The sequence below is a fragment of the Furipterus horrens genome, unplaced genomic scaffold, assembly GCF_987537825.1.
Source record: "Furipterus horrens unplaced genomic scaffold, mFurHor1.1.pri manual_scaffold_16, whole genome shotgun sequence".
Taxonomy (NCBI): Eukaryota; Metazoa; Chordata; class Mammalia; order Chiroptera; family Furipteridae; genus Furipterus; species Furipterus horrens.
Genome location: NW_028327186.1, coordinates 13,111,724 through 13,181,710, shown reverse-complemented (window position 1 = coordinate 13,181,710; position 69,987 = coordinate 13,111,724). Strand labels below are relative to the sequence as shown.

General features: G+C 48.6%; 4 protein-coding genes, 1 long non-coding RNA gene and 2 pseudogenes across 5 annotated transcripts in view; 2 read left to right on the top strand and 5 right to left on the bottom strand.

The window, feature by feature from the left end:
* Window positions 1-3,255, bottom strand: part of CHRNA5 (cholinergic receptor nicotinic alpha 5 subunit) — a 7,233-nt gene extending 3,978 nt beyond the window's left edge. Inside the window, exons 1-3 of the mRNA XM_090263846.1 lie at window positions 3,112-3,255; window positions 1,957-2,001; window positions 198-307 (exon numbers count right to left, since the gene is read on the bottom strand). Coding sequence (XP_090119972.1) covers window positions 198-307; window positions 1,957-1,983 — 137 coding nt within the window. The 5' untranslated portion in view covers window positions 1,984-2,001; window positions 3,112-3,255. The remainder of the gene's footprint in view (window positions 1-197; window positions 308-1,956; window positions 2,002-3,111) is intronic.
* Window positions 3,256-9,503: 6,248 nt separating this feature from the next.
* LOC149992204 (U4 spliceosomal RNA) lies at window positions 9,504-9,632 on the top strand (annotated as a pseudogene).
* Window positions 9,633-12,264: 2,632 nt separating this feature from the next.
* Window positions 12,265-12,365, top strand: LOC149992203 (U6 spliceosomal RNA; annotated as a pseudogene).
* Window positions 12,366-12,383: 18 nt separating this feature from the next.
* On the bottom strand, window positions 12,384-19,222 carry LOC149992202 (uncharacterized). Its single transcript, XR_016508450.1, has 2 exons — window positions 19,053-19,222; window positions 12,384-13,535 (listed from the first exon to the last, which is right to left on the bottom strand). It is a non-coding gene; the product is annotated as an uncharacterized LOC149992202 (long non-coding RNA).
* A 1,576-nt stretch (window positions 19,223-20,798) lies between these two features.
* PSMA4 (proteasome 20S subunit alpha 4) lies at window positions 20,799-24,786 on the bottom strand. The gene is made up of 7 exons (XM_090263594.1): window positions 24,666-24,786; window positions 24,222-24,384; window positions 22,920-22,997; window positions 22,523-22,611; window positions 21,936-22,066; window positions 21,322-21,445; window positions 20,799-20,962 (listed from the first exon to the last, which is right to left on the bottom strand). The coding sequence occupies exons 1-7, from the start codon at window positions 24,769-24,771 to the stop codon at window positions 20,808-20,810; spliced, it is 846 nt and encodes a 281-aa protein (XP_090119720.1). The 5' UTR covers window positions 24,772-24,786; the 3' UTR covers window positions 20,799-20,807.
* Window positions 24,787-27,242: 2,456 nt separating this feature from the next.
* HYKK (hydroxylysine kinase) lies at window positions 27,243-35,036 on the bottom strand. The gene is made up of 5 exons (XM_090263736.1): window positions 34,839-35,036; window positions 32,458-32,822; window positions 31,072-31,211; window positions 28,433-28,616; window positions 27,243-27,925 (listed from the first exon to the last, which is right to left on the bottom strand). The coding sequence occupies exons 2-5, from the start codon at window positions 32,801-32,803 to the stop codon at window positions 27,465-27,467; spliced, it is 1,131 nt and encodes a 376-aa protein (XP_090119862.1). The 5' UTR covers window positions 32,804-32,822; window positions 34,839-35,036; the 3' UTR covers window positions 27,243-27,464.
* Window positions 35,037-39,953: 4,917 nt separating this feature from the next.
* On the bottom strand, window positions 39,954-66,872 carry IREB2 (iron responsive element binding protein 2). Its single transcript, XM_090263638.1, has 22 exons — window positions 66,732-66,872; window positions 65,633-65,722; window positions 60,290-60,455; window positions 58,994-59,131; window positions 57,876-58,094; window positions 55,274-55,343; window positions 54,777-54,960; window positions 54,073-54,212; window positions 52,152-52,323; window positions 51,071-51,171; window positions 50,210-50,326; window positions 49,173-49,332; window positions 48,437-48,572; window positions 47,249-47,333; window positions 46,782-46,938; window positions 46,347-46,471; window positions 44,847-44,951; window positions 44,608-44,750; window positions 43,321-43,468; window positions 43,112-43,234; window positions 41,055-41,240; window positions 39,954-40,440 (listed from the first exon to the last, which is right to left on the bottom strand). Exons 1-22 carry the CDS (start codon window positions 66,748-66,750, stop codon window positions 40,330-40,332), a joined length of 2,895 nt encoding a protein of 964 aa, XP_090119764.1. The 5' UTR covers window positions 66,751-66,872; the 3' UTR covers window positions 39,954-40,329.
* Window positions 66,873-69,987: the final 3,115 nt, after the last annotated feature.

Here is a 69,987-nt window from a genome sequence, read left to right as displayed (position 1 = left end):
CATCAATATGTGGTTGCCTCTTGCACTCCTGCAACTGGGGACCTGGCCCACAACCAAGGCCTGTGCCCTGACTGGAAATCAAACCAGCGACCCTTTGGGCAATAACATTTTCAAAAGGAAGAAAACATTACTAGTGCCTAATAGAAATACAAGTGTTTTCTTTCAAAACATAAAATGGCATCTTTAATATTACTTACTTATCAAACAAAACAATGTCTGGGGTCCAGAGAGAGTCTGAAGGGACACGTATGACTCTTATTCCACCATAGTCATCAGGGTTCCATCTCAACTTTACATCTCTCCATTCCTTTAAAGCAAACAGAACTATCTCATTTCTGTAAAATTAATCATCAAAAGTACTGAAAACTGAACTCTTTTTGCCAAACCCAGAAATTTTAGACATGAAATCATGTCCAAATCATGTCTGCTCCCCACAGAGAAAGCCCACCTCATCTTGTGGACACTGGCTCATTCGTGTCCCTTGCTTAGCAGCTCTGTGCAGGGTGCCCGAGGGAAATGTCAGGAGCAGGCCGAACAGTTCACGGTTTCCCCAACTGCTGGCTGTGCCCCGGAGGTGCAGTCATGGGCATCTGTGGCCCGGAATCAAAGGAAACATTTTCTCCCGCTGCATCGTCAGTATGGTTAGACTCACCCGTGCAAAGAGAAGCACTTCACATCCCACACATTTAAAGACCTTACCCCACCTTCACACAATAACAATTACATGGTCATGCAAAAAATTCATACCACCCCCCCCAAAAAAAACACGTGCACCTTCAATAACAATGCTTGTAAAACTGGCCCTAAACAAAACAGTACAGATACTAAAAAACAAAATAAAAGTCAACCAAATGAAAAACCTAAAACTCCTTGTTACATAACCGCTCTCAAGAAAAAATAAAAACCACCAATAAAAATTAAAAAAAAGGAAGCCTTTACATGTTGCTCAAGATAAAAAAAAAAAACTAAGTGAATGAATCACTCACACTCGCATAGTAAGAAAAATGAAAATCATACAGAAGCTCAAAGAACTGTAAAAAAATTTTTTTTTTCTTAAAAAATGAAAAATACAAAGTGTTTTTCCTATTCTTTTAAACATGGGCCCATAAACCAAATTTGATTGTTGACAAGCGCCATCTCCACATCTTTCCAAACATACATTTCAGTTACAGTGAGTTTATGCAGCGACACACTCAGCAAGCTATTTATATCGCCCTGCTTTTCTCCCCGCCAGGCCGGTCATATATCATGCTAAGTCCATCAACATTTCTTCTGAGAAGGAGCAAAGTCCATTTTTATTTCCTCTGGGAGATGCTGGGACTAGGTTCATTTGCATGCAGTTCATTTGCATACGTCAAAAGTCCGGATGGGCGTTCCAGTCGCCGCCAGGTTCTGATGCCAAAAATCTTTGTCAAAAGCCAAAATCTCCGAGTGGCCAGCCTGCCACTGCCTCTCTGACCTCATCTCCTGCACTCCTCCCCAGGGGCCACTCGCCTCTAGCCACACGGGCCTCCTCGCTGCTCCGCAAACACACCGGCACACGCCAGCCTCGGGGCCTTTGCACTCGCGACAGTTCCCCGGCCTGACACACCCTCCCCGGGGTAGTCCCACGGCCCGGCCGCTTCTCGGGGACACCTTTCCAGACCATCCTATTCAGACCCCAGCACGCCCTATCCTCCTTCCCAGTGTATTCTTCTCCAAGCTTACCAACACCCAAGGAACAATACACCTTGTGTGTTTCTTTCCCCCCTACGAGAACGAAGTTCTTTAAGGACAGGACTTCTGTGCGCTTCACTCGCTCCTGTTTCCCCGGGGCCGGCACTAAAATCATACGAGAGCTCGCCGTCCGCGTCCCGCCAGCCCACCAAGCCCCGGTCCTCCCTCGCGCCCAGACCCTGAAATAACAGCGGCGCCGGTCCCCAGTCCGTTGGGTGGCCTTCTGGATTCCATACATACCTGTTTCAACCAGACATTTGTTGTCATCAACTGATTTTTTTCATCCTGTAAAGCAAATACTTAAATAAGGCCGATTATCTTAATTACAGAAACAATGATCCCTTATCAGTGAACTTTCTTTTCACTTTTAATAAAACACTTGCGGTCAGATAACCTTGCCCTGAGAAACTGCTTGGATACTGTCCTAAAAATAAGCCCCAAATTTATTTTTAAAAATAAATAAATAAACAAAAGACAAAAAACAAAAAGAAAAAACTTCCTGAAAGCACATAAAATCCCCTGGTTTGTGCAGGACCAGGCGCCGTCTCCACACTTTGCCAAACGCACCTGCAGTTAGGATGTTTCCCCAGCAACACACTCAGCAGGTCACTTCCATCGCCCTGCTTTCCCCCCAGCAGGCCGGTCATATATCATGCTAAGTCCTTCAACATGTCTCCTGAGAAGGAACAAAGTCCATTTTTATTTCCTCTGGGCGAGGCTGGGACCAGGCTCATTGGCAGACGTCAGAAGTCCGGCGGGCAGTCCCGCCGCCGCCCTGTTCTGACGTTTTGTTCATCAGTCCCGGTTCTGCAGAAGAGCAGGGTCTTTTCCAGCCCGTTCTCACTGCATCCTTTTCGGCACAGTCTGTATTTCAGATCAGCTGCCCCGAAGTACCCCGCGGCATTTTTAGATTTAACACTCATCGTGTCCGCCGCTACGTACCCTCAAATCTAAGAGCCAATCTAAGAACCAAGCCCAGCATTCCTTTGCGTTCTTAGCACTAAGAGAGAACAAGGTGGACAATGACGTGCGAGCTGCCACTGATTATAGGACATGCCTTGATTTCAGAAGTGCTAAAATGAAGAAAAGCGTGCGTCTTAGTGACAGACAGTGTTTCAGTGCTTTCCTGAGGGACTAGCGGGTCATTATTTGCCACCACTGAGGCACAGACTTGAATCTCTGTGAAGCTGCTACGTAGAAAAAAATACCGAGGCCACAGCTAGAACGGCAGCTTCGTAAAGCTTGGACGTACACTCTGCGTCCCTAGAGTGCCGCCGCCAGGCGTCCCTAGAGTCGCGGAGAGGACAGAAGAATAAATAGCTTAGCGGGCGGCCCCCGAACGATTTGACCTACAGAGGAGGATGACATTGAATACAGAATGACATGCACACCTACCACATCCACTAACTGAGATATTGCGAGGCCAAACTTGATTTTTAGCTTGTCATTCAGGTGCTCCACAGGACGAACCCATCTTTCATAGTCTTGAAATAAATCCTTAAACAAGCTATCTTCATGTTTTGCAATAAAGAACGGTTCAGCTAATCCTGTTTAACAAATTTTTAAAAGTTAGTGTACTGGCTTCTCTCCTACAAATAACTTTTAAAAGTTCGTCATCATTAGTGAACCAAACTATTAGTTAGGCTATTATTAATAGTACTTTTAAAATGAAATATTAATACAATTATTTTTGATCAATAAGGAACACTCCAGTTCAGATATATTTTTAAGTTAAATCAGATTACTCTCATGGAAATATGCAGAGTTCCTTAAGAAGCTCTCAGTACTTAGTACAGACTTATTTAACCTCTGAGTAACAAAAGCCTTTAAATGACCAGTTAGGGGGTTGCTTGACATAAAATTTCAAACCTAGAAAACATATAATGAAGTAAAATAAATTTATCAATAGTAAATGTAAAATGCTTTAATTTACATGTTTTAAAAAAAGATGTTATTGATGTATTTTTAGAGGGGAAGTGGGGAGAAATAGAGGGAGAGAAACATCAGTGTGTGGTCACTTCTCATGCACCCACACTGGGGACCTGGCCTGCAACCCAGGCATGTGCCCTGACTGGGAATCGAACCAGCAACACTCAATCCACTGAGCCACAGCAGTCAGACATACATGATTTTAATATACAAATATATATGAAGTACATAGTAGGTGCTCACTTTGTTGAATGCATACACGAATGAATAAATGAGTCCATACCATCTGACAATTCCCTTTTCTTTCCAATATTCGGAGTTTCATCGTCGGTCGCGAAACAACTTTCACCTAGCTGCAGAAATTTGCTATTAAGGATGATGAGGCATTAGCCTGCGCTTCTTAAAATTGGAGACCTAGTCTTACTCAGATTTGAGTATGAAGAGAGGGGATAACAGCACACTGGTTAAGAACACAGGATTTTCAGGTGGACGGCTTGGGTTCCTTCCAGCCTCTAACACCTGCTGTCTGACCTGAAAGCAAGTTACCTCCTTCTCTGCATATCAGTTTTGCCTTCTGTAAAACTGACCACGGTGAGGATGAAATAAAACTGTGCATGGAAGTGCCAGCACGGGGTCATTCTGATTATTCCACAAATGACTACTAGAGTAATGGTAACCGATAGACCTCCAAAGACACAAATACACAGAAATATTGCAACAAAAGCAGTCACTGCCTGCAGAGCTACTGATTCTGCCTGAAACCTCCCGGAGAGCCACTAAAGGTCGTTTCCCTACAGATCACCCGAGGAACGGAACCTTGCAAAATACGAGGGAAGAGCTTGTCTGTGGAACTGGGCACTCTCTGCACAGTACAATGACAGTTCAATAAGAAGCTTTCCCAGAGTCTACACCCTTTAAAGCTAATAATGATAATTAGAAGAGCACTCTACTAATAGCACACAGATGACATATTTCAAAAAAAAAAAAAAAAAGTGAAGGGGTTCAAGCAGTGACGCACACTAAAAACAGTATAAGAACAAAAATATTGGGCCGATAGTTAAAAATACAAATAACATGGGAGAAAAACTGGGACAACTGTAAAAGAAAAACAATTTTAAAAAAGACCAAAAAATTACAAATAACAAGAGACAAAGTAAACTGGATACATAAAAGGTATAAATAAGAAAAATGACATTAACACTCTGAGAGACTTAAGTTTTGGCTGTACAAATTCAATTTTAACTTTGAATATCATTTCTCTACTATTGTCTCTAATCTGGGGAATTAGAAGAATGATTTATCTAAAAAATTTCACTTTCAAGTCATTTAGTGAAACCACACAGATTTTCAAAGAAATGTAGCCTTGCTCCTTCATCTCAGGATGGTGGTTAAGGAAGGACAAAGGACTGCAAAGCTGAAAACCTTATTTTGAGTACTTGGCACCACCACTCGTTAGCTGTGAACCTGCACATGCCACAATATTCTAATCTACATAAATATGGATATCTATTGGCAAAATGTCAATAATTGTTAAAAGTGTATGGCAAGAACTCTTCAAGTCATTATATTTGAATATTTTATGTATGTTTGAATTTTTTAATTCTAGAAAATTAATAAGAAAGAATAACTTCTGCTTTGCTGTCTCACTGTTGTGCAGAAAAAATTAAATAAATTGTATTATCTTACTAAGTCAGGTAGTATCTAGGTAGTTTACCATTTTTTTAATGCTTTCTCCACTAATTTAGTACATAACTAAATAGATAGCTCAGGGTTTTTAAAACAAATTCTAGGAAGATAAGACAAGACAGTGTCCCTTATTGGTACTCATCTATGAAAAATCATATTTTCTTATCAAGAAGTGTTGAAAAAGCCAAGGTGTTCCATAGCTAAATATAAATATTTGCCAATCTTCAGATAAGGATGAATTAATAGACATCTGCTATACAGTATGCCCTCACTTATCGCGGGTATTACATTCTAGACCCCGCCCCGTGATGGGTGAAAACCCACAAAGTAAGAACCTTACATTTATTTTAGTAGTTATATGTATTTTAAGGCTTTATAAACCCTTCCCACACACTTATAAACCGTTCCCAGTCCCTTATTAACCTTTTCCACACTTTTATAAAAACTACTTATGTTTTTAAACATATTCTACACTCTTAAACCTACGTAACTTAACAACATACTTATACAGCACTGCAAAATCCCGCGATACAGCGAAAAATCTGCGATAAATCATTAAATATAATACTTTAAAAATCTCGCGATACAGTGAGGCCTTGATAAGTGAACTGCGATCTAGAGAGGAAATACTGTGATTTTAAGTTTCTTCCATAAATTCTTCTTAGATCTTTAGCGCCGGCTACAACCTGGGTACGTTAGAGCTGAAATGTGACTTCTAGGTAAGGTCATTGATTCATTCACCAAACGTGGAGTGGCTGCTTACTCTGCCAGCCCCCACGCCAGGTGCACAGGTAAAACAGAAAACTCTAGTACCTACCCTCCTGGACACAGATTTGCATATTTACTTACTTTCATTGTATTGTCATTATAAAATTTTATGGGTGTGCAGAGAACACCCCACAACGTGAGTGGTACCCCTGATATTGTAAGATAGGAAAGCTGCATGTTTGAACATAGCTACAGGATTTCTCATCTCAGCACCACTGACATTTTGGGGCTGGATAACTGTTGTGGAGGGGCTGTCCTGGGCCTTGCAGGACGTTTGGCAGCATCCCTGGCTTCTGATCACTACGTGACAACCCCTCCTGAATTTGATAACCAAAAAACATCTCCAGACATTGCCAAATGTCACAAGGGCAGGGGTGGGAACAAACCTACTCCTGGTCGAGAACCGCTGGTCTCACACTTTAATTACATATGTAATGTATGATCGTTGTCAAGATTCAAACCAGAAGCACGGGAAGAAGAGGAATTCTCCCTCTTGTCCTTCCATCTCCTTTCCTCTAAGAGTAACCACCGTCAACTCTGATCTGTAGACATTTTTAAATACACATACAGAGGACGAACAAATGCTTTCTTTGTAAGTCCCGGGGCTTGCTTTTTTCATTCACTACTCTATGTCAGTGTATGTCTATCCACCTCCAGTCTTTCTTCATAAGTTGCAAAGTGGTCTGTCTGGCTTATGAGTTTTTCATCATGTATGTAAGCTTTCGCCACTGGCGGGCATTTGTATAGTCCTCGGCTCGGGGTTATTTTAACAATGCTACAATGGAAAGAGGCTGTAGACATCCTTGTGTATCTATTTTTCACTATTCAAGAATTTATGGCCCTGACTCTTAGAAGTGGAACTGCTGAGTCAAGGATATACACATTTTACATCTTGCTAGTTACTGCCAATAACCTACCCTTTCTTCTTCACCATCTGTCATAAGAAGAAAATACATCTAAAAAGACTTGTCAGAGTGGTATATGTTAGATATCCCCAACTCATAAATAAGGCATTCCTGGAATGGTTTAATCCTCACCTGTAAGTCTCCTTGGGCCTTTTTTTTAAGTTAACAGAAAATGAACTTGTGTTCTCTTTTTAAAAATTCCTTTTGTAGCAGTCCTAGAAGGGCTATTTTAAGCAACGGCAAGATACAGCAGTGAACATAATCAACCATTTTGTAAACGAAAAGAAATGTGTACCATATCCAACATTTTCAATGTGAAAATCATTATTTTAAGTGTTATAGATGAAATGCGTTTTTTTTTCACTCCAAGATTTTCATTATATTTTCTATTGATTTTTATCACAGGATTGAAGAATAAATTTTCTCCGAAGTGAATATGCTTTAGAAAACCTAATTTAAAGCTTGCCCTGACTCTCAGAACACTTGCGGTAAGAAAATGACATGAGGCAATGTTAAATTTAGGTCCAGTCCATAGTTCTCAAGGAGAGGTGATGATTTGCACTTTCTAAAAAAGTCTGAGCACCATCAGATTAAATAAATGCTGAGTTTACTATCGTAATTTGATACCGTAAACCTCTCCATAGAATTGCCTCAGTTCCTATAACCTATATGACCTTGATGAGACTTGCAAAGTTCCTCCTCAGAACTGTCCCATTGTGAGTGAATACTGAGGACTAGAAGGAAACATGGAAATGTGATGACAGCTGATATTTGGTATGGATATGAATGGAAAACCTGTCTAAGACTTTGCTACTCAAAGTGCGGTGCTCTAACCTGCAACAGCCACATCATTCAGGTGCTTTGGGAGGCAGAAGCTCAGGCCCCGCTTTTAACCTAACTAGCACCTACATTCTAACCACGGCCCCAGAGAACGCCCGTGCACAGGATAGTCTGAGAAGCCCTGGTCTATAAGACTTGGAGAAGTGATTCTCAAGGCGGCAGAGATGGTAAGGGGTAACAGGGGAACAATTTTGTTCCCTAAGGCACATTTGACAATATCTGGAGACATTTTTTGGTGGGTGCTACTGGCATCTTCTAAATAGAGGCCAGGGATGCTGCCACACAACTACAAAGCCCAGGACAGTCTCCTATAACAAAGAACTATCCAGTCCCAGAAGCTGAGAAACCCTGACCGAGAGGAAAACAAGTAAAAATAGTATCAAAAGTTCAGCCCTGGCCGAGTAGCTCAGTTGGTAGATAGAGCATTGTCTTGATACACCAAGGTTGCAGGTTCGATCTCTGGTCTCCAAGGCACATACAAGAATCAACCAATGAATTCATGAACAACAAATCTCTCTCTCAAAAATTCAGTCACAGAGCAGAAAAGAATCATTAAAAAAAAAATCTCTTCTGGCCCTTGCTGATGTGGCTCAGTGGATTGAGCACTGGCCTGAGAACTGAAAGGTCACCAGTTTCAGTCCCAGTCAGGGCACAGGCCTGAGTTGTGGGCTGGGTCCCCAATTGCAGATGCATAAGAGGCAACAGATTGATGTATATCCCTCACACATCAGGGTCTCTCTCCCTTTCTCCCTCCCGTCCCATCTCTCTAAAATAAATAAATAAATAAATAAATAAATAAATAAATAAATAAATAAATAAATAAATAAATCTCTTCTATCTTATTGTCATTATAAAACTATACCTACACTGTTTTGGAGCACACATTTCTTTTTTAAAAAAATTATAAACTTTTGTCAAAAACCATTCCAATATTTATCATCTGTCACTGTCAAAATATGCTTAAAAGTACATCTGAAAGAATTTAATTCAATTTTTTAGGGGAGAAGAATAGTGCTATTTGAAGAAAAACATTCTGCACTGAAATTACAGCAGTAAAAACTTGCATTCTAATGATAAAAAATTACTTGCTACATCTAATTTGTAGATTAAAGGTTGGAAATAAAACCTATTCTGACAAATGACTCTAAACCTTTTTAAAGTTCCATTGACGGGCTATATTAATAAACTCTGGTACATCTGAAATGTATAAAGAGATACACAGATAAATAAAACCCTACTTTCCAGATGCTCACAGTCTAGCCAATAGGGCATATTTAGTATATGTAAATAAACCAAAATAGTTGTTAATTTCAAATTAAATTATGTGTAAAATTTATTTCCTTACATAAGGTATCTAGATACTCATTACAAAAGTAGAGATTACAGCTCCTTTGTGTTTCTGTTAGCTTCTGAAATATTAATAAAAATGACTAAACGTGAAGAAAAAAATCTTTCATAGTGCTTGTTTTCTATGAATTACGTTATTTTCCTTTCAATGAAACAGAACTCAGCCACTACATGTTCTAAAAATAAAGTTTCAACTATTTAAAATTTCACACAACTACACAGCTAAGAAATAGAACTGACTAGTGAGTATCTGATTCCATAAATCACTCTCCCGATCACAGCCAGATCAGTTTAAAAGACCTGTATTACTGTAGCTTTGCACAGTGGCAGTATTGTAGGCAATGAGGTTTATCCAAGGCACGATGATCACTAATTGAATAAATAAATAAATAACCTGTATTACCTTAATGTAACAGTTAATTATCTATTCTTTATTATAGGCTAAATTGCCTCCTGAGCCACCTTTCACGGCTATGTGAACTTCCACCAGCCAAATGGCTGCTGGCAGACTAGACGTTTCCTTTTCTGAAAGATTCGTTCACAGAAAACCATGAGGAAGAGCTATTATTTAAGACTCTAAGTTAAATATGAAGAAAATGTAAATATAAAAGTAATTATGATTGAAAGGACCTAAAAACAATCTACCATTACCTGCTCATTTTATTTACTTATTTCAATAATTTATTTATTTGTTTGTTTGTTTATTTTTAGAGAGAGGGGGAAGGAGAAAGAGAGGGAGAGAAACATCACTGTGTGGTTTCCTCTCACTCGCGACCCCAACTGTGCAACCTAGTCGTGTGCCCTGACTGGGAATCGAACCAGCGACACTTGGTTCGCAGGCCGGCGCTCAATCCACTGAGCCACAGCAGCCAGGGCAATATTTATTTTATTTTATTTTTTTAAGATTTAATTAATTTATTTTTAGAGAGAGGAGAAAGGAGGAAGAAAGAGAGGGAGAAAAACATCGATGTGTGGCTGCCTCTCACGTTCGCAACGGGGGACCTGGCCCGCAACCCAGGCCTGTGCCCTGACCGGGAATCGAACCGGCGCCCCTTTGGTTCACAAGCTAGAACCCAATCCAGTGAACCAACCACACCGGCCAGGGCCCGCACTTGCTGAGGCAGCTGACATTGCTACAGAGCCCTCAGCCTTCTCTGTCCCCGTGGGAAGCCCGCTGCTCTGCCCTGGGTGCCGAGCGGGACTTGGGTGCCACTGACCCGCCCAGCGCGGGAGGCCGCCCCGCATCCCGCGGCTTCCACACGCACGCACTTCTGGCCCCGGAGCATCTCTGACTGACAACGTTGACCCCGCCCCCCGCCCACCCCCCGCGAGGCCTGTCAGGGGACACGCGAAGTGGCCTTTTCCCTTCATTTCAGTGACCATCGGGGCACTTCCACCGACCCCTCACTCCACGCCCTCAGGGAGAAAGCGCAGCCGTCCTCCCGGCGCCCACAGCCCCGCCACCAGCCTCACCTCCGCGCGCGCTGCCCCCCTCGCCGGCCGGACCCCGGCGCCCGGCGACCAGCGGGACGAGGAGGAGAAGGCGCAGGACCGCGGGCTGGGACCCCGGCGCCGCCATCGCCCCGGCAGCCGGCAGCCGCCTCACGACGGCCGCGCGGGAACGCGGACTCAGGATGGAGCCGCGAGCACCGGAGGAGCGGGCGCCGGTGAGGAGCCCAGGGCGCGAAAACCGAGGTGACAGGAGCTGCCTTGCCCGGCCCCGCCCAAGCCCCGCCCTCTGCTCTGGCCCCGCCCAAGCCCCGCCCTCTGCGCTGGCCCCGCCCACCCAAGGGCTTCTCGCGTGCTCAGCCCTGCCCCGTCCGCTCTGGCCCCGCCTCGCTTACTCAGAGCCCCGCCCCCGGACCCAACCCTTCTGCTTCCAGCTCTGGCCCCGCCTCCAGGCCCCCCCCCCCCCCCCGAAAGTGGCAAGTTCGATCCTGGAGTTGGGGCGGTCAGGAGGCCAGCGCCGCAGGCGCGTCCCATGGACCCTCCAGTAACCCTGGGCGAGCCCCTGCGTACCCAGGGCAACTGCCACTCATCGATGCCTGCACCGAGTGGACAAACCACCAGATAGAAAACCGCGACGGGCCCCCGGGTCACCCACCGCCAACGACCCCTCCCTACAGCCCGCGGCCTTGTGGGGCTCTGGGGGCCAAGCGACCCCACAGGAGGGTGGTCCCAGTCAGCCCGGCCACTGGGCTGGTACCCTCCGTGTGGGCCAGTGTCCTCATCCTTAAACCAAGCAGGTAACCGGGAGGACTGACCTTCATCCGGGCGGCACGCTGAGAGGACGTGCAGTGGCCTCAGATGGAAAAAGTCCCCTTCGTGTTGCCACCAATTAACATCTGTAAACACCATTCACTCCATCTGCCCCAGACACTGGTGACCCCACTGCTGACTGATGCTCACAGCACCAGGCCCGTCGCACACTCTGCTATGCCCTGTATTTCATCTCTTCCGTCCATAATTGATTAGGAAGCTTCATTTGGCTAAGGAATCAGGCAAATTACCTTTAAGCCTCAGTGGCAGAGCGTGTCGCTGGGTCTTCACAGAGAGTTTTATGGAGGTGACACCTCAGGCTCCCTGTGAGCAGAAATTTCACTCCAAGCTCCACTTCGCAAAACCTAGACCTGGTTGCAAATCTCGACAGTAAATATGGGTTGACTTTTCCCCTAGGTCCAGGTACAACAGGGGAAATAGAAAAAACCCATTGAAGTTAGTCTGCTTAACTGGATTTAAAGAAAGGGGCCACAGAAAAGGGACACAACATGATGGCAGGGTTTGTAACGACACTTCAGCACAGAAAAAAAAAGAGTACTTATTGTCCCCTGTTTCTACTTTTCTCCCAAGAATTTATGGGGCACACAGTTATGCAATTCCTCCTAACAGTGTCTGCAGAAAGCAGAGTGTTACTGAGCTTCTGCAGCTAGGAGACTGGGAACAGAGTGGCTGAATCACCACTGAAGGTCACAGTACCTGTCAGTGGGAAAACTAGAATGAAATGGCTGTCAGCTCAGCCACAGCCAGCATAACCGGACTCCTAGGCCTCCCCGGAGTGTTAAATCAACCATGAGTGCTCGCTTCTGTAGCAAACATACTAAAACTGGAATATACAGATTAGCATGGTCCCTGTGCAAGGATGACACACAAATTTGTGAATTGTTAAAAAAAAAAACACACAAACACACATACAAACCACCAGTTAGTATTTATATAACCTGTGAGAAACACTAGTTGTTGCTGTTTTTAAGTGAAAGGCAAGATGTGTAACTTGTCAGGCACATGAAAATCCAAGCAAATGATTACAGAATATAACAGGGGCACCTCGGATGGCTTTTCCTAGGCTACACCAATTACTCTCTGTTGCTGCACGTGGTGGTTGCACCTGCCTGGGATACAGGCATGTTCACATGGCTGGGAGACGCTGGCTGGACAAATGACACTGACAACTCTGCTGTTGCTGAGCCACCACCTACAGAAGTCCCCTAAAGCAACCAAACACACTTTCTTCTGAAGATCGTTTTTACTACACTTTCTTGTCTTCGCACGCCCTCCTGTGTCTTCCCTCCCCTAAGTATAGAAATCCACCCTTTTGGACCCATTTCAAATGCCACTTGCCCCCCAGCCACAGCTTTCTCCAAACTCCCAGACCCATTTATTCCTATTACAGCACTCATGTTGTGTCTGAGTTGGGTCCTCCACTCCCTCTGCCTGTGACTTGGTCACTGCTCTGTCCCCTCCTCTTACCGCTCTTGTCACATTCTGTAATTAGTTACCCTCCAGTGTGTCTAACTCCCCCGATGAAATTGAGCTCCGGCAGCTGCGTCTGTTATTCCTGGGCCTGGGCCCAGTATATTGAGCACACAATTGACGCTCAAAATGATTGCTGCATGAATAAGCGAATGTTAAATAGCGTGCCCAAGATCTCCAGGCTAGCGGGCTAGAAAATGGTGAGCAAAAATGCAAACCCAAGTGTCCTGCCTTCAAAAATTAAAGTTAATCTCTCTGCATGCCCCATCCCTGATCTGTAAAGTGGTGCCTTAGAACCTGCTGGGCCCCAGTGTTCTCTAGATGGTGGTTGTTAGCACTTGTGTGGCAATGACTCTCTGATGTGCTTTTGTAATTGCAAAACCCTTAAGCAAAGGCTAAATAAACAGCAGAAATCAAAAATAAACACTGTCATCTGTAAGTGGTGTGACCTAACGCGTTGTCTTTCATATCAACGTAGTTGTTGGCTCTTCTTTTTTATAACGGGGTCAACTGAGCTAAATTCAGAGCTGGGCAGTCTCCAAATCTTCCATTCAGCATTTCCATTATGGCTTGGTGATAAATTCTGCTGTAAGCCTGTAAGATGAAACTAAACCGAGAAGTTAATTAAAGATAAAAATGGATGTTGTCAATTTTACTGCTAAAATTAAATGCATTTTCACAGGTTAAAGGGAAAAAAGCAAGTATTGGTAGGATATTAAAATTCAATCCTTCAAAAGGAATGCTATAAAAGTAAAAGATCTGTTTCAGGGGCTAATTCTATGGCTGCCATCAAATGGAAAAGTACAGACATATTTTGAAGTAAAGAGCATTAAGAATAAAAATAATTGGTCATATTTTATTAGACTGTAATAACTAAATAGAGGTGTGTAAAATCACGTCACAAAAATAAAACCATTTCTAAACCTGAGCTGTCTCCATAGAATTTAATAATAGCATACATAGCACAGTGTCAGAGACTCAATTACCAACAGAAAAACACAAGTGAACAGGAAACAGCAACTCACTACAGAACAGAGTAATATTATGATGTATCCTGGACAAATATCAGTTCTTGTTAGAAATCAGTATTTTGTTTTCCATCATAAGAAAATAAGATCCTTACTAAAACGAAAGTTACAACTGAAAAAGCATTTCCACGACTTAAAACCGTTCCGTCCACCCCCTTCTTTGGCTGACTCCGCGGTGCAGCAACTGAGCGCAGCAGGTTCTGTAGACGCTGCGACACCGCCGCCTGGTGGTCAGGTGAGGGACGCACACGCGACTTGACACAGGTGGAGACCTAGGCATCAGGGCTGGAGGGGAAAATCAGAAAAGCCCCTTTTTGAAAAAAACCAACGCAGAAAAGGAGCCCAAATGAGACACGGTAGAGGCAGAAAGAGGGATGAGACCCTGCGGGTCCAAGAGGAAGAACTGGGGAGACCTCATCTCCTGGACTCCTCCCCAGGGGTCACTCACCTCTAGGCACACAGGCCTCCTCGCTGCTCCGCAAACACACAGGCACACGCCAGCCTCGGGGCCTTTGCACTCGCGACAGTTCCCCGGCCTGACACACCCTCCCCGGGGTAGTCCCACGGCCCGGCCGCTTCTCGGGGACACCTTTCCAGACCATCCTATTCAGACCCCAGCACGCCCTATGCTCCTTCCCAGTGTATTCTTCTCCAAGCTTACCAACACCCAAGGAGCCGAGGCACAGGCTTGAATCTCTGTGAAGCTGCTACGTAGAAAAAAATACCGAGGCCACAGCTAGAACGGCAGCTTCGTAAAGCTTGGACGTACACTCTGCGTCCCTAGAGTGCCGCCGCCGCCGCCGGGCGTCCCTAGAGTCGCGGAGAGGACAGAAGAAGAAATAGCTTAGCGGACGGCCCCCGAGCGATTTGACCTACAGAGGAGGATGGCATTGAATACAGAATGACATGCACACCTACCACACCCACTAACTGAGATATGGCGAGGCCAAACTGGATTTTTATCTTGTCATTCGTGGGTGTTCCACAGGACGGACCCATCTTTCGTCGCCTCGAAATCAATCCTTAAACAAGCCATCCTCATGTTTTGCAATAAAGAACGGTTCAGCTAATCCTGTCTAACAAATTTTTAAAAGTTAGCGTACCGGCTTCTCTCCTACAAATAACTTTTAAAAGTTCGTCATCATTAGTGAACCAAACTATTAGTTAGGCTATTATTAATAGTACTTTTAAGATGAAATATTAATACAATTCTTTGTGATCAATAAGGAACACTCCAGTTCAGATATGTTTTTAAGTTGAATCAGAGGACTCTCATGGAAATAGGCAGAGTTCCCTAAGAAGCACTCGGTACTTAGTACAGACTTATTTAACTTCCGAGTAACAGAAGCCTTTAAATGACCAGTTAGGGGGTTGCTTGACACACAATTTCAAGCCTAGCAAACATGTAGGGAAGTAAAATAAACGTATCAACGGTAGATGTAAAATAAACGTGCTTTAATTTCCATGTTTTTAGAAAAGATTTTATTGATGTATTTTTAGAGGGGAAGTGGGGAGAAATAGAGGGGGAGAAACATGAGTGTGTGGTCACTTCTCATGCACCCACACTGAATGGGGACCTGGCCTGCAACCCAGGCCTGTGCCCTGACTGGGAATCGAACCAGCAACCCTTTAGTTCACTCAATCCACGGAGCCACACCAGCCAGACATACATGATTTTAATATACAAAGATATACGAAGTACATAGTAGGTGCTCACTTTGTTGAATGCATACACGAATGAATACATGAGTCCATACCATCTGACAATTCCCTTTTCTTTCCAATATTCGGAGTTTCATCGTCGGTCGCGAAACAACTTTCACCTAGCTGCAGAAATTTGCTACTAAGGATGATGAGGCATTAGCCTGCGCTTCTTAAAATCGGAGACCTAGTCTTACTCAGATTTGAGTATGAAGAGAGGGGATAACAGCACGCTGGTTAAGAACACAGGATTTTCAGGTGGACGGCTTGGGTTCCTTCCAGCCTCTAACACCTGCTGTCTGACCTGAAAGCAAGTTACCTCCTTCTCTGCATATCAGTTTTGCCTTCTGTAAAACTGACCACGGTGAGGATGAAATAAAACTGTGCATGGAAGTGCCAGCACGGGGTCATTCTGATTATTCCACAAATGACTACTAGAGTAATGGTAACCGATAGACCTCCAAAGACACAAATACACAGAAGTATTGCAACAAAAGCAGTCACTGCCTGCAGAGCTACTGATTCTGCCTGAAACCTCCCGGAGGGCCACTAAAGGTCGTTTCCCTACAGATCACCCGAGGAACGGAACCTTGCAAAATACGAGGGAAGAGCTTGTCTGTGGAACTGGGCACTCTCTGCACAGTACAATGACAGTTCAATAAGAAGCTTCCCCAGAGTCTACACCCTTTAAAGCTAATAATGATAATTAGAAGAGCAACCTACTAATAGCACACAGATGACATATTTCAAAAAAAAAAAAAAGTGAAGGGGTTCAAGCAGTGACGCACACTAAAAACAGTATAAGAACAAAAATAAGAAGGTATTGGGCCGATAGTTAAAAATACAAACAACACGGGAGAAAAACTGGGACAACCGTAAAAGAACAACAATTTAAAACAAGACCAAAAAATTGCCAATAACAAGAGACAAAGTAAACTGGATACATAAAAGGTATAAATAAGGAAAATGACATTAACACTCTGAGAGACTTAAGTTTTGGCTGTACAAATTCAATTTTAACTTTGAATATCATTTCTCTAGTACTGTCTCAAATTTGGGGGGTTAGAAGAATGATTTACCTAAAAAAATTTGGTGATTAAGGAAGGACAAAGGACTGCAAAGCTGAAAACCTTATTTTGAATACTTGGCACCACCACTCGTTTAGCTGTGAACCTGCACATGCCACAATATCCTAACCTACATCAATATGGATATCTATTGGCACAATGTCAATAATCGTTAAAAGTGTATGGCAAGAACTCTTCAAGTCATTATATTTGAATATTTTATGTATGTTTGAATTTTTTAATTCTAGAAAATTAATAAGAAAGAATAACTTCTGCTTTGCTGCCTCACTGTTGTGCAGAGAAAATTAAATAAGCTACATTATCTTACTAAGTCAGGTAGTATCTAGGTAGTTTGCCATTCTTTTTTTTTTTTTTTTACCCCCGCTACGACTACTCACACTTAGTGTGCTGGGACAGACGTGCGCTCTGCACAGTCTCCCGCTGGCCTTACTCCTCGCTTTCGGGGTTCCTACAGCCACCCCGAAAGAGCACTGGGCCTGATGATGGGGTACATACGAAGCGTTTCTGGAAACCTGTTAGCTCTTCTGAAGCTCCATCCAGGAAGGCTGAGTCTATTAAAGATAGAAGCCTGTTAACCCTAGGCTCATTAACGCTAAACCTATCAACCCTGACCCTGGCCATGCAGCCCTATGCGTACAGTGGACTCGGTGAGCTTCCCTTCGCTGCAATCCCCAGAGTTCCCCACAGGAGGGCAGCACTGAGACAGACGGGGAGCCGCAGCGGGCAAGCACACCGACAGGTTGATGGAAGAGTTCCTCTGGAGCGCACAGGAGCAGGTGAAGCGCGTTTCGTTCAGTGGGCTTAAGTGGCTTCTTGGCAATCCCAGAGCCTGGCGTCTGAATCGAGAGGTGATGATTTGCACTTTCTAAAAAAGTCTGAGCACCATCAGATTAAGTAAATGTTGAGTTTACTATTGTAATTTGATACCGTAAACCTCTCCATAGAATTGCGGAGGACGTGTAAGACCTTCGGGAGCAGGACAGAGGACCCCGAAGTCCCGGGGCGGGGGTGGGGGGGGGCGGGGGGGGCAGGGAAGGGGACGCGGCAGTTCTTCGGGGGCGGGGACAGGGTGGCGGAAGACTCCCGGAAGCGAGGCGAGGCCGAACACCCGGAAGACCTTCGGGCTGGGACCAAGATGGCGGGGCAGGCTACGTAGACCTTTGGGGGTTGGGCCTCGGCTGCGTGAGACCTCCTAGGGCGGGAACAAGATGGCGGGTCCGCCGCAAGCGGAAGTCGCCCGGAAGTCCTCTGGGGTGGGACCGGGAGGGCGGAAGTGTCCCGGAAGTGCGGCGGAAGGTCAGACTTCCCGGAAGCGGCTCCTAAGTCCTCCAGGGGCGGGGACGAGGTGCCGGAACGCTATCGGAGGATGTGTAAGACCTTCGGGAGCAGGATAGAGGACCCCGAAGTTCCGGGGCGGGGGTGGGGCAGGGAAGGGGACGCGGCAGTTCTCCGGGGGCGGGGACAGGGTGGCGGAAGACTCCCGGAAGCAGGGCGAGGCCGAACACCCGGAAGACCTTTGGGGTGGGACCAAGATGGCGGACCTACCGGAAGCGGAACAGGGTGCGTAGACCTCCGGGGGTTGGGCCTCGGCTGCGTGAGACCTTTAAGGGCGGGAACAAGATGGCAGGTGTACCGGAAGCGGAAGTCACCCGGAAGTCCTTTGGGGTGGGACCAGGAGGGCGGAAATGTCCCGGAAGTGCGGCGGAAGGTCAGACTTCCCGGAAGTGGCTTCTAAGTCCTCCAGGGGCGGGGACGAGGTGCCGGCAGCCTATCGGAAGCAGGGCGGAGGACGTGTAAGACCTTCGGGAGCAGAATAGAGGACCCCGAAGTCCCACGGGGACAGGGAAGAGGACGGGGTAGTTCTTCGGGGGCGGGAGACACAGAGTGCAGAGAGGAGAGCATTCCAGAGAGGGTGAGGGACAGACAGAGGGCGGTCCAGAGGGGGGCGGGGGTCCAGGACAGAGCATCAGCAGCAAGGCAGTGGCGAGTTGCAGGTCAGAATGAAGAAAGTGGACTTTATTCTCAGGACGAGGGAAAGCAGGGGCTGATTCGGGTTTATATAGAACATACTATTTGTGTGTGTGTGTAGCGGGCTGGGGGGGGGGCGGTGTCCTCTTAAAGCCAAAGAATACGACAGTGCAAATACAAAATTGGGCATCAAATTGAAAATCAGAATGAGAAACCTCACCAAATTACCGCAGTGGTTCGATGAGCCGACATACCCGTAAGGCACCCCCCCCGCCGGCGTTTCCGGCATCACGAGACCTGAATCCCCAGATGGTAACTGCACACACCTTAAGGATGAAGTTTGCCACAGACGAGCTTCTGACTTGGCCCATGTCAAGCCCTGTTCCTCTCCCACTGTCCAGGAACTTCCAACGATGGTGACAACTTCTGTTCCTATGCCTTCCTGTCACTATACTGGGTATGCAGGCTCAGCGGGTGGGTGAGGAACACGTCCCGAGAGCCATGTCGACCCTGAGGTGAGTAACAATAACCTCACTACACATGGAAGTATCTGCGAACAAGTATGTTCCGCTGCAGAAACAGACGGTAGCGCTTATTAACTGCAGGTAGAAGACCTTACTTTTGCAGACTTTACAAAAAGCACGAGCACGGAACACATTGTGAGGGTCCCTTCCCAGGCCTCGGAAGTGAGGGGTCTTGAAGCTTAAGCTTCACCCACTTCGCAGCAGATCTGTGAAATTCTCGCATGGGGAACCGACGGAAGGGTTCAATGTGCTCTGAGGAGAGCTGGAGGGGACAAGTGTGGGAGGCTGGCACTGCGGCGGTGGCCCTGGAGCCTTCCTGGGCTGAGACCAGGGCCCCCGCCCACCCCCCCCTCCCAGGCTGCTTCACTGGTAGGGAAGCACTCAAGGTGATTCTAACACGCAGCCAACGGTGCCTCAGACATTTGTGTAGAGCTTGTTAAAACAGATGTCTGGGCTCTACTCCAACATTTGTCTTCATTCTGTGGGTCTGGGACGGGACACCAGGATCTGCACGGCTGTGGATTCGGCGCCGCTGCAGGTGAGAATGCCCCGCAGCGCCACGGTCAGAGGCCTCAAAGGAAGCGGCAGCAAACCTAAGCGGAGGCCCCCCCCGGCCCCCCAGCCAAGACCGACTGCTCTCATCTGCGGCCCCTTTTCGTCTGTGGCCATAATCTCTCCTGCACAGGACCTGCCACGCGCCGGCCGTGGGCCTGCCGTGGCGTCCGCGGCCGTCTTCCCCCCACCCATCTGGTCTGGGTTGGCTCAGCCCACGGTCATTCTTAAACCAACCGCTGGAGACGGAGAGAGGGCACACCTGGCTACCCCGAGGGATGTGCCACCTGGGGCAGAGGAACAGACAAACGCATTGTAAGAACCGTAGGTAAGGGGAAAGGTGAACTCGAGTTCTCTCTCGGGAGTAGAGGGGGGGAGAGAAATGGGATCTGAGGGATCCAGAGGTGCTCAGAAGCACTAATGACTGATTACTGTAGCGGGTGCAGGGCTTGCACTGTAAACAGGCCTTTCACATTTTATTGTAGCGATTTGTGTGAACACGTATGTGTATACATGTGCACGCACGCATGCACTTCCAGTCCTAGGAAGAGCCATCGATGTCGATGGCTGGCAACAGGTACAAGAATGTGATTCCCACAGAGGCCGAGGGCCACGGGTTCTCCAAGACGGTAGGGACACAGCAAGGGAGGCCTTCAGGGCACAAGTCCCATCTTTCCCTGCTGATGACACTCGCACCCACCAACTTTAGCCTCTTGTGTCCCGGCACCTCCAGGGCTGCCCCAGGACACTGAAGCATGAAGGATCACAGACCCACTAACCCCGGTGAACAACAGTGACTTCTACAGACAATTCTCCTTCGCCGTTTCCATTCTTACCGAGTTTTATTCCCAGAAAAAGGGGGAGGGGGGTAAAAAAGGTCCATGAAGAGCAGTCACCGCTCAACTTACAGAAAGATGAGGGCCCGATCAGATGCTACCATCCCTCTTCCCCACCGTCCGGCTGAAATGGGGCTCCAAAGATTTATAAAACCCCCAATTCTGTCTTCTATTTATCCTTTTCTTTTTGTTCTTTTTCTTTCTTCTCACGCTCAGCCTTAGCTTCTTCTTCCTCGTGTTTTTTGATCAGCTGTTCCACTTCCTTCTGTTTGAGGACTCTGATGACCGTCTTTCCATTCTCTCTGGTCAGCGTGGCAATTTCCACTGGGAGCAAACACACACACACGCACGGCTGCGTTACGGGGCGCACTCAGCACGCACAGGCGATCCATTCAACCTCTCCCCCCGTCAGCCTTCGCTCACCACCCCTTTGTGTTTGGTGCTTAATATGATTCACGGATACTTTTATGAACGTTTCTACGTCAACAATCTTTCTTCTCCTCACCCATTCCAACCTTCTAAGCTGCTGTTTTGTCCCTTCCTTGGAAAAAGTCACACGAGCCAAGTGCCTGAGCCAACCCGCTGTAAGCTGTGCTGAGCAGAAGGAACCGCAATTTCCTCGTAGGAACCTCTCCGACACGGTCCAGGAAACTGAGCAAATCGGAGGAGGGGACATAACCTACCCTTTTCAGCAGAGAGCTTGCTCACGTCCATGGTCTTGTTGAGGACTTTGATAGCTAAAGCAAGTGCTGACTTCAGGGTCATTTCCCCTTCTTTGTAGTCTTGTTTTAACATAGACACAGCTGCCTACGAAGCAGAAATAATCATCAAAAAGAATGTCCTTTAAATGTCTGCATTTTTCAGGAACGTGGACTGGGCAGAAGACTGATGCCTGAATTATTATTAGCATGTAACCAATGTAAGCAATTATGATGGGGGGGCGGGGTGACATGGGATGGGGTGGAGGGGGAGTGTCGATGCTCTGTGAATGGAATCTTTAACCCGGGGCCTCAGACCTCCAAGACTTTGTGATAGAATTCAAGGGGATTATCAACCAGGATATGAAAAAAACTATCTTATTTCAACAACTTGTCATTGAAAATTAGTATTTCCTTTAGTTACAAATGTAAGCAATAAACCCCAGTGGTATTAGCAGAACCTGCGACTGCATCACCAATAGCAATCACAGATACTAAAGTTGTTGCAGCTATCTTAAAATACCGTTTACATTCATCGCCGTTGCAAAATCACGTTAGGTACCTATTGCTAGGTTTCACAGCAACACGAAAATACTCACGGCGCTGTTATTTCCAATGCATGTGGCCTTCCATCCCCCGTAATTTCCGCTTGGGTCGCTCTGATAGAGCTGAAAGCCGTAATGCTTATCCCAGCCAATGTACAGCAGCGAGACGCCAAAGGGACGTTTCCCTTTAACCAAGAAAGAGGACCATCAAGCACATCAGCCGCCCAAATGCAGTATCGCTACAGTCACTCGAGCTCCCCGAACGTAGCTGAAGCACCTATCTGTGAAGCCAAGCATTCGTAAGTGGCTCTGTTCTGGCCACCACAGACTAAGGCCCACCAAAACGTCCACTTGCTTCCGGGAGATGGGCACAGCCAGGAGATGGAATTAAGACCCAGAGGACCGCTACTCCGTGCTGAGTTTATTAAGTAAAAAGCAATCTGTTTCCAGATTTAAAAATGTTATTTCTGCCTCTCGATAGTCTATTAATAAAACATATGATAATACATATCATGGAAACCATGAAGCAGAAATGTACAAAAAGTTTTTACTTACTTTTCAATTTCTTTTTATCATCTCATAAAAAAATTACTTAGAAAATGTTTTCCCTTTCTGGAATAAATATGTCCCAGATTTCCTACCTCCAAACTGTGTGTACGCTTGTTTGATATCGCAGAGCGCTGTCACCAACTGCTCACAAGGAATTGGCTCCTGATACTGTAATAAATACCTAGGATGAAAACAGTGGCATAGTCATTTTTTCCTAAAACACAAAAATCTAAGCAAAACATATTCTGAACATAAACCTGCGCCATGGGGACATTAACAGTCACCTGTCATTTGAAAGGGAATCAGGGGAATGTCAACATCCTAACAATCTTATTACCATAACATTTTATAAGTTCGGGTTAAAAAAAAACAAAACAATTTTCAATTAATAAATCTGCGATGACTCTCATCTTTGCAAAAACGAGTTCTCCTTAGAGATATCAAACAAACTAACTTATAGATCATCAGTCAGACTCTCTCTGACCATACCTTTGGGCAATGAGCCTCAGTTCATTGGTCAGAACGTTAGCGTCAGAAGTTATGCCGGCCACACTGCAAGCCATGTCCCTGGAGGAAAAAAAATGTATTCGTGTGTCTGTAAGCAGAGCAGGTGTCTGAGAGGGCCTTTAAGAAGTATTTGCAAAGCCCCGAGTTCCATGATAAGTTTACCATGCTCGCGTCAATGCTCTGGTTTTCTTCTGAACAGACAGAAACTACAGAAGGTTTATCTTTGCGGGACAAACCTGACGTCGTTTATGACATGAAAGATACACAGCGCCCCCTCCAGTTCTTCGATAGGCGTATTCAGCGCCACGACGCCGAACAGGGCGAGAGAAGGAGCACTAGGAAGCTAAAGCAAGTCCCGAAAGGGTCCAGAAGCAAGACAGAGGTTTTGCCAGAGGGGAAGAAAAACTACCCCCACTCCTGGGTCATCGGTATTCTCACCTCCAAAGGCCTGGCTGGCCGGGGCAGAGGGAGGGGGCTCAGGGGCTAGGCTCCCAGGAAAGGCGCCTTTCCTTTCTTTGCTGCCGCTCCCCGAGGGCTGCGCTGGCTCCCCTAGAGCTGGCACCCTCTGTCACCTGCTGTCACTACACCTCCGCAAGCCTGCCGGCTGCCGAGCGGCCCGTGGCCCGGCGGTGACTCTGGAGGGATGACGCTTCCTTGGACACGCATCCAAAGGCCCTAGAACCGGCACCCGCCTCGTCCCCCCACTCAGGGGGGAAGTCTCTGACGGGCAAACCCAGTGCCCCGCCGGCTAGGAGTCCCGCACGCCCAACGACGCGAAACTGACGGGGCCCATCTAAACTGTTCCCAGACCTCCAGGGGTAAGATTCGGGACACTTCCACACAATTCCCGAGTAGCCGTTCTGAACACTCGGGGAGCCTGCCACGTGTCAGACCCTGCGCCAGTGTATTTCACTCGTGTTACTCTAGTTCATTAAACGGCCACCACCACTCGAGGCGGCACCGAAGCCCAGAGAAGGAAAGCAACGGGTGCGAGGTCACACAGACTTAACCCAGATCTGCACACCTACCACGCCTGTACTCCGAACGGTATAGAGTAGTTTCTCCGCCTAGGGCTTGGCCCTGCACGTCAAAAGAATAACGCATCGTCCTAAGCCTCAAGGAAGTTTCAAATAAGAATCAAAAGTGTCCACCGGTAAAGGCACAATAACAAGCGTTCGCTTCAAGTTTACTACGGCACACGGGCCAGCCCTCCCGAAATACGTGCGATCCTACGTATGTGAGCACGTGAGATATTGAAACCCTCTCCCCTGTGAGCTCACTTACTCATTGAGCTTATAAATTTTTTCAGAGAAAAAAACTTCATCAAGCAGCTTGTGGATGTTGCGTCGCTCTGCTGCAAGCAAAACACCGTCGTTCGCTAAAATCCCCAAACAGGTGCCTGCATGCCCGATGGCCTCCATGGCGTATTCAACCTGGTACAAGCGACCTGCAAAACACAAGCGGTGAGAAACCGAGACTCCCTTCTGGGTGCTTGCACCACTGGGCCAAGAGAGTCAGCGGGAACCCTGACAGGCTCTACCCTCGAGTCCCTCTCTCGTTCTCTCGTGCTGCACGTGATCGACCTGGTGACCATAATGACATCAAAACACAAGAGAGCGTGAACTATACAAAAAGTGTCTCGATTTCCACCCCCCCACCCCCCACCCCCCCAAAAAAGTCAAGCACTTAAAAATACTTTTGAGACAGATTCTACAATTCCTATTTTACCTTCTGGAGAAAATATAGTGGTCCTGGAGTCATATCTTCGAGACTGCAAAGGAAAAATATACCCATGACTCCCGTCCACTGAAAGTAACTCCTGCGTAAAACACATCCTGGCACCCAGAGTCCAGTGTGTAGCAGGGAACCGATCATTTCTTCCCACTCCCATTTTCTCACGCAGGTCTGTAAGCTGAGTACCAGACCCTTTGTGTGGAACTTACCATGTCTTCTGAACTTTACGGCTCCTGTCAAAAGAAAGTGAGATCCTTACTAAAACGAAAGTTACAACTGAAAAAGCATTTCCAGGACTTAAAACCGTTCCGTCCACCCCCTTCTTTGGCCGAGGTGAGGGACGCAAACGCGATTTGACACAGGTGGAAACCGAGGCACCAGGGCTGGAGGGGAAAATCGAAAAAGCCCTTTTTGGAAAAAAACCAACGCAGAAAAGGAGCCCAAATGAGACGCGGTAGAGGCAGAAAGAGGGATGAGACCCTGCAGGTCCAAGAGGAAGAACTGGGGAAGGAGAAAGAACGGGGCGTCCAGGCGGAGCAGGAAGCTTCAGCAGAAAACACTGAGTCGGACGCCTCACGGGCAAGAGACAAACGGCCGAAGCTCAAAAAAAAAAAAAAAAAGAAAGAATCGCAGCCGCTCGAAAGCTAAGCCAGTATCCCGACCACGGAGTCCAGGAGGACGGACACGTGAAGAGGGGCAGAGGCTTCTCCCGGGAGGGCTGGGGTCCTGCATGCGGAAGGAGGCGGGGGGTTGGGGGTGGGGGCGTGGGGCGACCTCGGCCCCCAGAGCACGTTTCCCAAATAGCGGAACACCAGACGAAGGCCGCAGGACCGGCGCGCCCAGACGAGATTTCTTAAAGGTGGGCCGGGGCCTCGGGGCCTGCCTGGCACTTTGGGAGGCGGTGACCTGCGACCAGGCCGCCGGAGAGTCCTCATCCCCATGCTCCACGCCGGCCGGCGCAGCCGGCACCCCCGCGGCGCTCCTTTTCCCGCGCGGGCTCCCTCGGCAATGAAGCCGCGCTCCACGATGCCGCCCGCCGACCCCAAGTCCCAGCCCCGCGCGTGGCTGACAGCGACCGGCAGGGGCCAGTCCGGTCCCCAGAAGCACAGTCATCGCGCGGCAGCTCCAGGCCCGACCCGCTCTGTCGCGGCGCCCACGACCCCCGTCCGCCCGCGGGGCTGGAGGCCAAAACTCCGCGGTGCCCGAAGGCGGGTACTAACCGGAGAAGAAAAACTGGAATCGGGGGCTACACGAAGGGCTTCACGCCACAGGAAAAACCCACTTTCACCCCTCGAGTGTCCGCTGCCAATATGGCCCCCGCGCGTGCGCAGAACTACCTCGCGCGGTGGGCGGGGTCTGGGGTGGTAGAACAGGCGGAAGATGCGGAAGTGCTCCAGAGGCGGGGCCGAGGTCAAGGAAGCCCTTCGGGGGCGGAGACAATGTGGCGGAAGTCTACCAGAAGTGGGGCGGGGCCGAGTAACCAGAAGTCCTTTGGGGAGGGAACAAGATGGCGGGTCTACCGGAAGCGGAAGTTACCGAGAACGGGGCGGAGAGTGCGTAAGCCTACCGGAACCGGGACGGAGGGTGCGTAAGCCTACCGGAAGCGGGGCGGAGAGAGCGTAGACCTTCGGGGGCGGTGCCAAGGGCATGTGAGACCTTCTGAGGAAGGGCTAGAGCCGGAAGTTCCATGGGGGCGTGGACAAGATGGCAGAAGTGTACCGGAAGTGTGGCGGAAGGTCAGACTTCCTGGTAGCTTCTTCTAGGTCCTCCAGGGGCGGGGACAAGGTGCCGGAAGCCTATCGGAAGCTGAGCGGAGGATGTGTAAGACCTTCGGGAGTGGGATAGAGGACCCCGAAGTCTCTCGGGGTCAGGGAAAAGGACGTAGTAGTTCTTCAGAGGCGGGCCGAGGACGGGTAAGTCCTCTGGGAGCGGGACCGAGGACTCGTTGGTCCTCCGGGGCCGGGGTGCTGCCTCGTCGCAGTGGGGGTATGTGGTGCGGCGGCCGCAGCAGGATCCTCAGGCTGAAGAGCGGGCGCCGTAGGGTGAGGGAGGGAGGAAGACCCCAGCGAAGGAGAGAGTGGACTCACGGCTCATCCTGCTCTGCACCTTCGCGGCGTTCGCTTTCCCTTCGGACCGTCGCCTAGGACAGCACGAGCACGGACCCCCAACGTTGTTCACTCCTCCCTAGTCCCCTCTGCCTTTCCCCTCGTCGGACGGAGTCGCCGCCACCCTAGGTCAAGCAACACAGACCATCACCGCACACAGCACTTCTGTCCTTTACTGACGCTCATGTCAGTGCTCATTACCCATCTCTCCCTTCTGGCTTCTGTAAACTGGACTGTCCGTGTTTTCAGCGTTTGGGGAGGCTAGATGGCTGACTAGCTCTGGAATAGACCTTGAGAGACGATCTGATTCAAACTATTCTGCGTGTTTCCTACACAAGTCAAGCGAGACCCACAGAAAAACACAGTGTCTGCTCACGTAGGTTTCTTTAAAAAAATCGTCAGGGGCTGGGGTGGGAGACTTGGGGCGGTGAACTCACAATACAATATACACATGATGTATTCAAAATTGTGCACCTGAATCCTATATAATTTTATTAACTATTGTCACTCCTATAAATTCAATAAAAAGTAAAAATAATCATGAGATTGTCTGAAGACCTTAGTGGCTTCACATACATTGATTGATCTGTTCCATCAATTCATTTTTAACTGTGCAGGGAAATTTCTCATAGACTTAGATTTGGTCCTATTGGGTTAATTACCCATGTTCATGTGAACTTTTATCCAGTCACATGGAGATCCCAGACTCATAGGACTTGGCAGTGTCAAACCAGATTTCTTCTACAGCTTTCTGGCCCATGTCAAACATTTGCTGTAAGTGCTTCCATCCGGCTTTTGCAGTAATCATGAGATATTCTTTGTTCTCTGGGTGTAGCTGACAAGAGTACGCACCTAAGACAACTGACTGACAAAAACGACTGCACACAAGAAGAAACAAAGCACCTCTCTCTACAGGGGTCAGTGGGATGATACTTTCAAAGCCTGCAAGCACATGGCCACCCACTTGTATAGGAGTCTTGCTTTCAATCATCATGTACGTGATGGTGATTGCCACTTCAAACACGTAGTAGCCATAGCTCATGTCATCAAAGTCTAAAATCCCGGACACGTGATATACAGCATCTCCAAAGGTTGACTTGCTGGACTCTATTAAAATGTTATGGTCATTAAGATCTCCATGATTAATACCTGAAAGGAGAAAAAAATCAAGCTATGCAAAAACAGTCATTGAATACCCCAGTTCATTCTTTTTCCATTTCTCTTTCTCAGGCATGGCCATTCAAATAATTTGATGAACACTCAAGAGATAAAAGCCAATTTTGACTACTAGAAGAGCAAAGGGCAAAGGAGAGCTGCCCCAACCAGAAATGTTAAAAATATACCAATTGTATCTTTATCTTAACCTAGAATTTCCCAAACAAAATTTCTGATGACAAAGTAATTCTGAATTTCTCATCTTTTGATTACTGGAATAGATGGTGACATTTTAAGTCGATACTACTCAGAGTGGGTGTCTATGCTCAGTGCTGGCCCACAGACTGTTACTGTGTGAGATACATTTCTGCTTCGTGGCAAGAAAGGGCAAGATTATAAGATTTGATAAAGCTAGGTTGCAAGTCCACACGTTTCCTGATAGTTTAAATTTGACAATTTAAATATCAAGAAAAATACTCGTTTGATTGGGGGAATACTCACATTCTCGAAAATGACTTAATTTGGTCATCACCTCATCCTTGAACAGCCGAATGGTCTGTTCCACAATCTCACGATTTTGATCTGGGCCCAAGGCATCCAGATACTTCTCCAGAAGAGGAACATTTTTCAGGTTCCAGATGAAGTTTTCCCGATGAAGACATCTTAACTTTGGGTGGTGGAATTTCTAAATGAAAAGCAAGAAACTCTCAGACTCTTGGCAGTCAGAGCAGCCAGGGCTGAGATCCATCAGAAGGGCACACCCTGCAAGGCGCAGGCCCGGGGAGTGCCCCAAGGGGAGAGCGCCAGCCCCTTGCGGCTCTGCCGCGCCCCTTACACACCCCCACGGGTGGTGAAGACTTCGTATTGCCCAGACTCTCGTGTTCTGAGAGCACATTCCCATCTCGCCTGATCCTCTTCACTGTGTTTTCCCCACGTGGTCTGCCAGGGCCCCTTGTGGCCTCTGCCTCCACCTGCTACTTTTGCGCACTTCCCTCCAACCATTCCAGCCTTCCTGCTGTTCAGAGAACGAGCCATACCAGTCGGTCCCACCTCCGGCCTTTGCATTTGCTGTCTCCTCCTCACTTCCACCAGGTCCCGCGCGAGTCACCGTCTGTGGGGACTCCCTCGCCACCCCGTCTATACTGTGAACCCTCCGTCCAACGATTTGTATCCCTATGCTCTGCTTATAGTTCCTTAAGCACTTAGCATGCATTGCTGTCTGAGATTCACTGCAACTCACCTACCTTACTGTCCGTCCTCACTAGAACGTGAGCTCACCAAGGGGCAGCTTTGCTTTGGGTCTACCTTTTCACGACTGAACCCCCACACCTAGAACAGTGCCAAGCACACAGAAGGCGCTGCGCCTGATGGATCTGCTGAATAAATGAACGTCCCTAGAATGGAATATTCTAGAATTGGAAGGGCCTTATACTTTGACCAATCTAAAGTTCTAAATAGCTTTGCCACTGTTGCACAAATGGGGAAACTGAGGCTCAGAGAAAGGTCATAAGTTGCTGCTCTGGGGCTTCAGGAGGATTGGGGCATTGACCACAATCCAGACCTTTTTCAGAGTGGGCACTACAAGGTGCCTTGGTGGCCACCCCATGGAGTAGCTTTCACACTTTTTGGACGACCTCTTACGTAAGAAGTACGTTTTACACCACAGCCCAGTATATACGTAACACACACCGTTATATGTGAAGTGGTCTGGTGTTCTATATTTTATTCTATTTCTTTAAAAATGTTCCTCTAAATTTATTTGAACACCCACTTTCATAACCTGGACTTTGAAAACCTTCTCCTGGTACTTGTTACCACTACCATGTCCTCACTAAGTGGTCAGGTAGCCCATGTCTGAATACTGCCCGCAGGAGGTACTGTTTGCCCTCCCTGTGAAGGCTCGTGTCCTGCCTGTTGCTCAGCTAAAACCTGCCCCCAACAGTGTCCACCACTGGTCCCAGTGTGACCTCCGGGGCCCTCTGCAGCAGTCCTCCTCCCACACGATTATCCTCAGGACACTTGAAGTCAGCACTCCTGCCCCCTCAGCATCTTCTCTTCTGCAGTCAACCTTTAGAGTTCCTTTGATTATTCATCACATGATATGGTTTTGAATCTCCTGACCCTGGGGGAGGTGACGCTCGAGCCATGTGTTGAAGGACGAGGAGTTGTGCAGAGCAGGGGAAAAGGCATTGCCAGTAGAGAAAATGGCAAAGGCACCGATGCGTGGCACTGACGGCCTGTCCGGGGAGCTGTGGGAAACTGCACCCAGCTGAGAAAAGCGTGCAGGGCAGACACACACAGCGGGATGGAGGGGCGGAGACTCGGGCCAGGCCACGCAGGGCCCATATGAAAGGAACACTGAGGATCTTGACCTTGACTCTAAACGCAGTGAGAAGCCACTGAGAGATGTTAACTGTGCACTAACGTGGCCAGATCTGTAATTCTAGAAAGCAACTCTGTACTGGCGTAAAGAATACATTGGAGGAGAAAACCCCTAAACAAAGGGAGGCTACAGGAGTGAGCAAGGATAGTCAAGGCAAGAATGGAGAGGAGGCGATGGATTACAGAGACAGCTGAGAGGTTGGATGGATATGGTTTCCTGCGTGACTAGAAGTGTTTTGCCCATAAAAACTGTTTTACTCATACAAACTGCAATTCCTTTTGAAAGGGTTTATCTGTCCCCTGGGAACACACTCCTCTAGGACAGGGGAATACTTGTCATACATGATATTGTTTGTTTCTATAGGACAAAAACATCCTTAACATAAGTCATTTTATTAGTCCACTCGTAATCTAACTGTTGTTTCATATAGAGGTCTGGCTGATTACACCTTACTGGATGAAAATTACAGGTTTTAATTTGTGAATACAAACTGTTTTCAGTGAGCAGCATAAAGAATATCGTGAGTTTCTAAAAATGTAGGTAATCTTTCCAATAGCCCAATAAAGTACACACCTGGGCACAAAGAAGCATTTCTGTCATAAAATTCACATATCTGGGATCCTGTTTCCTTTATAACACTCCAGGAAGCACCATATGTAAAAAGAGAGCCTAACCCTGGGTTTATTTTAAAAATAAAATAAATCAAACCCAGACAAGTAAAAAATTCTCATAAGCAAAATAAAACCTCAAATCTTACCTCCAGCGTCTTATCCAATTTGGCAGCCAGCCTTCCGATTTCGTACAATAGCTGGGGACTGACAGGAATCTCAGCTATGGGTCTTCCTGGGAGGTAAGTCAGCAGCCTCACCAAATGGCTTTTGATTTTGGAACCACTGTCTAGACAGATAGGATATATACTGTCAAGTCATCTTGCAAACATAAGAGGTTATTCTGCCTTTGTAATTATTATTACAAAGAATAATATAAATTACAAAGTAAGAGGGAAAAAATGTGCTAACCTAAAACAATCACCAGGGTTCTATGAGGCAGGGGGTGAAGCAAGAAGGTAGAACAGAAAAACCTTACTCAGAACACTGGAATCAGCCATTTACATGCCAACAAAATCAAAGCCCCAACTCTGCCGGCCTCCGCTCTTAAACATAAATTGCCTACTCTGGTAAGTGAATGCCTAAAAACACGTTTTCATAAGTTTATAATTGAAGAAAGTGTGCTATAAAGAAATGACTGTTTCAGGATCACAGGTCGTGCAGGAGCAAACGGAAGAAGAGCCTATTTGCAACCCAGGACAATAGCTACCCCTCAGGGACTGTAAAGCCTCAGCTGTTCGGAGCAAGGCACATTAGGAAAAGATGGGTGAACAATGAGGACAGAAACAGTCAAAATTTCAAATCTAAAAAATTCCTAGGAATTGCCCTGGCTGGGTAGCTCAGTTGGTTAAGAGCGTCATCCTGATACACCAAGGTTGCGGATTCAGTTCCTGGTCAGGGCACATGTAAGAATCAACCAATGATGCATAAATGAGTGGAATGATAAATTGATGTCTCTCTCTCTCTCTCTCTCTCTCTCTCTGTCTCTCCCCATCTCTCTCCAATCAGTAAATTAAAAAACATTTTTAAATTCCAGCTGCTGCTTGGAAAACTTGATTAGGTACATCTTAGCATTCAAAGGTGAAAGGGACCAATTCCCCCAGATGAGGACCTGTAAGTGGTGTGCTCACGTCACATACACAGTAATGACAGAGCTAGGGTCCAAAATCCCTCATTTCTAGTTCTTCATTTTTTCTGTTATACCACAGCGCCAAAATGTATAGTTGGTTTGATGTATAAAAGTATTTAATTATTTTTCTGCTAAAGAAAAAAAAAAAAAAAGACAAAACAAAAATGTTCCCAATTTCCACCTCTGCTCTTACTTCTCCATCAGGTTACAACAGATCCTGGTTCTAACCATGTCTGAATCAGAGCCCGAATCACCCCTTTGGTGATGCCGTGACTTCTCCCAATGGCTGAAAAAATAACTGCGTCTACACTTCGAATGACGAACCTCTTCCTGATATTTCTACTTGTAACCAACATTCAGCAAGGCGCCTGGACTGGCGATGACCAGTGAGTGGGTGGTCTCCTACCTACAGACATGAGAGAGGTTACGTTGTCTCCTTTGGTACGACACACAGAGGCTGTTGGAAATCCAGCCGCTTGCAGGAACATGATGATTTGACTCTGCACCTCAATCAGGTCTGGGGTTTTGCTGGTCTCGGTGTTGTTTATTTTGAGGACATATTCAGTGGGGCCATTTGTGGTGTCTGCGGTTCTTGAAATGCACACATGAAAGTTTTGGTCATCATAGCTAGGAAGTGGCTGGATTTTGGAAACTTTGAACCCAAATACCGATTCCACTACTGCACAGGCTTGTGCTTCACTGAACGTGGGTTTGGCAAAGGCATCTGATCGCTGGTCATCTCTGCTTGACATTATGTCTAGGAGAAACAATCTAGAAAGGGGATACAATGAACATATTCATTTACATGATTTTCCTTAATTAAGACATTGATTCTGTACTTGTATTGATTACTCTTCACTCATAAAGTTAAAACATAGAATTAGTAAATGAGAAAAAAAAGTAGATGTTTTGCAGGTGAATGAAAATCATTGTTCCATAAATTATTTCTAAACCCATTTTGCAAACTAAAGGTGTGCTTCTGGGGAGAGAACGCAGACCAGGAAAGCACCTTGGTATCACCTAGTCCGATTCCTCCCTGGCCCCACCTCCATCAACTTTATTTATTGGGGAAATTTAGGTCCTGAGCGGTGAAATGCCTTACCCAAAAGTACATACCAAGTTACATGAAGAACTCAGCTCTCTAGATTCCCAGTCCATGAGGATGTCCTTCTGACTACAGCCCCATTACTTTGGGTTAAAATATAATTTCAAATACAGTGATGTTACTTTCCTACCCACGACTTCTGTTAAACTATAAGAGTCATCATCTAGCTTATTGGGCACACTTTCAAACATGAAACTGTTGACGGATGTGAGGTACTCACTTCTCATGTTTACTTTCTGACCAGAGCATTTGCTTTCAGGATCAAATTAAGTCATGCAGATTTTGTTCACTAAAGGTGTTTGTGACCAAGCCTGCATGGGGTTTCAAAACAATCTTTGCTTCTGCAACTTCTGGGAAACAGGATATCCCGTCACACCGAAGTCGGGCTTAAAACGTTACGTGGAATTTCAACATTCCTTCTGCAGATGTATAAGCTGATGTGAGGCCAGTATTCAAACTGTAATGTGAACTAAAGCTTTAACTGCAAGATGAAATCTTGGAGTAATTTCTCAATTCGTAAAGTGTTAAGGAAAACTTTTTTAAACAAAAAATGTTCAGGATGTCGGAATGACTGTGAATGTGTTATGAATTATGTCTTTTGGTGGCCAATCTCTTCCTTCCATTCTACAAAACGTCCCCGTAATCCTTGAACGGAACTCGTTAAGCTTCTGCATGAACAACCCTGTTTTCTAAAGTGTAAAGCGATGCTGGCAGCCCTGGCCCCCAGAAGACAGCTGGGGTGATAGAAGGCGCCGCACTGGTGAGGCGTATGTCATCCCACTGGGAAAAGGAGGACGAACGTTGCCGTACCGGGAGGAACAATGCGGATTTCAGTCCCAGCTCCGCGACCGCGCCCCTTCCGGGGAGCTGGGCTAGGTCTCCCTAAAAGCCCCTTGCAGCTCCTCCAACGGCCTATGCTTCTAAACTGCTTTCTTTCGGACTTTAAATTTGTTTGTTTGTTGTTGTTTTTGCTTTGTACACAAGGACCCCAGGGTATGGGGCGAACGGCACCGAAGACGTCGGTTCCCGAGAGCAGATAAAGCAAAGGGAGGCGTTCAGCCCCCGGCTCCTGTGTGCGGGGAGGCGGCGAGGGCGGGAGCCCCAGCCCTGCAGGAAGCCGGTCTGTTCTGCCCACGGGGCTTCCTCAGCGGCCAGAGGGACCACGGGAAGCTGCTTCCGAGGCTCACGCTTTACAAAGACCCGGCGCTGGACCTTAACCCCCGCGCTCTGTGCCAGGGACGCTCGCCACGCGCGGCACAAAGTCCAGCAACGCCCTGGGGCGCGCGCTCCAAACGCGCCCCTCGGCGCCCACGATCCCTGTGCCCGGCCCCTCCGCGGCTGGGGCCGGGCTGTGCCGGCCCAGGGCCCAGGCGGGACTCACGGGAGACAGAGGCCCCGCGGCCGCTGCCCAAAGGTCCGGAAGCAGAAGGGCAGCAAAAAGCAGTTCAAGAGCAACAGCAACGCACCATCGGGCGCTCCGCGGGGTCTCCCGCCGGGTACGGGAGCGGCGGGCGGGCGAGCGATCGGGGCTGCAGCGGCTGCAGCCCAAGGCGCCGGAGCCACACAGGACGAGGGCGCAGCGCTGGGGGCCCCGAGGCCCCGCGGGGCCGGGCGCCGCACCGCCACCCGAGGGTCTCCGCGCTCCCGCTGCCCATCAGTGAGGAGGCCCGGCTGTCACGCACCTGAGGAGGGCCTGGGGCTGCCTGACGTACCGACCCCCGGAGACCTGGAGTGTCTGCTTCCGCAGCCGCACACCCTGCACGACCTCCGCCGTGCAGCAGCCCCGGCGGAGGAATGACACGCACCCACGGTGAGGTCGCCCGCGGCCGGGTGTGGCTCAGGATGGTCCAGCCTGAAGTGCGGCGATCCGCCCCTGCTCCGAGCCCGCAACCCCTGACTTCTGATTGGCTCCTCGCGAACCGCCTCGCCGCCAATCAGCGCAGGGTACAGGAAGGCGAGGCCCCGCCCCAGCCTGCCTAGGTGGATGCGAAAAAAATTCAGAGACTAGGCTTCTAATTGGCTCTCTGCAACCCGGTCCCACCTTCTCTCGGTGCTCATCCCAGTCAGAACCTGGTTCTCTCGGCAGAACTGGGCTTCTTGTACCTGATTGGCTCTTGAAGATTCTGCCCCGCCCCTTGGCGAGCCCCTGTCCCGCAAGCTTCCGGCTTTTGAGCGGCACGCGCAGTCCTCCCACTCCACGTAGGAGGCTATATGGACCGTTTCTCTCGGTCGTAAGGTGTCTGGGCATGACTTGCACCCCTTTTCCTTCCTCGCCTTCCTGCAGGCAGCACGCATCCAAGTCTGTCTTCGCATCCAGGCCCCAGGAACTGCAGTTCCAATTGGGGGTCCTGACGGTCGGGCGTGATGCGTTCTGCACCGGACCGAGCTCCCAGCATTTGAGAGCGTAAAATGGCCAAACCGGATAGGTCGGCACCCTCCTAGCACTGATGGATAACTGAAGCCCAGGGGTTGCAGAGCCTCGACCAGACTCACAGCCCCGTTTTCTTCTCTTCCCGAGCCACTAACGTCAGTATGATGCACGGAAAGGCAGCGAGCAGGTGTCCCAGGGGCGGGAGTGACCACAGATCAGGCCTGGCGGATGGGCTGGTTCAATGACACTGAGCGAGAGAACCAGCAGTTGGGGCGGAACCTTCAGAGCAGAGGATTCGCTCCCTGCAGGCCAGTGCAGAAACACGTGATTCCCAGGAAGCGGCCTGGAAATCCTGGCGTAACTGCCGGTTTACTTGATAATTCTCGTTGCCAAGGCTGCTAGCCTCTGCTAGACAGCTGGATGCACGTCTGCAGACCGCAGGCTTCTTTCTACTGAGGTTTGCCTTGGGTGTTTCCCAAACCACTACTCCCCCTTCAGATCTGGTTCTCATCTGCCTCACTTCTAATCTCCAAGTAGCACGCTTTTTACAGTCCCAGAGTGACATTCTTAACGTTTCATGCTTTTGGGCTATCAAAGACCAACTCTGATTTTTCTGTACCCAGAATCTGTCTTGTTGGCCCGTTAGGCCCTTCTGCATGCTATCCCCTCAGGCAGCTCCTGAATTTCCCTATGCTGTGTTCAGTGTTTCCTATTCTTGGGATGAGCGAATGGGAATGAAGATTGAATCTGGAAATTGTGGTGAGAATTGAAGAGGCAGGGCTACTCAGCTGCCTCCTTTGGCATGGCTCTTTCCATTCACTGCACCTTCTATAGAAACTCTATTTTGTAACTTGCCCTTTTTATTTAAAAGAGCATTTCTGTGTCTTTAAGAATATCCTCATATATAAATCTTTTGTGCATTTTGAATGATGTCTTTAAGATACACTGTTCAGTCATATTACTGGATGTATCGTAGATCATGTTTTTCCTCAATGACGGCAATATTGGATATCGTGATAATAAAAGCTCCATCAACCTGACATCACATGTCACATTAACGTAATATTTTTCTTCTTCACCTGACCACTGAGCCACTTACATAGTGGCTCTCAGAATTCAGTGATCAAAAACTGGAGTGAAGCAAAATGAAAAATTTGCATAGTGAGATTACAGACGTGATTTTATAAAACATAACCCAGTAGTTTTATACTTCCTTTAGCTATATATTGCAAATTGTTTAAAATACTCAAAATTCAGTGCCAACATCATGTGAACACAAAATTCAGTGACAACTGTCGTCATAAATTTTGTGGGGACTACACATGGACCTGGTTTTGCAATAGGTGTTCCATTTTGAAGTGTACTAAACACAAACCTTACAGTCTGATAGTCAGAAAAACTTGTCAAACCGAAATAAATAAGCTTAAGCTAAACCAATTTACAGTTAAAAAGCAAAACTGACAACCTGTGGAAACTGTAAACCAACAAAATGCAACACTGATGATATACTAAGTTTCCTCAAAAATTTTGGATCTTCACACTATCAGCATGTGTTATTAGCCTTTATAATGCTGAAAAACCTCTCAGAGAACTGGATTAGAATCCTTGGTAAACTTAATAATGTACTGAATTTGGTTTATGAATGCCACATTTTAATAAACTTTAATCATCCTACTGAGAATGGGAGAAAAGGCAGGTGAATTCAGCTCCGTGGGCAGCTGACCTTATTTACAAGACATGACTTTAGAGCAAAGGCCTGTGGTCCTGACTTCCAGGTCTGGAGGCAGCTTCATGGGGACACTAAACAGCCTGTGGAGGGAGACAGTGGCACCACCTGCTGGTCCTAAAGCACAGAGGCTCCTGCATAGTCAGGAAAAGGCCATTTCTTCCCGTAATACACAACTTACAGCATGAGACCCCCAATTCAGTCCTAAATGTCCACAATAAACCACCTGTTTTATGGAGGTTACATGCAGGGCAACTTGTGGAGGGTCCAACCGATTCATTAAGTAGGCATTTAATGTTTAGTTGTACCAAAGTGCTCTAAGAGGCATAGACAAAATATGAAGAATTAGAATCAGTAGGTATAAGCTACCAGGAAGCAGATTTGAGTTCGAAGTCGAAATTGCCATTCAAACTTCAGTCAACAGGACGGGATGCCCGGCGTAGCAGAAAGTCTCCTTCTCTGGAGTAGTCAAGAAGAGGCTGCCCAGTTAGATGTGTCTGTACAAATGATCCTGCTCTGGGTGAGCGACCAGTCTCTTCAACTGTGAAACGTCATTCCATGCATCTAAGACTTGACTTGTTTCCCACGTCAGACAGTCACCTTGGCTTTCATGCTCCCTGGCCCTGGAGCAGGAGGAACTGCTAGGTGCAGGGATGAGAATGACCATGGTCCACACCGCGACAGTCACAACTCATGTCTTAACATTTAGGTAACACGTTAAAAGAGAAATTTCCGGATGCCGTCCTATTTCTTTAAGTTATGATGTTTTGTTTCTAATTACCACAAAATATTTTATAAGGAGCTGAATATGTGATAATACAATTTTCTTTATTAAAAATAATTTACAGCATCAATAACATATACATAATTGTCATCAACTGAACTTTGCCTCCAATATATTTCTATATAATACTTAACATTGTTGAACTTAAAACTGTTACACTGTTTTGTTGGCTTTAAATAATGGACTGTAGTTACTTAAGCGAGACACACAGTTTCATAGACACGCATTACGTGTAAAACTGATAAGAAATATCGGCACTGTCACACTTTGGGAGAAGGCCACTGAAGAAGCCCAAGTCCATCTCCTCCCCTCTCTCTCTTACTCCAAATCAAACTGACCACCTTCTCCTAAACTGAAAGGCAAAACGAAGGTGTCTTTTAATTCAACCACAGGGGAATGCCAGTTCATTTCTCCCCATCCTGTCACTCACCACTGAGGGGTGCTGCGCACAACTCTGTCCCTGTGGACTTGCCCCCGTTAGTACCACTGGCGTCTGACCAGTGAAAAACTGAGCAATCTGGCTAAAGGGATTCTGATGCCCCTCATTCAAATGTCACCTTGGACGTCTGAAGATAGAACAAATTATGACAACTGCCAGCCTGGAAACTTTTGGTTAATAATGGCCATTTTCACTGACTTCACACTACAGGAGTAACAAAGCCCAAAAGTATGAAGTACGGCAACGGTCTGTAGCTCCGTATGCTTTGACTTCACTACACTAATTTTCTTTTTCTTATGGAACCACTGTACTTCCCTTCCACAACATTTGCTGTGTTTCTTTAAACACATTACCCAGATATAGTTAACGAAGGCGGTAAGTAAAACAATAAAAACCAGCAGATGTCACATTTCTGCAAACAGTATTTGGCCAGAGGCAGAACTGTAAGGTACGCATGGGCACGTACACCCCCGATTCCCTCCCCAGTGGACAACCATGCTTACCGAGCCTTTGGTTCATTGTATACAAGCAACGGATTACGAGACCCTTGGTTCTGCTCCTGAAGCACAAGATTTGCTGATACTATTACTGGACTAAGCAGACTGGAAATTTAAGTGTTTAATTCATAGCTAGCTTTGTCATCTTCATCTCCTGGACCAGCTGTTTATGAGGACATCTGTGCCTCTGCCCACAAATAATACAGATGCCCGCACCCTGGAAGTATCATTTCTTCAATTTGGAAATTCTTCATCCCTAACTCATGTTTTCATGTAATTAAAAACACACACACTGACAAATACACAGAATAATAAAATATCAAGAACACAATTTGATTCAGAAGTACCACAGAAAATACTTATAAAAAATTTAAATAAGGGAAATCATTCATCCAACTCTAAATTGTCTAAACATGTATTTGCAGAATATTGTGAGAAGATTGTATGACTGGTGATGTGCAAAGGTCCCAGTGGTCTTCACCCACTGGTTTTTCTTTTGCAACACCAAATGAAGGTGGAATTTTGGTTAATGAGACCTAAAATACTAGGTCATAGGAAGTGACAGTACCACATAAAATGAGCAAAATAATCTACTCCACTGAAGATGGTGCCAGCTGAGTCCGGCCAGAGGTCTCCACAGCGAGTGACTGCATCACTAAGCTACACGCAGGAAACGTGCTGTTCTGCCGGGCTGCGTGGGGCGGCACTACGGCAGTGCTGTCAGGCCCAGCTCACGTGGGAGGAGGCCGGGCTGACCTGGACAGTGACTGTGTCTGGGGCAGGTTCCATCCCTTGCAATCGGACCGTGACTGAGGGCGGCCCTGGCTTATGTAACAAACTCAGAACGCCAACTGCATCCAGCACAACTCTGAAAAGGGATTGGTATCTTGGAAGTCCACTTGCAAGTCAGATTCCCACTTCCGCAATTTGAGAGTCTAACCTGGCCTCTTATGTTTTAATCTCCTACTCTTAAACCAACAAACGGTCGTATACAGTTTTATAGATGCAAAACTAAACAACTTCAGGAAGGTTACTCATGTAAGAATCTTCAACACAAGCTCAAGTTCTGCCTTTATGTACAAAAGGGTCTGATAAAACGCCCCCCATACTTACCGGTCTCTTCCACAACACACGTCACACATTGGTTTTAGCAATGTTAATAGCACCATTCGTATATTATTTAAAATCAAGAAGATTTCATTTCTGTCTGATGTGATTCATAATCCATGACACCCATGGATGAGATAAGTGAGCGTCCAGGACTATCTGCAGCTCCACAGTGAAGATTCCTGGGTCCAGCACAAAAGGCCTGGTTTGCAGTTACCAGTTTGGAAAGGTATCCACGGTGATTAGATACTATGAGAATTTTCGTGCCACAAAGTTTAATAATCCTCCATGTTTGTACAAGGTTATTTCCACATCATTTTCAAATGAAGCAATCACGCTGAATATTTTTCCAGTGCTTGTCTTGAAACAAAGAAAAACATCTCATGAGCGGTAAAATCACCACAGGATCACTTGGTGGTCAAGACCACTTGTCCTCAGATACAAAGACTGTCACTGCCATAGACTCTGTCTTTCTCCTGATTGAAAACCCCGACACCCCCAACCATGGGCTTCTCAGCGCAGGGGAAAATGGCACTTTCGTCCCTAAGTCTCAGTGATAAGCATCGTACCACCTAGCACGCTCAGTCGTTTAGATTCTGACCTTTCCATCAGGAAGTTGTACTCACTGCACACGTTCATTTTACATTAAACATTCACTGCGGAGAGTACCTGCCACCCTTCTCCTGGTTTCTAGGTCGTAAAGTCTGTGCTACTCCAGCTCAGAGTGCTCCACGCTGCCTGCCCTTTGGAGTGGTCCACCTGCCTGGAGCAAGCGAGACCAGAACAGAGGGCTGGCAGCGGGAAGGGCAGCTGACCGCACGGGCTCGGGCCTGTACCGGCAGGAAACAGCCACCTCGCACTCGCTCACGTCCCAACTGGCGTCGGTATGCAATCCACAGCCACTGCTGTTGGTCAGCTTACAACATCTATTTGAACACACAGTACAGTCATATGTTTGAGAATTTTAGAGATACCTTCACATTTAACGTAACTCCAGGAGACAGCTCTTCGGGAAATGTTAAAGAAAATGTTTCTCTGCCAGAGAGGCCCAAGGAATCCGCATTTTCTCCCGGGAGGAACTGAAGTGGAGCTATGCCAACTCCAATCAAGTGATCTTTGTGAATTTTTTCATAACTTTCAGCCAAAACTGCTTTCACTCCCTGTAACAAATATGCATTTATTTCCTTCAATCATCTCAGAAAAGTTGCTTTACTAAGCATTTTAAAAGAAAAAAAGATTCTACTTGTGGACTTTCTATAGAAACTTTTAACCTAATGCTCCAAAGTATTTACAGAAGTCTTTTATAGACTTCTCTGTATTTAAGGTAGCTGCCTAGCTGTCCCTCTGCCCTCCAGGGCTCAGTCCTGCCAGTCCCGACACACGGTTGAGAACTCTGGAAATGGAGCAGCTGCCTGAACCCCACAGAGGGCTCAGGACTTCCATTTCATTGGGGCGGCTGTAACATATGTGTTCATCAACACGCCCTCTCGAAATGCCAGTAGAATAAAGGAACTGAGAAGGTATAATCCCAAAGAAACAAAGGGATCAGAATGAGTGATTCTGTGTTTAGGAGAGGAGACAATGCTAAAACTACAGGATAATGAACTGAAACTAGACAGTGATACCAAGCAGGTCTGTGTCCACCTACAACAAAGAATCTGCGCAGAGGCTGGCGACCTAGAGGCCGCGGCTCCCAGAACACCGGGTGCTGGTCAGAAGTCTATGAACACCAGGTCGGTCTGCCCCAGGAGATAAATGTTTGTTCTCTGGGGAAAATAGGCTAGAGAGGTGCTAGACCCATGTTTCTCAGCTTAAAAAAACCTATTGTCCCCCCCTGAAGGCATGTCCCCCAGTCACATCTCCTTCCTCATGGCCCACTCTGAAACTTTTAATATCACAAACCTGTGCATGTACTACATGTACATTTATACTTTATATATGGGAATAATTAAGACTTTTAAACACCAAGCACGGATTCTGCCCCCTGGGAATGCCACCCCTAGTGAGAGTGGGTGCTCCAGACTGAGGACTCTGGGCACAGGAAAGGCTGGGTGACAACACCCTGGGAAACAAGGGCAATGTTGAAGCCTGGGTCCTGAAAGGGTCCCCATCCTCAAAGGAACGGCCTGGCCTCAGAGGAACACTCAGAGACCTGACACGCAGGCTGGCTCTCAGTGAAAACCGTAGTAGCCACGCCATCGTTGCCAGCAAGGCCTGCCGGCCGACCAGACCCGGCCTACACCTGACCTCCCAATCTGTTTAATATCTAACTGAATGAACAGTCAGGGATCACGAGCTATGTGAGCAGAGCCTAGAACATAAACAACAAAAGCTAAAAACATTTCAGAAAAAAGAAAAACCTACACCTATAGCTAATATTCACAATACTTACAATTAACATCTCAGAAAGACGAGCGAATCTGGCTTCTTCCTACAACTCTGCGGACTTTACACTTTTAGGGGCAGGCGAAAGATTCAAGAAGAATAACGTCTGTACAGACATGACAGCTGTGAGGGGGTCGGGCAGCCCCTTTACAGCTCCAGCTGCAGAGAGCAGCACCCAAGAGTCTGAGACGGCAGACGGCCTGTCCCGGGACTGTTCTCGCCGGCGGAGAAGCAGTCGCAGGAGACACGTCTTCCCGGCAGCAAGCCAGGCATCATCACCTCCTCAAGTAACACTTGGCTCCCACCTCTGAGTGTTAACCCCGACTGAGAAAACCCAAGAAAATTAAATGAAAAGGGGGCACGTAAAACCACCAGTGGGTACAAATTATTATTATCAAAAAGTAAGAGTTTAAGACAGACAATCCTTTCCGTCTACCATGTTGGTTTCCTCCAATAAGACTGATAAAGGTCCGATCAAATGCAGAGGGTTAATGCAACCAGGTTAGTACAAAATATGTAAGATCACTTTTAAAAACCTACAAATGTTATGAGAACCAAACAAACACAAAAACCCAAATGAGTAAAATGAAGTTTGATACGGTGGTGCTGGCAAATGTTTACAAAGGGAAGATTTAAGAATCGGTACCAGCAGATACGGTCCTTTGGCAGCCCAGTCCCGTGAGTTTCCTGACCCGTACTTCTTTCCTGCCAAGATGATCAGAGGGATGTGCTCTTTCTGGTACAGCTCTGCAGCCTCAAAGACATCCAGCTGGGGATGGAAACAAACACAGAAACTGTTAATACAAATTCTGAGTTAGTTAAGCACTTGTGCGAATACTTCATGTACATCCTTACCGTCTGCCCCGACGGGAAATGAACTGTTTTGGGAGCCGGTTTTCCAATAAACCTATTAAACAGCTTGATGTTGGCAAACGTGCCCCTGGTCATCACCGCGTCGTTGCCCCTCCGGGCTCCGTAAGAGTTGAACTCACGAGGGGTAAGGCTACAAGACAGCAGTAAAAGCCCGTTTTCATTTTAGACGGAAAATAATCACACATTGTTGAATTGTACAGCTTATTAGAAAACCCTTTTGTATTAAAGAAAACTTCAAGCACGTGCAGAAGTGGAGAAAACAGAACAGTGAATGCCCAGAAACCCAAGCACTGACCTGACTAACCCAGTCATGAATGCTGTGGCTCCTATCATCGCCTATGAGAGTGTTTTAAGCAACCTCAGATACTGTTGTTTTTGTTTGTTTAATAAGGGAAAGTTTATTCCGCAGGTCACAGAGGTGGAAGTGAGCCGCAGCAGCCACGGGCTCAGGGGAGAGAAGGGCGCAGGCAGCTCGCCGGTGGGAGAGGAGGGCCGGGGAAAGGCAGGGCATGCCCCGGGGGGGAGGGCGCTCAGAGACCGTATTTTAGCTGCACGTATTTAGCATGTTTCTCTAAAAGATATGGACTCCTGAAAAGACTACCTTAAAAAAGCAAAACAGGAATTATGATTTCTTAGAATCAGACGGCCAGTTAGCACCCAAGTGTCCCTGATTCTCTCCCTCCTTTCCTGCTGTTAATTTGCTCAGATCACGATCCGAATGTGGTTCGTAAATTCATCCAGCTGCTCTCCTTCCATCTCTGTGTTACCCTCTCTCGCCCCCTCTCACACTTGACCGCGTGGTGTCTGGGTCTCGGCGGTGCTGACCCGTCTCTGTGCTGTCACCTCACACGCCACTCTGCCCCGCGCTCTTAGGACCACGTGTCAGATCTAGTGGCCTGATGAAACCCGTCTCGGATTCGATGCACGTCAGGCCTAGCCTCATGGATGCACACTTAAAAGAGTCCACAAGACACACCTAAATTTCTCACTCCAACGACAGGAGGACGGTTAGAACCCAACTGTCAGCCTTTATCTGGTGGGTCAAACCAGCAATCAAGTAGCACCGGGAAAGAAAAACCCTGTTTCCAGTCAGGTCTCTATTTAGATTACAGGGGCTCTACTTAAAATAGCAATTTCAGTTTCTGAAGTTACCAGCAAAGGCAGGGACAACAGGTCCTGTGGGCACTGCTCAAGCCAACGGCGCTGCCACCAGACCCCCAGGACAGCGTGCACCCCCTGGGCACGACCAGCCCCGCCCCCAGAGCGCACCCTCTGTTTGCCAGGTACTTTGCAGCGGCACTGCTCCGGGAGATGCTGCCCGCAGGGGAGATGTGGTCGGTCGTGACCGCGTCCCCCAGGTGCAGTAAGACGTGCGCGTTTTCGATGGGCTGGGGGGCACCTGGCTCTTTGGTCTAAAAGGTAAAAGGAAGTTGAAGGCATTTAACTCTTCATGAGATTCGTTGGTTCATAACGACCTTTAAAAAATGAAGGAAAACTACTGTACTTACAAGCTTGTCAAAAAAGGAGGGGCATCTGATGTAAGTCGACTTTAGGTCCCACGGAAACAAATCTGAGTCTGGTGCTTCTAAGGAATTCCACCGTTTACCTCCCGTCTGTGAGTGTGGTTTGGGGTGAGGAAGAACCAAAAGAAAGGTGCAGTGGAGTCAGAAGGAGGCTTATGAACATGATCAAGGGAATAAAACAGTACTTAGGTTAGAATGGAAAAAGAAAGGTAAGATCACTATTCTAAAAAATCATGACATTTTAGAAGGAATAAAGATTTGTTCATCAAATGCCAGCTCAACACACTTTCCGAAACACCCTGAAAGTTAAGATTCAACATAAATTGCGAATAAAAGACTTTATAGAACTCCCCTGCAAAAAAACCACTAGAGAATTTAGGAAGATCTAGACACACTGCAGAAGAGAGATTACGTCCGCTGTTACTCTGCCTTGTTCAGACACTTGTCCCACATCACGGTGGGCCGGCCCGCCACCGCCCCGGCCCCTGAGGGCCCTGCAGCTCCGACTCCGCCCCGCACACTTCATACAGAGACAGTGATCCTCTTAGGACCCTCCTCTGTTCAAGACCTTCCAACAGTGACCCTCCTCATCACCCCCCCACCCCCAGTCAAAGACCAAACTTGCGCAACAGCCCAAGATTCCGTCAGCCCTGGTCCGCCCCTCTGACATCATTTCCTGCTGCCACCCCTGCTCCCTGCGCTGTCGTCACCACCCAGCCCTCCCTGAGGTTCTCTCCTGAGGCCTCGACGCTGTTCCCTCCACCTGCAAAGGTCTGCTCACGGTCCACATGTGACTCACTTGTTCACCTTCTTCAAAACTTAGCACAAGGGCCATGTTCTCAACCGAGCCAAACAGAACTGCAATTTACTGCCCAAATTCTGCAGTTCGTACCTTTATCCCGGTCTGTATTTTCCCACAGCATGCACCACTGAACATGCTGTGTAATCTACCTAATGATTCTGCAAACTGTTCACTGCCTGCCTCTCCCCATGAGAATTCTGTGCTTTATTCACAGATACTTGCCCAGCACATAGTAGGTGCTCCATATATATTTGTTAAGTGAATAAATGCTTTTTCTGTCCTCACATCTCTAGAACACGCTTAAGAAACAAAATGACATCGTCAGCCACCTCTTAGGAAGTGAAGTAGATGGCTGGGAAAGGCATTTCATTGTTCTCTCTCATTTCTTTTGATTTTTGCACCATTTAAATGAGTGACGAGGGCAGTTTCAATGAGGTGCATCCATATTCAAGGTGCCAAGTATATAAAACGCTTGCTATACATTTCTAGTAAGTATTAATAAGGTCAATTCTAATACTCTAAGCTATTCCTTGATATTAAGATTCCAGATACAAAATGACTATCACTTTCATAAATGTGTATTCAAATTAATGTAACCTGAATTTATCCTATTCAGAATGCAAGATGTAGGAAATAAACACTGTCACTTTATTAACTATTTCAGAAACAAATGAGATTCTGACCTCTATTTTCTCTTTTAACACTTTAAACATGGATAATACAACATGTTCCTCCTCGATCTGATGAACTTCTTCCCGACTAGGCCAAATATCATGCAGGTAAATATCCTTGCCGGTGGGGTCGGTACCTGGTTAAAAAATTAAAGAATGAGATTTAGTATAAAAAATAACTCCCTCAAGGTGTTCACACCTTTTCAAAGAAGCCAAGTAAATTATTCATCAGCTGAGTACCTCTGCTTAAGCAGCTGGAAGAACTAATTACTTGCTCATTCTATATTCTCCCTATGACACAGAAATTAGTAACTATGCACAAAGGTAGACTTTCTGAAATAATGCAAAGAATGGGTGGTCTAAGAAGCATTTCGAAATGTAACAAACGTGTAACAAGCAGAAGAGCTGTGCACAGGTGCATAAGCGCCCAGACAAAGGAAAAGCTACCCAGAGGCTCCGTCTGGAAGTCGATGTCCACGGTGCTGGCGATGGCGTAGGCGACCACCAGGGGCGGGGAGGCGAGGTAGGTGGCACGCACACAGCCACAAAGACGACCTTCGAAGCTCCTGTTTCCAGATAAGACTCCACAAGTGACCAAGTCGCCCTGAAAAGATACACACAAATACACTCCATTCCACAGAGGGCACCAAGCTGGACAATCATAAAGCAATCTCAGTACGACACGTCTCAGGACAAAGGAACTAATAAGCATGTTACCAATCAGGAAGCACAGGCTACTAATCCTAGGAGCTAAGGTAACTCCCTAAAAAAAGACTCTCCCCACTGTTCCAAGCCTGGCAAGTTACTCTTCCCCGGAGATGCAAAGACCACAGAGGTGCGAACACATCAGCGTTGTCCTCCGTGACCAAACAGTAAGACGCCGCTAGGAAGCCCGGGGCGTGGGCACGGAGTACCTGTTTCACTGCACTCAGAACCGCCTCTGACAGGGGCGCTGTGTTCCCCACGCACGTTGAACAGCCGTAGCCAACAACTTCAAACCTGCATTCAGAAAATAAGCATGACTGAGCAGAGCATCACAATGCGTGCAAGGCAAGGGCAGGTCTAACCTCGTCCCCCCCCACCCCCCACAGCCAGATCACTGGGGGACAGGCTGACGCAGGGACTGACCTTCGCCAGCCTGGGAACCCCCAGCCTCTGAGCGTGGAGACGGACCCCCGCGCCCGCAGGCCTCGGAAGAACCTATGGCTACTGCGGCTGCTCCCAGGTGGGACCTAACCCCACCCGACACAGGATCTACCGCACCGCACGATGTTCCTCAGACACTCCTTGCTAGAAATACACCATGGCCATTTAGAACATGGAACCTGTCCTTCCTTCCAAAGGGGCTGAAGCTGTAAAGCAGCAAGAAGACCTGGCTTTAATCTGGAAGACGCACTGTGACATGTCTCTGATAGGGTAAATCGTTCCCCTCTCAACCAAGTGAGGCAAGAGTCCCTGACAAGAATTCCAAGATGATAAAACTAAAAAGTTATACATAGAATTCACAAAATTACTTTCAGCTACTCTTCTAAATCCAAAAGAATACATAAAACAGGCTTGTAAAGAAATTGATGATTTACGTAAGATTATGTCTGGAGTAGACACTGAAAACATGGTTAGCATCAATTATGTTTTAGCGTACATAAGCATTGCGAACGTTATTTTCTCCGAAGTTCAGAGACCTATGCTAAATACACCCAGTAACCTCATAAGACCTCAAGTAAGACGATTTCCTCAGTCAACAGTACAACCTGCAAGATTTCATTATCTCCTGAAAACTGACCTACACCACCCATGGGAAGCACACACTCCTTGGTACCACCCTCGGACTGTCTGCCACGGTGCCGTGGCTTTGCAGTCTCTGCTCCTTCACTCCTGGAACCGGAGGTCACGTCCGCTTCTCCAGCCAGCACACCGCGTCACACCCTGATGATGCCCAGACGGCGGCGGCTAAGGGCCAGGGTCGCCCCAGCTGCAGGGCACTGGCAGGGCAGCCACGAGAACCAGGCGTACTCTCTCTTCCCTCCACACGTGGAAGGCCCTGGGAGCAGCTTCACTCACCGCTGAGCCCGCAGCGACGGCAGCGGCGGGCTGTCACTTACCCAAGCTGGCTCAGGTACGGCAACACTCCACTCGCACTGAGGTAATGTGTGACCATCCCACTGCCTGGCGACAGACTCGTTCTTATGTACGGTTTAACACGGAGACCAGCTTCAACAGCTTTTTTAGCCAAAAGGCCTGCACGGGAAACAAACAGTAATTACTAGGGTGGCGTCTCCCTCACGCTACAGAAATGGGAAGCAAGAAAGGCTCTCTTAAACAGGCGGATCTCAATTCACTTAGGGTAAAGGTCCAAATTCATAAATTTACTGTCACTTGGTCCATTTTTTATTTCTTTCCTTTAGAAGGAGGAACTGTAGCAGGGCTATTAGCCCCCACGCTGCACGTAAGGTACAGCCTGGCGGCGCGGCACCGCGCACACGCCCGGCCGCTCCGCGCCCACACCGGGGACGGCGCTGGCAGGCCGCGGCCCGCTCAGCCCTTCTGCACAGCGACGGGGGCGCCCAGCAGGTTATCACAAGGCTTGCTAACGGACAGTCCTTCTACGCTGACAGAAGTAGAAATGACATAAAACTAAGAGACATCTAAGTTATACTAAAATAATGTGCCTTCTGCGTTAATAAAAAAGAACCTGATACCGTAAATAAAACTTAAGCTCCTTAAGACCTAATTAAAATTTCAGAAAGTCCTCACTGTCAATCACAGGCACCAATGCTCACCCATCGTCTCAGAAGCAGAGGCAACAGGACAGGAGGCATAACGAACCCTGCCACTCACCCGCAGCGAGCATGACGGACGGGTTGCAGTTATTGGTGCAGCTGGTGACGGCGGCGACGACCACGGACCCATGCGACAGCCGGTAGTCGCTGCCTTCGTAGTGAAGAGCAACGGCGTCCTTCTGCCTCTCGGCTGCAATCTGGAAGCCTTTGAATCCAAGCTACAGAAACATGCACACAAGTATCGGTGAATATTCTGCACACACACACAGAAAAAACGGCTGGCTGGAAAAACCACCGGTCGGCAACTCTGCAGGTCGCTGGCGCGTGACAGGGTGACGGCCCGCGATCCCTGCAGCTGTGGCTCGGCTGCGGCAGGGGCGGCACGGCCCCAGGTACGCGGCGCCCAGCTCTCGCCTGGCTCATGCTTGCGGTAATTCTTACGGAGATGCAACGAACGTATTAAAAATGGCCCTGAATGTTTGCTTCCAAATGATCGTGTGTGCGTGCCAGGCTGCGGGCAGGGGAGAATTTGCTAGAGTTGGCAGTTGTTGAAGGTACGTGGGAACTCGTTACACTGTTTTATGACCGTAAAGCTCGACTTTTTCCGCAACAGGAAAACCAAGGCACGATAACGGCTATAGCTCTGTTAAGGAAGCCAGTGACCAGGTCTCAGAGCAGAGGACGTGACAGAGTGGAGCCACAGTTCTCAGGGAGGCAGTGTTTTCCTCCCCGTCTGGGACGTCAAGAAGGGCCTAGAGCGGCGATTTCCAGCTGCTGGGCCACAGGAATTTATAAAATACGCAACATCTGATGCACGAGGGGAGAAAGGCTGAGGACCACTGCCATCTCACGGAAATTCCTGTGACAACGTAAATCACCTGATGGAAGGGCTGCAGCCCTTGAAATGAGACTACCGTGACTAAGAAACTAAATTTGTAGCTTCAGTTTTGTTACCTTAAATTTTAATTTAAATAAACATGATCCACTTCTGACTCTCGGCGTGGACCTGGGAACAAGCCCACCGAGGGGCCGCCCCGCACATCTGTGCTCGGGTGGCCCCCAGCGAGAGCACAGCGACCACGGGGAGGGACCCACCTTCTCACTTAGGCAGGCGCGGAAATCACTCTTCATCTCGGTCACAGCCACTCTATCCTGCGGTCTTTTCGGGCCGCTGACAGACGCCACAATTGAACTCAGGTTAATCTGGATCACCTAGGAAATGAGAGAAAAGGGGAAGAAAATGGGTCAGGATTCACACAGACGGACTCCAATTCTGGCCTTGCTTTCTGAGGCAGAATGAGTACATTCATAGGTTTGAGAGCAATTTATTGTAATGGTGAAGACACACCCACTGAAGATTTAAAAACCCCATTTAAGTCATGAAACGTAACATGGAAATTTGGGAGGACCAGCAGCCGAGGATGCAGTCACCACCCCGGCCACTGTGCAGGCCCCACGGATCTCCTCACGCCCACGGCCCTCTCCCCACCAACACACACAGTCCCCACGGCCATCTGCCGACAGCGCAGCAGCCGTGCCAGCTGCAAATCTTTTGCCGCTGGGCCTCCACCCGCCCCTGCGCCTCCTTGTGATGGTGCAGGTGGGCTCAGTAAAGACCTCTCTTCTCTTGGCTTCACTGTAATACATGTCTATGTAAAATTAATTAATAAAATCAAAGCAGGGTCACAAATAACAGTTGTTAAATAATAATTGTAGCTACCATGTACTGAGCTCTCACTGTGTGCCAAAAACTGTTTTAATAACTTTGTATTTAATCTCTGAAGAATCCAATATGGTAGACATCACCTTCGTATTTTAGAGAAAAGGAAACTGAGGCAGAAGGCTTGACAATTTGCCCAAGGTCACACAGCTAAGGAATCTCAGAGCGGGGACTGAAACCCAGGGGGCCAGGCTCCAGAATTACCCCCAGTACTAAGTGGGTTCCTCTGTATGTACCTGGGAGTACTCAGGGTCTCCTGAATTATTCTCGTCATTTCGGAACAATTTCACAGCTTTAAGGTATGTTTCCATGGAGTCAAGCTTGGCTTTATCAAAACCTAAAAATAAAAAGATAAACAACAAAAATCCAGTAAGAAATTCTGAAATCTTCTGGGGTAAGGGTACTGAATTCCAATGATGAGCAAGAAACACATATTACAAATTACTAAGCACTCAGATTCCATTTCTTACAAATTAGGACTTGGTATTATTCTTAAAAGGTAGTAAAAACTTTACCCTTTATGAGTATCTCTAGTTTATGAACCACATAGTAGCTCCCTCTTTAAAAGTTAATAAATCACAGACAAGATCACTAATACTAAGCTGTCCCTGCGTCACCTCATCTTCACGCGCAAGGACCGAGGCAGCTCTGACCGTTCCCTCCTCGGCGCTGACCCGGCGGGAACCCAGCTCGGAGGGCGCGCCGCGCCACAGGCCTGCTCCCTGAGGCTGCAAACGACCAGGACCACTTCGCCACCTGACCCGCCCGCTCCCAGGAGTCTGCCCCACACGGACAAGGACTAGAGCGGAGCCCCCAGTGGACCTCTGGTTGGAGCAGTGGCCTCCTGAAACTGGCAATTGCATCAAACAGGAGGAGGTCCTCTTCTCCAACAGGGGCCTTACGAAACATGAACATGGTCTCGTTTTTCAGGTAGTTTCTACGTTAAAGTAAACAGTCAACAGAAGAGGGTCAGAGCTCCTGATCAGGCTACAGAACAGACCTGGCACGCGTAACCCTGGCCGGGGCCGCTTCCCACACCGTCACGTGCTCGCCCTCCCCCAGAGCTCGGGCTCTTGGCCTCTCAGCTCCTGATGTGGGGGAGCAGCAGTGAGCATTAGAGTGCGCCCGCCCCGTACCCCAGTCCCTGAGCAGGGAGGGCAGAGGTCAGCGGTTTGAGTGGGTCAGAGGAGAGGAGGATCTGCGGGGCTGATGCGATCAAAAGTCACCCGGAAGCTGCTGCTCCAAAGTAAGATGACGTCGAGGGTATGAGACACATCGGAAATGTAACACGTTCACCCCCACGATCTAGCTTCTTACCTGTGTGTTCTAAATGTTTTAACGTCACATTGTCAACAGGGAAGAAGCTGAGGAGAGCACCATATTCTGGACACATGTTTGCTATTGTTGTTCGATCCACTATAGACAACTGGGAAACTCCACTTCCAAAAAACTCGACAAACTTCCCAGCCACTCCCACTTGCCGGAGGTGCTGTGGGAAGGGACACAGAGAAGCGCAGTCAGCAGCGAGATGGGCAGGGACCCTGGAGGCCGCGCCCTGTGCTGCGACCCTGCATCAGAGGGTCCTCTGCGGCTCCCGGGGACCCCAGCTCACACGCCGCTGCAGGCAGTTTCGGGGGAGCAGGCAGTGAGGAGGGCGGCAGAACGGGTGTGAGAGCCCCAGGTGGCCGAGAGCCCCCATGTGACGCTCCCCTGTTCCTTCTCGGACCACGGGGGCAGCCTGGGTTTGCTGAGGGCGAACACTGACCACACTGTGGGTACGAATGGTTAGATCCTGGCTCTAAAATGTCTTCAAGTCCCAACTACTGGTCCAAACATTCACAGCAATATCCACTGCAGGTCAATCCCCTTTGGACAGGACTTAACATGTGGCCTCAAACCTAATTCCTTCTAAAATCGTTTTTCTTAGTTACCCAGGAACCGACACAGCTGCTCCCCTTTCTGCTGGTACGAGGGCCTCAGGCTGGTGCAGGGACAGGCGGGGGAGGCGCCTGAGAATGAAACCGTCCCCCACCCACGGTGGCAGCAGTGCCAGGGGTCACTCGGCCCAAACGGCTCCTCTTTTTACAAGAAAGACATCTCCTTATATTCATGGTCATTTTCTGAGGATGAACACAAGACGCATTACATATACCAAGCTGCTGCTTCTGCCAAATTAATGAGGAACCACGAGGTATACTTTGAAAAATATGTGATTAATCCTATAACGATCATGAATAGAAAAGGACCTCTAACAAATATAATCTTCAATAAATGCAAGCATAATAAATTTAATTTTTGTATCAGTAAGTCAAAATATCAAGAAGACATATAATACTCTTTTTCAAACACAGCCGGAGGGATCTAAAAAGCAGCATTAATTGTCAAGATGCCTAAAGGGAAGAATCGATTTCTCTAAAAACATAATGTGATGTGCCTTTTCCTTTAGGAATAACGCTGTAATTCTCAATTTAACTTCTTGACCTTTGGTCCCACACATCAAATCAATCACTTCTGTAAGATGTCAAATGCTTTTCTAATTAGGGAAGAAGGATCAATACTACCTGCTGAGAGGGAGATGACACCATGCTCTCTCCCTGCAGAGACCCCTGGAGGCCCTCAGACCAGTCTGCCCGCGGTGGTCAGATGTGGACCCAACGGGATCACGCGCGGCCTGAGCAGTACGGTGCGGTCAGCGAGCACCAGAAATTTAGGACGGGGGTCAGGGCTGTTACCAGAGCGCCCGCGCGCAGCCAGCGTTTGAAGCGGCGGGAGAACGGCCAACAGAGAAGTGTGGCCGTCCCATTTCCAGGGGCTACTTTTGAACTATCAGGTGGTAGAGCGACAGTTTCTAAAGGGCAAACGATTCAATTAGTATAAAAGGAGATATTCACGGAGCCGATGGAGGCGGGAGGGGCAGAGGGCTCGGGGCCCGGCTGTGGGGTTAGAGCGCCTGCCGCCGCTTCCCGCGCCGCCCGGCCCTGTGGTCCGTCCTCCAGTCTTCCTGTGTCTGTTACCCCAGAATTAGATGGGGAAGTGGGTCCCCAACGACAGTACCGACCTCACAGGCCTGGGATGGGAACAAATGAGTTAACATGTCGAGGGAACGATGACGCCACGAAGGGCCCTGCAGGCGCTGGCGCGCGGCTGCTGCTGCTACACTACGTGGTGCCCTGGGGGGGGCCCCTGCTTGCGTGGGGACTCGGGCGCCAGGTTACGCGGGGGCATGACGCGAACATACCTTTGTGATGCCAAGGACAACGTCTATGGATGTCACAAAAGGGTGTGATGAGCCCGTTAGCTCACAGCCGACCACCTCCGGCAGCGTCAGCGCCACGGGCAGCCCGAGCATGACCGCCTCCGTCTCAATGCCCCCGACCCCTGCGGGGAGAGGGGAGCCACACGCCGTCAGCACAGCGCCCTGACGGGGAGCGCGGCTCAGCCTGCGACGTCCCGGCGCTTCCTGACCCCTCTGCCACAGAGCTGCCCACTGCCACTCCCGTGCACACGGAACCCACGTCTTCCTGGGAGAACGACTCCGCTCACGTGGCTGAAAACCTGATTTTTACCTTGATATGAAGTTCAGTGAACATGAAGTGTTTATTACTACGCTACGCAGGGCACTGATACGTGGATGGAACCCAGGCCCCGTCAGGCTCAGGAAGCTCAGCCTCACGGCAAAGACAGGAGAACAAGAAAGCCAGTCACCACAGCACCCGTGAGGGCCGTAGGGTGTCTGCCCGGCGCCAAGGACACGTGCACTCGCAGATGAACGCGCCTGCAAGGGCGTGCGTGGGCAACGGGCCAGCCCCTGAGGTCGGGTCTACTGTGGCCGCTGCTATCAGACACGGAGTCTCCCGGGGGCCATCGAGAGCCGCCATTTGCTCTCACACGCCCCTGACAGCCCCTGCCAAGAAGAAGGACGTGCACCGGCCACTTACTTACCCCATCCCAGGATCCCCAGGCCGTTCACCATGGTTATGTGCGAGTCCGTGCCAACGACGCTGTCCGGGAAGAGGAGGTCCTTCTCCTCAAAGACCACTCTCGACAAGTACTCCAAGTTGACCTGGTGAGCCATTCCAGTTCCAGGCGGGATCAGAGCCACGTTCCGAAACACTCTGGAGCTCCACTAGGTTTCGTATACATTTAAGAAACCCAAGTATTAGTACATCATATGAAAACAAAATTACGTCAAACGACCCAGATGAAGGTCGTTTCCAACGGTGCCCCAGAACTCAGGGGCGGGAAGGGCCGCCCTCCCAGCTCCGTGGCACTGGAGCCTGTTCTCGAATGGTTTTGTACGCGGGGTGTCCAGTAACTGGTTTTGTGAAGGAACAAAAGGGGTCTATCAAGTGTTCAAAGCTACTCGCTTCAGATACAAAGCCATATCTACCAATATTTTATAATTTTCAATATAAAAATGTCTCCCAAATTATTCATACCTTGAAAAATTGAAGCCTCTCGCGATTTCTGCCAAATTCTACTTCTTGATTTTTTAACACTGTTTCAGGTCTAAAAGGAAGAAGAGCTGCCGTTAAATGTATCATGGAAATGAGCTGCCTTGTTTCCACATCTTCGTTCACACACACACACACACGCACATTTTTAAAATTCTTGGGACAGCAACTTACTGGGCTTCTCAGAATCCATTATCTTCTTTTCAACAAGGAAGTGCGGCTCTAAGTAACACACTACAGAGCCACGGCAAGGACTCATTATTTTAAAAAATTATGTTTGTTTATATATTCTTAGAGAGAGGGGAAAGGAGAGAGGGCGAGAAACGTCACTGTGTGGTTGCCTCTGACTTGCGCCCCCAACTGGGAACCTGACGTGCAACCCAGGCCTGTGCCCTGACTGGGAATTGAACCGGCGACAGTTGTTTTGCAGGCCGGCGCTCAATCCACTGAGCCACAGCAGGACTCGTTATTTTACTGGGTGTATTAAAGCCACATCCAAACCAGTGTCGCAAACTGCACTCAACGTGCATTACTTGAGACGTGACCAGAACCGTATTAGAAATAAGATGGATGCTGGGGTTTGCAGTACAAGGAAGGAGGAGGGGTGGCTCACGCAGCCGTGAGCATGGACATGTCCACCCGGCACCCCTGTGCCAGGGACACCAAAAGAGGGACGGGCGCTGGTGGTCACTGTGGGCAGTGACAGGCGTGTGACATCAGTTCACAGTTTAAAACAAGCTTCTTGCCAAAATCTTGCATTCATCTCACCCCACTGGAAGAGTGTATTTTATCTGTAAGTAGCCGTTCACATGGATTATAAATAAATGTGAATTACTTGACTCAAGAGCTAAAAACAATCTACCTCGATTTTAAAAAAATTATTACTAACAGTTTTAAGTTATTTTACCTGCCAGCTCAGCTGGTGATTATGTGTTGTCTGAACATCAATACAACTTAAATTATACATATCCTCCAGCGTCCAGATAATTACAGCTGTTCAATTGTCAACTTTTTTTTTAAACGAAGATTACGTTAATAAATCATTGCTGAGTGATGATCTGAAGCCAGGCACATCTCAGGGGCTGTCTCAGGACCTCAGGGAACAGCTTTCTGAAGCCACTCTGACCACGCCACGTTCCTGCAGCACCTACGGCTACCAAGTGCCCAGCCTTTACTAGCTCATACATGTGCTCAACCTCTACCCTCAATTTGGTTGAGTCTATTAATACAGTTCACAGACCCATTACTGCACACAGTTTTTATTTTTACACAGCCAGAGACCACAACATAACCTATTACTACTACTCTGTCCTTAGAGTCCAAATTAAAGGGAAATTTACACCAAATTGGATTTTTAGAAATAAAAATATACCATCTTAGCACTTCATACTCTGCCAGTTAGAAAAAGACAACCAAAAAGAGCAATGATTTTGAATGAATAAATCCTCCTTTTCTGGAAATGGATCTCTGCATGGGAAGGCATGTTCGTCTCAGGTGTCAACACGCCCCGAACCATCAGGACGACACAAGGCAGCAGGAATAAGGACGATTACATAGGACTGTCGTCATCTGATGGAAGTCAGCCCACAGAGCACAGTGAATCCCTGTTCCTAGAAGGAAGAGGGCCTGAGGCCACCACGCTGCACAGGACCTGAGAGACCCAGTTTCGGGGGGAATGAATTAGTGTATTATTTATTCAGCACTCACGATGAAAGGTGTGTGGATGTTATTCTTAGCTTTTCAAGTCTTAAATGTGTTAAGTTCTAACTTTACAAAGTTTAAGTCATTTTTTATTAAAAACTTTTGACAGTCTAAAAACAATGGGATAAACAACAGAACTCTCAAGAATGACTTTTAGAGCATATAAAAATTCAACTGAAAAAACTTGTTTTCTCATTTTGAAAAATCACCGATTAGGAAATCTAACCGACTCCTAGGAATCGAGTCCTTTTCTAGGCAGGTGAGTGCGCTGCAGGGCTCCGTGTAGGCCACCCCTCACCCGGAAGGGCCCACTGAGGTTAAAAACATAGGAGAGTGGGACTATTCTTAACACAGACTTCTCATGCGGTAAGGAAACCTAAGCAGTCTCCTAGCAGGGAACAAGCTAGAACCACAAACAGGAAACTCACAAAAGTAGTGTTAGTGAATAATGAGCACGTGAATGCTACAGAGTCACTAAAATAAAAGTTCAGTTTCAGATACAAATTTTTCTAACTGCATTAATCAAGAAAAAAATAATTCACAGGAAAACCTTAAGGCTCTCCTCCTGGGGGACAGAACAAGAGTTAAGGAAATGCAGGGCAGAGCATCACCCAGCAGTCGGCAGGACCGCAGAGTAGCAGGAGGCACGGGGAGGGAGCGAGGGCATGACCCAAGTTTAAGAGTCTCACAGCCCTGCCTGGCGTGGCTCAGTGGATTTGCCGGTTCAGTTCCCAGTCAGGGCACAGGCCTGGGTTGTGGGCCAGGTCGCCAGTTAGGGGTGTGCAAGACACAACCACTCATGGGTGTTTCTCTCCCTTTTTCTCCCTCCCTTTCCCTCTAAAATGAAATCTTAAAAAAATAAAATAAAGAACAGACAGTCTCATACTCAGGCACTGGCTGCAGGTGAAAAGGACACAGGATGGGTGTGTTCTCGATCTGCGAAGAGACTCGTCCCGAGCTGCGGCCCAGCTCGCCGGAGTCACAGGAGCCTCGGCAGGCGGCCTGGCCTCTGCAGGGCGGCTTCCTGGGCTGCGCTTTCAGTGGAGAGAGCTTTCCTGCTCTCTGCGGGTCGCCGCCTCCAGGATTTGGAGCGTTCTGTATTGCACTATCATCCAAAAAAGGAAACAACCAATCAAACGTGACGGAAACTTAGCGCTTCAGAAAGCACACACTGGCAATGCTCTCTGGAAGTAACTGTTGACATATCGTATAACTCAGATTTCAAATTTCAGGTTACCAAATTATCATCATCATCATCATCATCAAATAAATAAGATAAATAAAATATAAATTAGAAAACAGGTCATTTAAACTTAGGAAGATGAAAACATAATTCTAAGTGCACCCAAAAGTCACTTTCATATGCTTCTGTAACAACTTAAGTAACTTTTAGCCAGTCCTGAAATAGATTTTGTCATCTAACAACTTAAAAGCAGCTCAGAGTCATGATTCTCATCTGGAGGGCAAACGCACTCATGACTTGTGACAAACCACAGCCTTACTCCCAGACTCTGGAGAATGTGAACAATGTCTTCTCTAGGCTGACCGTGGCCACAGGGACCTTTTAAGTATGGAAATTTATTTCAGTGGGAGGGAAACAGAGCTTCAAGGAGCTCAGTGCTTTCAATCACCAATCGATTAAAGACACAGGGCCCACATCTTCAGATTCTCTCCAGAAAGGACGTTAAAGCATTTCCTTCAGGGGAAAATGAACCCTGTGTTCAGAGAGGTACTCCGAAGAAGCAGGTTCTAGACTTCTACACGGTTTTATCAAAAATGGCAGCAGAAATATACAAAAGTGAAAATACCTCTAATTCAGACTGAGTTAAAAAAAAATTGACCAACACCAACTTTTCCCCAGTGTCTCTCTGCATGACTCATCCACACGACACGGAGGCCCTGGCCCGACTTATTCCACCTCCTTCCCACCACACCACACACTTCCAGGGGCCCGGCCGTCAGCCAGCCTGCACGGCTGTTGCTGCAAAATGTGTCCTCAAGTACCATTTACTGAAGTCGATCTGTAAAGAATGGTCAACCATGAGGTCCGTCGGACAGGCAGGATGGACTTTCTTAGGGTCGCCTCCAAGAGTCTTCACCGCCTCCCTCATAGCAGCAAAATCCACCAGCGCCGGAATTCCACTACAAAGTAGAAAACGATCAAATTACAGTGCCAGTTGTTCTTTAACACATGCTCTAAATTATTAACATGCATTTGCTCATTTCTGTACTTAAAAAGCACCCCTTTTTGGTCTGCGCTCACGTTTGATAATGTACTTTCCATCCAAAGTTAGATGTATCCTGGTTTAACGAGAACTAACATGAAACGGCATCTGAGAACTGAGTGCCCAGAGGCGGAGGAGAACATGGGGACCCGCCTGTGAGTCTCTCCTGCCTTCAGTTGTGACCCACGCCACACATCTGAGTGTCTCCAGCCCGCTGTCCCCCCGGCGGTTACCCAAGGTCTCCCGTGGGCCGGACACCACGGCACGGGTAGTTCCCACTCTCAGGGACTCTGCGGGGACGAGGGCGCCGTGATTACAGAACAGCGCCGAAAGCGGAACCGCAGCAGAGGTGGGGGCAGCGGCCCAAAGCCAGACCTGTGTGGGGCACAGGGACGCTCCCCTGCCTCGCTGACGGCTACACCTCCTTCCCAACTCAGCCAAGGTTAACTCTGCTCATGACTAACCCCGGCCACCCAGGCAGGCAAAGGCTCTCAGGAAGACTTTGGATTTTATTCTAAGTGTGATGCAAGCCAACTGGTCTGCAAGGGAACGGTACAGCCTTGAATAACACCTTCATCTCGTGGGGAAAGACCACAGCCGGCCAGTGGGAGGCGGGCCCCCAGGGAAGGAGGACGGCAGGAGAGAACGGGCCAGCACCGGCCCGGCAGTGGAGGAGGCGGACACACTTCAAAGGGGGCTCTGACACAACTGCTAGCGGACTGGGCTACGGGTGCAGGGGAGAGAAGAACCAGGAGCAACCCCTAGTGCCTTCACTGTGACGGACGAGGCCTGGGAAGGACCGGGTGAGGAGGCAGGCCGCCCAGTCTGATGCGAAGCTGGAAAGCCTATTAGCCGGCAGAGGCAAGTATGAGGTTACCCAACAGGGGTCTGGAATAAATGGTACAAGAAACAGGGCCTGATTTTTAAAGAATTGCTTCAGTTTAGAAAGGGCAATTCTGTAAAGACTTATGAGCTAATTTTCAAAATGAAAACAAACCATGGAGCCAACCATGAGGGAATTTTAGAAGAGAAAGCTCTGAAAATTCACTGGGGACTGAGCGGCCTGTTAACTCACGTGAAGTCTTGGAGGAGGACGCGGGCGGGGAAGAAGGGCACTTCAACTCGGCTCTGCTTGCTTTTCCAGTCTAAGATGTTCATGACATCCTCCTTTCGCATGAAAAAGCCGTCGCAATTTCTCACAGCAGCTTCCAGCAGGACCCGTATTGAGTAAGGCAGGACGTCTGATTCGAGAGAAGGTACCACCATTAATTAGGGCAGTCAGCACCACGCAGTGCAAAGATCACACTAGAGAACAGGTAAAGACACAGATGCACTCCAAGTAAAAGTGTTTTAGTCTAGTAAACCCAAAAAACACCAGTCACATTAACACCAGGACTTCTATGAATCTGACGTTCCTATACGTAAGCCAGGACCCTGGAAAAGCAGAGACAAAACTTTCAGAGTTGTGCTGCTCTGGGCACATAAGACCAAGTACAAATCAACATTCAGGGAAGACACAGGAAAATGGGAAAGCACAGAAAATTAGAATACAAAACCGAAGACGTCCCCTTAAGCGAGTGATTTTCAACCTTTTTCTTCTCCTGGTAAACATAAACTAATTATTAAAATTCTGTGGCAGACCAAAAAATATCCTTTTTGCCAGTCTGACAAAAAGTACAGGTGTAATGACATTGTTAGGAGAAAGCTCCCCCTTCCTGAGGAGTCACAGCTAATCAATGTGGAAGAAATAATATAACGAGACAATCAGAACGGGCAGCCCCAAGGGCACAGGGGGTCTAGACTGTGTCCTCAGTCGGGGCTGAAATCACGAGGTGACGCGTGAAGGGTCCCTCTGGTGGGCGCACAAGTTGGTAACAACCACACCCACTTAGTGTCACCTGAGCGGGACACGGGACATGCCTCGGGATGGGACAGGGAGCACAGCAAAGATAAACACAGGCCTAAGCGAATGTGACTGTAATCTAATTCCAGCTCTAACGTCCAGGCAGCAGGAGACAGGGCACAGGGCACCGGCCAAGCGCAGCCACGAGGAGGCCGCCAGGACCCGGCTCCTCCCCAGAGAGACCGGCGTGGGAAAGGAGAGCAGCGGTTGCCCCAGCTTTCAGGAGCCTGTCAGGCGTAACCACCAAACGTTGTGTGATCCCGTCTGGAGATGGCCACCAAACTAACTGCGGAATATGTTTATGTGACAACCGGAGACAGACCAATATGGGCTGAGTTTTACATCATACTAAGCAGTTACTGTCAATTTTGTTAGGTATAAAAAAATCCTGAGATTATGAAGTTTTTTAAGTCTTTCAAACATCAGAAATGTATACTGAAATATACTGACAGGTTTACAAATGGGGTACGTAAGCAACAGACTGGCAAAATGCTGGTAACTGGCTGACAAATCCATGGAGGGTTCTTATACTAGTCTCCCTTTCATGCTTGGAAATTCTCACACACCAACTAAACATGAATGAAGTGAGCGAAGAGCATAAAGACCTTCATCAGAAATACTAGACTCAGAGTCTGCGTTTGCTGTTTATTTACTATCAAGGGTGACCTTCGGGAAGTGACTCAAGACGCTGCATTTTCTCCGGGGAGCTGGGGATGCCAGCTGCCCCCAAAACCTCCTGCTTCACCACTCATCTGCGCACCCACGCCCTGAGGCCGTCACAACCAACAGTAGCTGTCTGAATATGAATGTCCACCCTGCCGTCAATCAGAAACATAATAAAGTCCTTAAAACCTAAAAGAATTACAGGGATAAAAATATTTTAATAGAACACCTGGAAATAATGACAAGGAAAATATCCAAGAAGTAAATACATTAAGGTTAACTTTGTACTTGGTTAATTATTCTGGAAAAACAATTCAGGAATACCCCTTCATTTTGCCACAGTTCCAACCAGGGCCATTTCCTGTGTGTGTGAGCCCTGTGGTCCTCGGAAGTCTCTCCCCCAGCACTCACGACACTGGCAGCTGGCAGTGGGACCCTGCCAAGAGGATCACAGAGCTTATCCTACAGGACGGATGTAGGGAAGAATCAGGAGTCACAGGCAGTTTTATTACTGCCATTATTAACCTGGGAAACAGAATGGTATCAAGGGAGAAAAAGTATTGGCCTAAAATCAGAAGATAGAAGTCTAAGACCAAATTCCTCACTCAGAAGGCATGTGACTTTAAGCAAATTACTTAAGATTCTTGGCTCATTTTCCTCATCTCTACAAAGTGAAGATAAGACTATCTTCCCTGCCAACCACAAAGCAACAGTGAAGACAAAGAGATCATGCAAAAGGGTTCTGTAGAAACTCCAGACGGGGAACTTACCCACAGGCGGTATCAGCATGAACAGTGAGCAGGCAAGCAGGCTCCACATAAACTGAACACTGCAGGAGGGATGGGGACGCGTCCCAGCTCTAGGCCAGGACTCTAGCCCAGAACTCTAGCCGCGGCACCACCGAGAACCCTGCTCAAGGCCAGGAGCCGGGAGAAAAGCCGACACGCAGCCCTGGAAGGCAGGCACGTCCACCAGCTCCAGGCTGGCTGGCACTGAGTTCCAATGAAGAACTCCAGCCTTTAAAAAAATATGTATCGCCAGAGTCTAAAGCAGAAAAGAGAAAACAGACTCCTGCTTACGATATTGTTCCCCACTGACTGACAAGAACACAGAGGAAACCAGAAAATCTATCACCATACTGACGAAGGCGCGGACACTCCTCTCACGCGCCCTGGTAAGCGTGCAACGGGCACTGACGGCTCACATGGTCCAAACCACGACCAGGGCACGCAGCTCCCAGGATCCCATCACTCTTGCCTGCAGCACTGCGGCAAGACCGAACCCTGGGCAGGTCAAGGCCAAACAGTCTGGTGACGACAAATACTCTGGGACCATCAACTCGTCACTCAGGAACCTGCGATCAGCACAGACCAAACCAGAAAGGTGCTGGGGCCAAGCTAGGGGTAGAGATGCTGTGAGGGGCCACATATGAAGCTAGCAGCAGAGGTCTGTCTGCAACGAAGCAGAGAGAGAGAAGGGGCCGAGGGGTGGGGTGGGGGAACTGAAGCCCCGAGAGGAAAAATAAAGAGCTCCCTAACCTCTGGCCCATGCGCCATTTTCACAAGATGCAGCCACATTCCACTGGTCTGGGAGCTTTGTTCACACAGTGAATCTTCTTCCCGTGACCTAGTGGGGGTCTGCTCTTCACTACCGAAGGCCTCATCGAGAACAGAAATGGTCAACAAAAGCAGAGTTAAAGCCGACCGACCCTTGGACAGGATGTGCAGGGCTGGCGAGTGCATGGCGGTCCATGGAGTAGAACCGTGTCAGGTAAAGGGGATCCTCACCAAGTCACGGACTGTGTGTAAACATCACAAACTACTTCACTGCTTATCCAGCTCAATCGTCTCCAGAGCCCATGCAGAGACCAGATCGAAAAGCTCAGACTCGTGTCCACGTTCCAGCAAGATAACTGGACCAGCAACGGGCACCTGACGAGCCCAGCCAGCAGGTTCCTCCAGAGGCGCAGTCTACCTGGCTGCTGAGCCAATCACGGCCCACAAAGAACGGCAGGCGGTGGCCGTGGGGGGCGCTACCCAAAATGAGCAAGGAAAGTGGGCTGCAGGGAGAGGACTGGAGAGCTGATACGCACACATAAAGAGGAGACCGGGTAGCCTTCCAGTGGCAAGCAGAACAGACTCTGGCTTAGCAATTCTGGTTCCCACGAGGCCTGACTGCTTTCTTCCTGTCTTTGGACATCATGAAACCGCAACAACGTCTTCTTTACTAGGGTGCTGAGTTAAGTGAGTTTCTGTTCCTTAGATTCAAGAATAAAAACTGGAACAGACAATATACATACAGTGAAAGTATAAAAAGAAAAATGTCTGTGGAAAGAAGAGGGAATAGCACACTTTGAACCCAACAACTCTATACGTAAGTTTACATCAAAATTTAAATGTTACACATGCAGAGCAGCTTTACTTATAACTAGGAAGAAATTAGTAACCACCTCAATTTTCAAAGATGTCTAACTAAACCCGGATGCATTCACACAGGTAGCGCTGTGCAGCACTGAGAAGCAAGACAAGCCCCCTTTCTAACAACTCACGCTGCCTCATTCAGAAACCAAGGGATGCCTGTATTCAGTGGCACAGAAAGATGTTACATAAAAAGGTTACACATGATACGTACTGCATTTTGTTAAAGCAGCACATTTACGTGTATTTCTACCTGAGCACAAAAATGAACTGGTCTCTGGGTTCTCTGAATGTTCTAGTCTTTTTGTGATTCTCAACCCCAATCTAATTTCTTATAAACCACAAAAACTGTCCTAAAATATTGAATACGGATTTTCTTTCATATTTGGAAAGCCAAGCCCTGGCTCTCCTGTAGGACTAACCAGGGTAAACATCAACCCAAGTCCCAGTTCCCGCAGAAAAGTCTCTCTTACCAGGTGACCGTAATTTCTCCCCTCTTTGGAAAGAAGTGTACTTTCACACTGAAAGATCTTCATAAAAGAATGAGTCAAAATCTCTAAGGTTGTAGTCAGTGCACTGGAGTGCCAGACAGGTGGCTCCAGATCACGAAAAAGACAATCATTTTGGTAAACTGTTTTTGAATGGCAACAGAATTCTAAGACAAGGCTCTTCTAGGATACTCCAAAACATCTAACTCTCCTCACAATGATGAGAAAACACTGCTTGTGGCAATCTAGAATATTCAAGACCAACAAAATCTACAAGGAAAAACAAAAAAATTACAAAACCTCCCTCCAAAATTGACCGCAACGTATTTGACATTTATCTTTTCAAGACGCCTTTAAAGGCCTGACAATAACAAGCGCTCTTCCAAACAGGCCTTTCCTTCACAGGCCTGGCTGAAAAAGTCACTCAACTGTCAGCAAAGTGAAGACTCCCGTCCAACGCGCTGGGTTCAGCCAAGTCCGCTCTTCTGCGACCTCAGTGGAAGGTCTGCCAGAAGCGCTGGTGTGCTGGCCGGGCACGCCGAGCCCGGCCTGGAGGAGAACTCACACCAGCGGGCCGGCGAGGACTCCTAGTCCAAGGACGGCAGATAAAGAACCGCGGGCGCGATTACTTAAAAAGTGAAAACGTACGATCAACTGCTGTAGAATGTCATCAGTCAGGTGTTTTGTTTTTTTTTTTAACTGCATTCGTAGTTTCTCTGGGTTAAGAATCATTGCTGAATTAACTAAGATTTGTATACGAGAAGGGTTAGGCTTCCATCTTTCTCCCACACAAGTTGTTCCACGAGGAGATTTTAAAACGTTAAAGAGGTAAGTGTAGTTGGACCCGTTACAACGTTGTGGGAACAGATGTTTCTTCAGCTCAGCTGGACAAATGCATTTTTATTATTAGACACGAAACACACCCAGGAAAACTCAAGCAACATTACCATACTTGGCGCCTCCAAGTTTAGGTACATTGAAGAACTTCCTGCGTGAGCTGTCGTTCAGTGTTTCAATAAGGTCCTCAAAGATGTGACCTGGAAAAAATAAAAATTACACTGCCATTCAGCACAGTGACACAGGAGCTTCTGCAAAGTAAAGATACCTGGGAATCAGGAGACTTTTCTGCAACGATAACAACGGTCCCTACGGGCCCTGTCCGGGGAGCCACATGCGGCTCCCGAGCTCCTGACACGCGGCTACAGCGCCTGGGGCACGGAGTTTCCATTTAATTTTATTTAATTGCAATGGAAATCGTCACAGGAGGCCGGTGGCCACTGAAGTGCACAGCCCGGCTCTCAACCGTGACTCTTCAGCGGGTCTACACGGCAGCAGAGTCGGCTGCGTGCGGGAACGACCGGGATGGCGGGCGGGCGGGCTCGGAGGCCCTGACCGAGCCCCTCGAGAACGCCACGGTGCTGTCGGGGGCCTGGTTTTGTAAAAAAAGGACCAGGAGACAAGATGCGGACAGAGCGTCCAACGACGGGGACAGATGACACCCGCCCCGGCCGAGGGCCTCACAGGGAACAACCTTGGAAGGGGCGGACGGGCAAACGGCCAGATGCTCCGAAAACACACGCGTCTTCGTGGTTTTGCACGAACCGAAGCCGAACGGCGGCGCCGTGTGGGGCCTCAGGTCCGGACGCGCGGGGGGGCCTCGGTGGACAGCGCCTCCCGTGCTCTGCGCGGGCCCTCGGCCCGGGGCGGAGACGCGCAGAGCGGGGGACGCGGAGGGGGCCCGCGCGGCGGTACGTGGTCCGGGGGCTGTCCCGCCGGCGCCCGGTCCCGACTAGCCTCCCCACGCGCCCCAGGGCCGCGGAGACCCGCCCCCACCCCGCCGTCTAACGAGCGGGCCGCCCTGCCCCTCACGCGGGCAGAAGCCGGCGGGGTCCAGGCGGCGGGGAGCGGGCCCGGCAAGCAGGCCCGGGGAAGACCCGAGCCCGAGGCCCGCGCGCCGAGCGGGAGACTCCACGCGCGACACGCAGGGACCCGGCGCCGGTGCGCGCGCCCGCAGCTGCCAGAGCCCAGGTGGCGGGCAGCACTGACCTGCACTTGGGACGTCCATCTCCGGCGACCATATTAGCCCGCGGAAGGGGCCGCGGAGAAGGAGCGGAGGCCGGCCGGGGAAGGGGAGGAAAACAGCCGACTGGGACCGGAGGAAGGAAGGGCGCAGTCTCGCGCAAACACCGCGAGAGCCGCAGCGCCGGTCCGACTCCGCGCTCGCGATATTTGCCTCCCAGCTCTCGCGAGATCACCGGACGAGGAAACAAAGAAAGAGCAGGGGCGGAGCTACGGGAAGGCGTGTTCTCGCGCGATCCTCACGCTGGGAGGCCGGGGGGTGGGCGTGCCGCATGTGGCCCGCTTCGCGCTCCGTTACTCAGTGCTTCCTCGGTTGTCCCGTCGGGACTGAGGTCTGTGGGGGGTGTGGAGCGGGGCGAGACTCCTCGTCTTCCCCGGTGGAGATCCGGGTTCGCCTGTGCCGCGGCCTGTGTCTCTCCCCTGCCTGCGCCTTCCCGGGGGCGGTCGCCAGGCTTGCGTCTCGGTCGCCTTACCTGCGGCGGGCAGCCCCGGTCATCGCTCCACTCGCTCCGCCCCGCCGCCGAGGAATAATACCCTTCCGTCGGCTCCGTGACCTCAGACCGCTGATTTTCTGTTCGTGCCCCGAGGGCGCGCCGCCTCGGTTTCCTAGGCTGACCCCTTCCCGTGCCCGGCTCAGAGCGGCGGGCACTGATGCACGCGCGGCCCTGGCGCCCCCGGTGTCCCTGGCCCTTTAGCCCTCAATTCTTCACCGTGCCGCTCCTAAAAACAGAGAAATCACGGAATCACAGTGCGATGATCAAAATCAGGAAACTTAACGTTCCTACGCGACTACTATCTAATTTACAATCCATATTCGAACGTTGCGAGTTGTCCCAACACCGCCCTTGCAGACACTTGTCCCCCAGTCCAGGCTCTGATGCGGGGACGATCGCTGCGTTGCCTTTCTGGCCCGCTTCCGTCTCATCATCTGGAAGAACTCCTCAGCCCCTTGCTTTCTTTTATGACATCGACATCCTGGAAGCGTCCCGACCCGTTGGCTTGCAGCACGTCCTTTCATTGGGGCTTGCCTGACTGTTTCTGCGTGATTCCATTCAGAGTGGGTGCTTCTGGCAGAATGCTACGTCGGCGATGTGTCCCTTTCAGTGCATCCTGTCCGGTGGCACAGGATGTCGCTTCTTAGTTCCCTTTGGTAACGGAGCCATCTCTTTTCATCTAAAATCAGAGCAGGGTTTCACGCCCGAGTCTGCCCACCTTCTCACTGTCCACAGCTTTGTCCTTAGACTCGTCTCAGGTATCACGAGGGGTGGGGTGGCCTCTCAATAGCTAAGTCCTGAGTGCTGCCATGTTCTTCCACTGTTTTTTTTATCCTCACCCAAGGATATGTTTATTGATTTGAGAGAGAGGAAAGAAGAGAAAGAGAGAGACAGAGAGACATCAATCAGTTGTCTCCCCTACGCACCCTGACTGGTGATCAAACCCACAACCTAGGTATGTGCCCTCACTGGGAATCGAACCCTCAACCCTTTGGTGGATGGGATGATGCTCCAACCAACTAAACCGCCAAGCCAGGGCCAGTCTACATTTTAATTCTACACAAGGCAACAATATCTGATTATTGCTAGGTCCCAAATAAATGCCATATCTGAAAAACTCAAAACCATGATAAATAAGGACACCTACCATTCCATGGGAGCCACTGCCGAGCCTGGCTGCTGGTGACATGAGAACAGGTGGCTGCCGGCCCCCGGCACATGAAGTCAAAGGGAACCATTGTACCCCACAGCCTGTAACTGTGCACCCTGCCCACCTGGTCACATGGAATGCAGTTAGGAGGTTTTTCTTTTTAGCAGATAAGAATACACCACGCTTTAAAAGTTTTTAGAAACTCAGCTGAAATCCCAGTTTTTTTGCCAGCAGGTTAGGTTAGGAAGGTCAGTGCAGGCTTGCAGTGCAGAACAATATCCCTGGAACTGTGTGTAATAAGACAGAAAAGAAATAGAAAATACTTATTTCTCAGACCCATATTTCCTTTCCTACGGGACAAAGAATTACCTTGAGGTGGCAGCCTAGCACGGATGGGAAGCCAGGTCCAAGTCCCGCGTCCCTTCTGGGAATGTCAGCAGTGGCCTGGTCGGCATGAGTGGAACCCTTGAGGGCCAGCCGTCCATCCAATCTTGCTCTTCCAGACTGTTCTGCATTGGAGCCCAGGGTTTGTGCTCAGAAACTTGACGATGACGTTTCGAGGTACAGCTTGGGCTGCTATGGGGCAACTAGCCTCTGGGGGGCAGCCGCACAAGGCAGCGTCCCCATCCCTCAGAGTGACACAAATAGGGAAGGAGTGTGGGACCTTGGCACCCCCAGTTAATGAAACACAAAGGGAACAACAGGGAATGACGTTCCCAATTGGACCCTCTAAGATGGCAATAAAATCAAGACACCCAGATGGCCCTTTCAAAGCCACCATCCCACCAGTGCAATGGTTCCACAGGACTTCACCCCACCCAGGACACTGCGCAGCTCCTCTCAGAACGGCCTTCAGGCCTCGTCTGGACAGAAAGGTCAGGCTTGAGGACCAGCGCTGGCTTTGGAAGCCATTCTTCTAAAGCTCATAATGTTAAAATCTGCCCTTCCCCCCTCAAATCACAGGTGCCCAGGGCCTTCCACAAACTTCCTCTCCCGCCGAGAATATACTTCGCCCCCAATCAGAACGCGCACTAGGCTGGGCTCAACGTAGCAGCCATAGGGTTCTGTTCAAATGGAAGCCACCCAGGTCAGGCTCCACTCAGGACGCCACAGGGGTCCCTTCTGGTCTACAGGAGCTGGACCACCCGCCACTGCATTTCCAGGTCGGGACCTGGTCTGTATCCTGCTGCTCAAACGCACGTGTGTGAGGCTGTGATTCAGAGCTGAACTGTGCGCAGAAAGCAGCAGGCCACGGGCATGCGTCTGCTGGCACAGGATGGGGTGGAGGTGACAGCCCCTAATCATCACTCTTGATAGCCCAGTTCTACAGCGGAGTTTGTGAACCATTCCCATGAGCTCCACCTAGACAGAGTCCCAGTGATTCGTTAGCTTCACACCTCTCTGCGTCAGCCAGGGCTGTATTGCAGGGGACAGAATCCCAGTAGCTCACTTAAACTCATTTCAGTAGAAGGCGACTCTCTCTGGGGTATGCAAGGGCTTACAGAATTAATGGGAGAGCTGAGGACACCCCCTGTAGGTTGAGGCTGCAGGAAGCCCTCCCAGAGGCCCCAGAGGAGCT

What these genes read in the sequence shown, in the direction of transcription:
- HYKK (XM_090263736.1), bottom strand. Translation starts at nt 32,803, where the DNA reads ATGTCAAGCAGAGATGACCAGCGATCAGATGCCTTTGCCAAACCCACG. An exon ending in AATTGGATAAGACGCTGGAG is followed by an intron (nt 28,617 to 31,071) that starts GTAAGATTTGAG and finishes CTTTTCATTTAG; the next exon opens with AAATTCCACCACCCAAAGTT. An exon ending in ATTAAGTCATTTTCGAGAAT is followed by an intron (nt 27,926 to 28,432) that starts GTGAGTATTCCC and finishes TTCTCCTTTCAG; the next exon opens with GTATTAATCATGGAGATCTT.
- IREB2 (XM_090263638.1), bottom strand. An exon ending in CAGATCGACTTCAGTAAATG is followed by an intron (nt 58,095 to 58,993) that starts GTACTTGAGGAC and finishes TTTGGATGATAG; the next exon opens with TGCAATACAGAACGCTCCAA. An exon ending in TTCTGAGTGCAGTGAAACAG is followed by an intron (nt 46,939 to 47,248) that starts GTACTCCGTGCC and finishes GTATCTTTTCAG; the next exon opens with GGCGACTTGGTCACTTGTGG.
- PSMA4 (XM_090263594.1), bottom strand. Translation starts at nt 24,771, where the DNA reads ATGTGTTTTACGCAGGAGTTACTTTCAGTGGACGGGAGTCATGGGTAT. An exon ending in AAAATTTATAAGCTCAATGA is followed by an intron (nt 22,998 to 24,221) that starts GTAAGTGAGCTC and finishes TTTTTCCTCCAG; the next exon opens with GGACATGGCTTGCAGTGTGG. An exon ending in GCATTGGAAATAACAGCGCC is followed by an intron (nt 21,446 to 21,935) that starts GTGAGTATTTTC and finishes TCTGCTTCGTAG; the next exon opens with GCAGCTGTGTCTATGTTAAA.